A 54,562-nucleotide genomic window follows, 5' to 3' on the forward strand; every position below is an offset into this window, starting at 1 on the left:
ACACAAAGCTCCCATTTTGGGGTTAGCAACTGAGTGTGTTGAGCATTTGCACCTCTGCTCTGCATTAAATATTAAAGAAAACAAACTCACAGCTATGAGTCGATGCCACCTCACAGAGACTATTGGACAGGATAGAACTGCCCCATGAGTTTCCAAGACTGTAGCTGTTGAACAGGAGTAGAAAATGCTGTCTTTCTTCCGCAGAACTGCTGGTGGTTTCGAACTGCTGACCTTGCAGCTCAAAGCCCAATACATAACCACTACATTGCTAGGGCTCCATATTAAACTTCTTCCCCCCCCCCAAAAAAAATAAGCTCTTTCTTTTTTGTTGTTGAAAACATACCTACAGAAGAGCATACATCAATTCCACCACTTCTACATGTCTGATTCATCGATGACCAGTTTTCAAGTTGCACAACCGTTCACACCCTCCTTTTCCAAGTTGCCCCTCCTCCATTGACCTCCATCCTTAAGAATCTCAGGAATTGTTGGTTTTAAGTGTCCTCAAGTCGGTTCCAACCCATCACAACCCTGTGCACAGCAGAACAAAGCACTGCCTGGTCGTGCACCAGCCTTATCCTTGAGCGCATGGTTGCAGCCACTGCGTCAGTCCATCTCCTTGAGGGCCTTCCTCTTTGTCACTGACCTTCCACTTTACCAAGCATGATGTCCTTCTCCAGGGACTGGTCTCTCCTGACCACATGTCCAAAGTATGTAGAAGACGAAGTGCTGCCAGCCTGGCCTCCAAGGAGTCCTCTGGCTGTACTGTTTCCAACACAGAGTGGGTTGTCTTTTTGGCCGTCCATGGCCTTTCCAATAGTCTTCTCCAGCACCACAAGTCAAAGGCGCCGATTCTTCTTCGGGCTGCCTTATTCAATGTCTTCAAGAGGAGATGTTGTCACTTTGGTGCCATATCGATTTTATGTTTAGACATCTATATTTAAAACAGCTCAATGCTCAAACTATTGTGTGGCTTAAAGAAGGCTTCATAAGTTTTCAAGTTTATCACAGGGCAATACTTTGGGGGTGAATGCAACTTCCATGACTCCAGAGAGTCTGCATTCCATGCAAATGTGAAACAGAACTCTGTTTTGCATTTTCCTCCAATTGACCAAGAGTCTTCTATAGGCTCCATAAGGTGTTTTTGTTTGGTGGCAGTGGTGGTGTTTAGTTTTATTTTATTTGGGATATTTTTGTGAGGTGAGTTTGTTTTCTCTTTCCTTTTCCTCTCCTCCCCCTTCATTTTCTTAACATCTTATTGTGGGTTGGCAACACTTACTGTGTAAATTAGTTTGCTCATTCAACAATTTCTAGGAGAACGCTTCAAGAAGTTCATTGAAAATTCCACACCCCCCCCCAAAAAAAGAAAATTCCACAACCCAATTGACGTATGTATGGATTGTGATAAGAGTTGTATGAGTCCCTAATAAAATGTTTTTTTAAAAAGAGAAAAAATTCCACTACCCTTAAAAATAAAAATAAAAAAATAAATAAATGGAAAATTCCACTACCCAACGATGAAACATACAACTTTCCTCTAGTTCCTAAATGCTTCCTCCCCCCACTATTATGATCCCAGTTCTACCTTGCAAATCTGGCTAGACCAGAAGATGTACACTGGTACAGATAAGAACTGCAAACATAGGGAATGTAGGACAGATGATCCCTTCAGGACCAGTAGTGAGAGTGGCGATACCGGGAGGGTGGGGTAGAGAGGGGCAACCAATTATAGGGATCTACATATAACCTCCTCCCTAGGAAACGGACAACAGAAAAGTGGGTGAAAGGAGACGGCGGACAGTGTAAGACATGGCAACATAATAATTTATAAATTATCAAAGGTTCATGAGGCAGGGGGCAGTGGGGAGGGAGGGGGAAAATGAGGAGCTGATGGCAGGGGCTTAAGTGGAGAGCAAATGTTTTGAGAATAATGAGCGTAACAAGTGTACAAATGTGCTTTATACAACTGATGTATGTATGGATTGTAATAAGAGTTGTATGAGCCCCCAATAAAATGATTTTTAAAATTCCACTAACTTTGAATACCCCCTTTCCACAAACTTTTTGAAGGCCCCTGGCACACAGTTTGCTTCATGCCAGTAGTTCCCATCCCTGGGCTCCCCGTTTTCCATCGTCCCTCTTTCCTGACCCTTCCTGCCTTCTGAATGCTGCATGGGGGCAAATGCTGCCCCTTTGGGTCTCATTTGGTCTCGCAGTTTATTGTTTTGAGGAATATGTTCCTTTCGGGGGTGTCTGTCCAACTTTACCGGCCTGGTTATTGTTTGGCTGACAGGTAATGACTGGCTGGGAATGTATTCTGTTTCTGGTTTGAAGGGTACCTCAAAACTAGTCTTGGGGTCCCACCAAGTTCTATTGGACCAAGAAATCTGGTCTTTTTATGATTTTGAGTTTTGTTCTGCATTTTGGGGGGCCCACTCTCCTCGGAACTCTCGATTGTGATTCCAACCAGAGTGGGCAATCGTGGTTGGTGCTAGGTCACATGGAGTGCTCCTGTTTCCGGCTGTGGTTCCGGGGGGCCCTGAGCACCAGGAGCTCACATTTCATCGGTGATTTTCTTCTTCGCTAAGCTTTGCTCTAGATGGGGCTTGGCAAACTGCGGCTCGCGAGCCGTATGCTGCTCTTTCAGAACGTCCACGTGGCTCTGAAGGGAAAGTGAAATTTGTTCAAGGATCTTAATCAGGTCGTGGTAGTTTCATTTGTTTGTAAAAAATACATTTATAGCTCAGGAATGATTTTTAAGTTGTTGTGAGGCGCAGGACCGGCTCTTCCATCTCCAAGCTTTGCTGTCACCTGCTCTAGAGTAATGACCATAATCACAGCCATTGAGTCCATGCCAATTCATAGCAGTCCTGTAAGACCGAGTAGAACTGCCCCCTGTGAGTCTCGGAGACTGGAACTCTTGACCGAAGCAGAAAGACTGGTCTTGTTCGAAGCAGCTGGTGATTTCTAACCGAGGACCTTGTGGATCATAGCCCACTGCCTAACCACTGTGCCACCAGGGTTCCTTGCTCTAATTGGAAGAGGCTCATAGCTGTGCTCTCCAGCTGTTAAGACCCTCGTCACTAGTCACCAAAGTGGGATGTAGAGCATTGCTTATGTCACGCCATTTGACTTAGATGTCCCTGAGGCTATAGCTGCTCGCCCTCAAGTTCCAGGACCAGTTTGGTGTCAGCTAAAAAGTTTGCATAACTTTGCCCGCTGCATGCTCTACAATATACCGGAGTACACTCCTATTTGCAGCACAGGTACACAGGATCCTATTTTGTGTAGGACTTTGGCCTGGAGAAGGACATCATGCTTTGTAAAGTGGAGGGGCAGCAAAAGAGAGGAAGCCCCTCAAGGAGTTGGGTTGACGCAGTGCAGTAGCTGTTAACAATGGGCTCAGGCATCTGAACCATTGCAAGGGTGTGTGTGTGTGTGTGTGTGTGTGTGTGTGTGTGTGTGTGGCGGGAGGGTGGGGAGCAGGAGGTGTTTGGTTCTGCTGTATATAGGGTCGCGCGCAATGGGTCGGAACCGACTGGATGGCACTTAACCACAAAAGCCATTGGTAGTCTATTCATCTGGTGGTGGGTGCTTAGGCGATCTCCACCTTTGTGCTTTGGTGACTAGTGCTGCACCAATACAGCTATTTGAGCCATAGCTCTCATTTCTTTTGGATAGATACCAGAGAGTGGGAATGCCGGGTGAGTTCCAATTTCCCCAAACCCTCACCAGCATCTGTTGTTTTCTGCTTAAAAAATTGGTGATCATTCTATTATTTCTGGGGTAAGATGATGTGTCAATTTTTGGATATGTCGCTTTCTAGCGAGTACAGCCAAAATGCTCCTTAGAAGCGAGGGTAGGGAGACTTGGTCTCGAGGACTTTGGACATATTATCAGGGGGACCAGTTCCTGGAGAAGGTCACCATACTTGGTAGAGGCTCAGAGAAAGAAGAAGCCCCTCTATGAGATAGGGCAGTGCTCATCAGCCCCATTTGGATCCCTCTGAGTCAAAAGTTTTCTGGATGGTCTGTCCCTAACTCCATCACCATGTCTGCTTGTCTGTATTCATTCGTGAACTTGGTACCCGGGTCAGAAGATCCACCAGAAGCATCCTTGCATTCCCCTGCCCCTGCCAAGATGTCCTGAGTGGGACCTGGCCTGGGAAATTCGGCACCTCTGTCTGCCAACACCAGCAAGGACTCCTGGGTCTTCACCTAGAGCTTCCACCGGAACTAGGTCAGATTCACTGGGACACCAGGACTCCAGGAGATACTTGGGCTAGTTGTCTCCAGATAGTCGATTCCCTCCAGGACACCCTCATCATTGGACAAATTGGGTCTATCTCTGGGTGCAGCGAGGGAGCACACCCACCTGGAGGATTCGGGCTCATGTTGGGTGGCTTGGGAGAGGAGGTGAGGAAGCAGGGATCATTCTCTGATTGAATATCTGACTCAATAAACCTTATCCAGTAGGCAGGAAGACTAGACCATGAGTTCCTACGCTTATTTGGTCTACCACCCCCTTTTCAGAAAAAAAAGAAAAAGACCCAGTATCCCCCTTACTAATAAAAAGACATCAGACAGGGCAAGATATGACAGAATAATAATTTTTAACTTATCAAGGGCTCATGAGAGCGGGGGGAGCAGGGAGGGGCAATAAAAGAGGCCCTGATGCCGGGGGCTTAAGTGGAGAGCAGATGTTTTGAGAATGATGAGGGTAATGGATGTACAGATGTGCATTATACAATTGATGTATGTATGGATTGTGATGAGTTGTATGAGCCCCTAATAAAACGATTTAAAAAAAGGAAGAACTTTTGCCCATCATCCAAGAGAAAGTGTAGGTATCTGTTTTTCCTCCCAGGGGGACGGTATCACCCACTTTGGGAAATCCTGGACTAGACCAAAGCTAAAAGTGAGAAGCAGTCACTGATGTTAGCAGTGATTGGCTGGGGTGGGGTGGGGGGAGGGTTGACGGGTGTGGCCATTTCTGTGGCTTGGGTAAGACTCATGTTTTCATCTGTGTTTAGACAGGATTATGCAGTGGTCTTGTTTTTGTCTTCATCAATCATGGTCACAGAGTGTCCTCGTAGGATGATCACGTCCTCCGAATCTGTTTATCATCTACAGAACGCCAAGACCTAGCTGCGAGGGCTGGCGAGTTTGTAGCGACACCAGGCCAACTTCCGGATGGCAGGGACTGCCTCTCTCCGTCGCAACATGTCCATTTTGAGATGATCCCTGCTTTCCAGCGAGGGCTTGGCTGTCCAGTATCTAAATATTCAGACCCTCCCTGTACTCTGACCCAGTCACACCCATGTGGAACCAGCCAGGCAGGAGGACGTCATCACTGGCTTGGACTAGTGTGTATCTGTGTGTGGTTTTGTGTACATGTGTCTGTGGTAGCCAGCAGTTCCCTGATAAGATGGGAAAAGAGGCCAGAGGCGGTTCCACTTTGCCTCAGGGGCCCAGCAGGACGGCTCATCTGTTCAGAAAGGCAGTTGGGGGGGGGGTGCTGACTGAGCTCTACGTGGAGGCAGGGAACGCCAAGCTCCAGAGGAGCGGGAAGGGGAAGGGGTTGGGGTGGAAGGGAAGGAAGGGAGAGCTGTTTTGTATAAATGGGTCTCTTGAGAAGCTGCTGGTTTTCCTTCAAGGAAATGGGCTGCAGTAGGTCACTGTGGGTTCCCCTACCCCACCCCTTTCTGCTCTCAGCCTCTAGTCTCCCAAACAGGCCCTGTTGATTTGAACCAAATCACGTATGTTGACCTCATTGGCCACTCAGAGGCTTAAGCTGACCTCTTTCCAAGCAACTAAACTTCCTTCCCTTGGCTCCATCTCTCCAGGCTGGCTCCTCCCAGTGTGCCTCCCAGGTGACCAGAAAACTGGACTGTTAGGGAGTGGTGTTAGGGTGCCAACCTGATACTGCTTGTAACGTGGCAAGGAAAAGCCTGGCTGGGGACAAGTGGGTGGGCTTCAAACTCTAGCAATTTGGGCAAAACCCCAACTCGTCCTCTCAGGGTGTGACTGGTTGTGAAGTGCCTGTGGCGTGTCCCAGCTGATTGGAGGGCCAGGCCTCTACCCATACCGTTCCTCTGTGTAGGCAGAAACCGTGCCTGCTGGCCTGACCGGACATTTAGCCTCCAGGACTAAATGGTATGTAGTGGGGGTGGGGGTGTCCTCCAAAACAGCCTGAACATCAGAGAATAGAACTTGCAAAATGGAAGCTCATTTGAATAGGAAGCGTCATCCCACCACCCAACCAAGGACTTGTTCAGTACTTTGCCAGGGTTTCGGCGGGAGGGGGTGGGGGTGGGTTGTTGTTGCCAAAAACACACATGTCCAGAAAACGAATGGAAAGGCAGCTATGTTCCCTAGCACTGAGTGCAACTGGAGTTCAGAGGTCATCACGGGGCCTTGTCCAATGAGTATGATGTCATCGCAATGCAGCAAGCACTGGGCCGTGAAAGATGAATGGACAGACATTTAAAGATGGCTGTGAACCAGGTCTGATGGCACCTCTCTTGTGGTATTGCTGACCTGTCTACAAGGACAACTGTTAAAGAATTCAGCCTAGGCGCACACTCACACAGGGCCAACTGCATCTTTTTAAAGACACGCTAGTGTCTCTGCGTTGGTGGCAGTGATCAACTGCTAAGAGGAGTTGGCTGTTAGTGTGCATCAGACTGGACTCTTCTAACTGTACACAGAACCTGCACGTGGTGAGCGGCCCGGTTCCTCTCGTGTGAGGAAGGATAGTCATTGACTAGCTGGCAACTCCCTTTAAACAAACCCAATAGGAAAACCAAAACACATTCTGCCCCACCCCCACCCCTGGCTGGGAAAAATTTATCAAAAGATTCACCATAGGGCTCTTGAAAGTTGTAAACTTTTCCTCTGAAATGCGACTGGATTTGGAAACTCCTCAGTGATAAAAAATGCACAAGCTGAGACGTGATCGACACTGCTGTCTTCCCCACCCGGGAAACCATTTGGAAAGCCCGGGTGTCTTTCTTGTGATTTGGATGCAAGGAGTTAGGGGAGGGGTGACAGCTAGTTTGGGGGACAGCAGACAGGGGAGTCACTCATTGGGATCCCATAAAGTGTGGGCCTCTGGGCTTGGCCCCACTCCAGGCTACTAGAGTCTGCTGTCTCCAGCCATTCCTCAACCCTGTGGGACAAGAGGCCACACCCAAGAGCGGCAAACCCAACCCACTGCCATCAGGTGGACTTAGACTCACAATGACTGCAAAACCTTGCGGTTTGGGAACAGACAGAATCATCTCTTTCCCATGGAGCAGCTGGCTCCCTGATTCCACGTAAAGACACCTGAGTCCCACACGGGTCTTTGTCCACAGTAGTTTAGCAAGCACCTAGTAGGAGCCAGACCCCATCCTTAGCTCTACAACTGTGACAAAGAGGACCCACTGCCCTCAGGAAGTCTCTGTCAGCGGGAGGCCCAGGACTGGTGAGCTCAGAGCCCCAGGCAAGCCTTCACAGAGGTTGTGAGCTTCCCTGGAGGGGTAGCGGGTGTCAGAGGCCCAGTGGGCGTGGTGGGGACCACTGGGCTGAGGATCCATGCCCTTGGCAAAGGTTCCTGAATGTGTAAGAGTTTTCCTCCTCCTCCTCACCCCCGCCCTTCAGAGAGAACACACATTCATTTAGAAGAATTTGGCTTTATTTAGAGAAGTGAACATTAAGAATATGACTGCATGGCTGAAAACATTCACGAAGGCCTTGATCATTCACACTCAGACGCACAGAGGACACTGGCTCTATAAAAAAAGGGGCTCCCGTACCCATTCTAGTCGCTGTCAGGGACGGCGGGCGAGGCACTGGCCGCCTGCCCGACGTGAGGCATCAGTCTTCATGAATGTTGAAGAGCTTGGCTACTTCATTGAGATCTTCATGTTGCTCCCCATCCTTAATGATCTGAGGGAGAGAGGAACCAGGCCTCACCTACCCACTCAGTCGGGCAGCCTGGGCCAGACCCCTAAGCACACTCTGAGGGAGTGGGGGGGACGACAGCTTTCTTTTTTTTTTAATCAAATACTTTTATTGGGGCTCTTACTTCTCTTTTAACCATCCATACATTCCTTCAGTGTCTCAAGCACATTTGCACATATGCCGCCATCATCATTTTCAAAGCATTTTCTTCCCACTTGAGCCCCTATATCAGCTCCCCATTTCTTCCCCCTTCCTCTCTCCCTCAGGAACCCTTAAGTTATAGATTATTATTGTCGTATCTTACATCGTCCTCCATTGCCCCTCACCCACTTTTCCGTTGTTCATCCCCGAGAGGGGATTTTAGGTTGATCCTTGTGATTGATGCCCCCTTTCTCCCCCTGCCCTCTCCTAATCCTCCTGGTATCTCTACTCTCATAGTTGGCCCTGAGGGGTTTATCTATTCTGGATTCCCTGAGTTTTGGGCTCTTGTCTGTAGCAGTGTGCATGTTCTGGTCTAATCAGATTTGTAAAGTAGAAATGAGGTCATGATAGTGGGGGGGAAGGAAGCACCAAAGAACTAGAGGAAAGTTGTATGTTTCATCAGGGTTATACTGCACCCTAACTGTCTCATCTCTTCTCTGTGACCCCTGTGTAGGGAGATGTCCAATTGTCTACAGATGGATATTGGGTCTCTACTCCATGCTCCACCCCCCCCCCCCACTGACGACAGCTTTCTATTGATCCCAAGCGAGCAGTGGGCTGATGACTCCCAGCCCACCCAGCCAAGTCCTCAGTAATAAATGACAAGGTGAGAATTTTGTTCTGGCTGAACACAACACGACCCAGGAGGACGAGGCATATCCTGCACCTCCCTGCTTCCTTTCTGAGTGCGGACAGGCACCTACCTTCCTTGCGATTGGCATTCGGTTAAAGATGTTCCAGAGGACAATCCCCACCACCACCTTCTCCCTGAGGTAGAAGATGACGCCTTTGCCGTAGTCCTCCCCTTCAGTGGGGACCTGGGGGGTAGCCGGGTTACTTGGAGGGATAACGATGTTTGAGGCCTCAGACTCTGTCTCGCTCTCAGATCGGATACCAGTCCCTGTGGCCAGCCGCCCCGAAAAGACAGACAAACAGACAGACAGACATATTGGCCCAACACCTCATTTATGAGAATGGAAAACTCTGGAAGGCCAGTGGCTTTTGAAACCTGCTTCAAGAGCATGTGCTATTCTATGGCCCATCATTAAACACGGGCTTCTTCCAGCCTCTCCCCATCAACAAAGCCAAGGAAAGTTCTTCCTTGCCAGTTCTTGGGCACTGGGTCAGTTTGACCCCAGACTACCCGCGCCACCCCCCCCCAGGCCAAGTTTTTTCATTCTCAATATACGATAGAGATATTTCATGAGAGCTGAGTTTCTTGTTGGGTTGTTTACTCCTTTGACAATGTGATTTACTAAGTGGAAGGCACGCTTAGTGAGACAGGAATTACACGCAGAAGACTTGTTCTCTGGTCCTTGGATAAGGTGTAGGAGCTGCACAGCCTGGGCCAGCGCAGCTAGCCACATGGCGCGATGCAGCTTCACGTTCCTTACAGGTGAGCCTCATGAAAGGGGGAGCTCCGGAAGTGCACGAGGCACAGAGGCACATTTCAAACACTCTGCAGCCTGTCCCCTCCCCACCACCAGACGCTAGCACATTGGACAGAGCAGAGATAGAAACCAACTCGGCACCACAGAAAGTTCTCTTGGGCTGCACTGCTAGACAGACATGCCAGCCAAAGCAGACAAAGGCACAAGAGACTCTCAGCAAGGAGAGTCCTGCTGGCGGGTGGGGGTGGGTGCATGGCCGTGTGGGAGGTAACCCGCTGGCCATCTGACAGCAGCCAAGCTACCTGGCCCCTCTCCTGGGATCCCACTCCCAGGCAAGAGGTCAGAACTAAGGAGAGGGTACGTGCCTGGCACTGCAATCATTTAGGAACAGGAGTGACGTGGGCATCTATCTTGTTTTTGTTCTTCTTAAAGAGTTATGTGCCCTTGAAACACCTCTGGCGAAAAGACACAGGGGTGAAATAACTTGAACCAAGGTCAGAGGAGGCAGAGCGCAAGAGACCTTGGAGTTAATGAACAAGATGTGAGTGGGAGCATGAGGGGCCCATTCCAGGAGCCCTGCCTCCCTTCTGCAGAGAGCTCTGGCCCAGGACTAGCAGGAAACCAAAGGAAAACACGGACAGCTTCTTCCTTTTCCCTAGAGACACACGCAGGCACAGGGCTGCCCAGTCAGCTACTGTCCGGAGGCTAGGGCACCGGAGTCGGCTGTCTCCTAGCCCTCCAGAGGGGGCAGGGGGAGGGGGTTGGCGCTCTGGCCTTGGTTGATTTACAAGCACATAAAGGGAGGGTTTTATTGGTGGCGCCAATGCAGACACCCGCACCCCCACCTCATTGGGAGAACAGGGACGACGGCAGGACTTCCTTACCAGACTGCTCGGTGGCAGATTTAGGATTGTCTTCGGCAGTTGCTTTTGCAAATACACCAACGGTGGGCAAACTACTATCCACAAGGCCAATAGCTTCATAACCAACATCTGGGCCCAAGTCGCTCCTTAGGAGGAAAAAGAGAAGAGAAGGGTGGGCAGCGTAAGCAGCAGTGTGGTCAACATGCTCTCTCAGGCGTCTTTCAGGCACGGCCTTGTTACACTAACCAAAGAACAAAAAGACACATGCCAAACGCGTCCGCCTCCCACAAGGGTGGCAAGGGGCAACCAGGAGAAAGGTGTGCTAGCCCTGTGTCACAGGTCACAGCCCATACATGGCACCCTTCTTAGCCTTGGAGTCCAGTACACATTTGGGGAGGGGTGGTGGTGGTGGTGATGCATGCCAGGCTTTCGCTACGCACTCCTTTCCTTGGAACTTGTCTGGAAATGGCTTTTTTGGAACTTCAAAGGGGGCCCCCCATGTTTACAGAATCTGGGATTGAGGTGCTTGAGGGTACCATCAACTGACAATATTTTCTCTGGGCCTTCGTTTTTTGTTTTCAGCTTTCAAAATTCTTCCCTTTACTTTCCCCCCATCTGCTCCACCAGATTCATGGATATTGTCCCAACAAAGGTAAAGAACTAGGTACGTATCACTGGGTCTTGCTCCTACTCTCGCTCTCACACCTGTGCAGCCTGCCAGGCTACGCAGACATCTGTTTCTGGAAGCCTGGCAGCACAGGGCTGGAGACAGAACACTGGCCTCTGTGGCCTTTAGTTCTTACCAACCTCACAGTGCCTGTCCTGCCTCAATCACATTTTGCGGGCCGGCACCCTCAACTGCCCAGTGCTTTCCCCCAGGCCTTCCCTTTCCAAGCCTGGAACGCTTTCTTGTGAAGGGGAACCTTCATCCACTTGGTCATTTTCTCTTAACTGTTCTTGAAAACGTTGCCAAAAGATTGTCCTCGTGCCTTCCACTGTGCTGGGAACCTCACTGATTATTTTGGGTGCAGACAGCCCCCCCCCCGCCCCCAGCCCACAGTTTTGTCCGAATGGAGGACGCTGTAGCCACTTTGTTTCTGGTATCTGCAGTCTTGCTATCTTTTTGGTCACAGCAGCTTGCTGGCTGGGTATCTTCAGGGCCCTAGCTGATAACTGTATAGCTCAGGACCATTGTTTTCCTAATGGCAGTCTCTTCCATGAGCTGACCCTGAAACTCATCTGTTATTTCTTTGTTGGCCACTCATCAAGCTGCATGTGATCTCCTACAATGTCCTCCCATCCGCTGAGAAGTCCGCCGACAGGAACAGCCAGAGAGGCCCTGAAACCTTGACTTTTTTTTTATGTAGAACCTCTTTCAAATCAACAAAGCCCCAAAGACTCAACTAGGGCCAGCCTTAGCACTCAGCGAGGCTCTGAATGGCTACCTGCAGGGAGGGTTACAGACAAGTGGGCTGTGTCCCCCCCACCGCAGCACTCAGCGAGGCTCTGAAGGGCCATCTACAGGAAAGGCGGCAGATGAATGGGTTGTGCCCTCCATCTCCCTCAGCACTGAGAAAGGGTCTGAATGGCTATCTGCAGGGAGGGTTATAGATGAGAGTGGGATGCACTGCCTCCCCCAGTAGGTTGGGTTCAGTGGGGTTAGCAGCACAGAACAAAACAGAATAGAATCTAGACCTTAGAAACACCCCCCTCCCCCCGCAGAACTCTGATCAAATGGCTTCTCTGGGTTAGAATGCACAAAGATGTTGAGATGAAACTGGCTCCTCCTCCCAAACCCTAGTCCCATTAAATCTGTGTTCAAGTGAATTCAGGTCCTAAGGAACATGACGGTTACCAGAACATTGATTGGTGCCAGTAGGGTTTGGCAGCGCCGGTCATGTTTTCTCCAGCTAGGCGTCCGCTGACGACAGCATGATCGTGGTGCTCTACTCGCCTCCTGCCCAGTTTGATGTCATAGAAGCACGCAGCGTCTCCTGCCTTGGGGAACCCACATAGAACACGAGGCAGGAGAGGGAAAACACAGGAGTTCAAAAGTCAGAACAACAGGGGAGAAGAGGGGAGGTGCTCAAAGAACCCCTATAACATTCACAAATAAATATTTCCCTCTATACTACAGAACAGGCATACCCCAACTGTCAAAACTGGTAGCGAGACCATCTATGCGGATTTATTTGAGGCTTCCCACAAGTCAACCTGAGCCTTCCTGATTTCAATGGAGACCCCGACGCTCCTCATTTGGCCCTTCTCAGGGACAAACTAGTGAATACCACGATTGGCAGACTATTCTAACACAAGCAGCCCCATTTTGACATGTGATCACCTCCCACATATATACCTTTTGAAAAGTACATTTTCTTTCTTTCCTTTATGGTTGCTCAGTCTTCACTTAACAGCTACTTGCTGAGGACATGGTGTGGTCAAGGCACTACTATGTCACTGAGATTGCGGGGATGAACTGACGCAGCCTTGGCCGACAATGGGTGCATGGCCCCTTAGAGAAAGCTATAGTCCCGGCCACAATTACAAATGCACAGCCGAGCTGAGCCAAGTGTGATTGGCAGAGAGTGGGCCAGCCGTTGTGTGTGTGTGTGTGTGTGTGTGTGTGTGTGTGTGTGTGTGTGTGTGTGTGTGTAACAGGGCCGGCTTTGAGAAGGATGTGGTCTTTGACATCTCTAGCCTTTTGTTCATCTTTGTGACTATCCAAACTCCCTCCTTGAAACCACCTTTACAGCCCCCCAAGTGAAATCCATTCAATGGAATATTAGCCAGTCATTGGGCTGCAAACAGGAGCCCTGGTGGCATAGTGGTTACCCGTTGGGCTGTGATCTGCAAGGTCAGCATTCAAAGCCACAAGCTGCTCTATGGAAGAAAGATGTGGCTTTCTACTTCCCGTAAAGAGTTACAGTCTCGGAAACCCAGAGGGGCAGTTCTACTCTGAGCTATAGGGTTGCTATGTGTCGGAATGGACTCAATGGTAGTGAGTTTGGTTTTGGTTTGGCCTTCTGAAACAGCCCAAAGTCACACAGAAAACATTTTATTATATTAGTACAGGGGACAAAAAACACAGGCTACCAATGTGTCTAAGTGGCATTTACCACAGACCCCTGGAAAACAAAGGTGAAACTCAGGCCCTTAAAAACAAAGATTTTCTGGGTGGCTGTAGGTGGGTGACTGGTCCCCTTTCCCTGCGCCTGAGTGTGCATTTAGAACTAGGACGAGTTACCTTAAAAAAAAAAGCGTTTTCAAGGTAAACAAAACAAAACAAAAAACCTATCCACCAGCCCTCCTGCGTTCCTGTGTCCTGAGTTGGAGAGCCCCAAATCAAACACAATACACTTGTGACGACCTAACAATGGGGGGAATTACCTCATGGTTCCTACGGGTGCTAGTCTTGTTTGTGTCATTTTTAAAAACAACTAAAAATAGTACTACAAGGAAAATGAAAGCCGGGCTTTTCCTTTCGAGGGAATCTGTACAGAGCTGCTGCGCCCTCCATTCCTTGGGCTCAGGCCGGAGCAAGGGGTGGGCAGGGCCAGCTGGAAGCCGGGCTTCGGCGGCCTACGGGGGACAATTCTGCCACTGTGCTGTGTTCATTTCCCCTCGCCTGCAGCAGTTCTGTTTCTCCTCTTGCTATGCTGTCAGGCTGTGGGGCAGCTGTCATGAGTGACCCCAGGGTGCAGGGGGAGGTGGGGCGGGGTCACACTTACCACCCAGATGTTGGAGCGAGCTTGGAGCTCTGCATTTACCCGGAAGCCTCCAAAGTCTGAGTCGATTTCTAGCCCGCCAGTTTTGGCCAATTCCACATTGGGCTCCAGGCCCACAGCTGCCACTATGTGGTCAGTTTCTACCTGGGGTGGTTGGGGGGCAGAAAGCAAAAGTTCCGCTTTGGTCCTTGTTGAGATTCACACGAGCAAGTGTGTGGGGAATTCCCATTGTGCTCCATGTACCCACAGTTTGTGATGAGCCATGCGACGAGGGCGGGTGGGGAACAGTTAATTTTAGGAATTATGATGGGTGAATGGCAGCTGCCAAGAAATGAGTGTATTGGTCGCAAACCAAGGAAAGCCAATGGACAGGAGAGAGGAGAGTGTGCAGGTCTGCTGGCAGCCTCCCAGCCCATCCTTATTGTCCTGCCTCCTTACCTTCCTGCCATCTTTCAGCTTGATGAGTAATTTGCCGCCGCTGACCCCCACTGACTGCACGATTGCATTGGGAATCACCTGAACCCCTTCTGTAAAGGTAAACGAGACCTTTGGCTGAGTTGTTCAGCCTACCTCCTTTCCACAAAGGAGGGACGCCAACCAGAGGCATCTCATGGCAAATCCCGGACCGGCTAGGATGTGGGCAGCCTCAGTGAGCTCAGAGTGGGGGAAGCATTTCTCTGGCTGGGTGATAGAGCTTAGGCCAGGAAGCATACACTGCCTTCGTCTGAACTGGGAGAAGAGAAGGACTGTGGGAAAGGCTCTCTACCTCGTCTGACTTTGTCCATGGTCCAGTTGCTGAGGTATTCCGGGAGAATCTTCCCCATGTTCCCTTTCTCAGGGAAGAGCTGAATCACTTCTGTGCCCAACACTTGAGCTGCAAAGAAGAAACAGATCTGGTGTAGCAGGAGGCCACCCAAAGGAGACAGGATGAGAAGTACAAGCAGCAGATGACAGCCACCGACTAAACACGGGGCAAAGCTGCAGCCCAAGCCCAAGCTCCCACTGGGCCCTGGGGCCTGAGGGCCTTGGTGTTGGGAGTTCATTCATCAGGCAACTGCGACAAATGCCAGGACTGCTATCCCTTATACTTATGTGACACCCTTAGGCTTACGCAAGTGCTTTGGGAATCTCTGACTAGTTAGTACCCTCTGGAGTGGATGCCAGGGCTCCACAGAGCTGAATAATCCCCTTAAGAAACAAGGCAGCCGGCCAATCTGTCAGTGTGCTGAGTAAAGAATGTCTGCCCTGAGCATTGCGGTCTCTGTAAGAACACTTGCAACGGCCTCGCGCAACAAGAGCATCTCGAAAGGTTACACAGTAAGCTCAGTGGAGAAGCTGGATGTTAATCGGCTGGAAGAACAACTCTGAAAAGGCGGGAGAGCTATTGAACTTGAAGGTGGTAAGAGAGGCATGGAATTGTGCAGGTGGAAACTATTGAGTTTATTTTACTGTGTGTCTTTCAACAATAGTAAAAAAAGAAAAACAAACAAACAAACAAACAAGACCCAAAGAAAAATGGTTGCCAAGAACTAGTCAAACTTGAACGTCCCATGTCTGAGCAAAAGTTGTGACCTTTATGACAGGGAGCAACAGTTTACAGTGCCTTTCACATATGAACCAGTCCCAAAGACTCCTGTCCTAGAGGCTGGACGGGAGGAAGTTAGCACCCCACTAAATGGCCGAGGTGACAGCTTTTCAATCAGGAAGGCATCCCGTCTTGGAACTAATGTCACCATAGTGGCCCAACCCAATACTTCCTTCAAAGCTGGCAGATCTATCTCTATAGTGGGAAGGCCCCCACCCTAGAGTGTGTGAGGGGTGGCTAGAGGAGTCCAGAGCACCCACTCCCCAATACTCACCCTTTCTCCCAAGAGCACAGGCCAGCTCGCTGCCCAGGAAGCCCCCACCAATAATTGTGATCGATTTGACTTCTCGTGTGATCTTCTCCAAGGCCCTGAAGTCTCCAATCTGCAAGAGCACAGCGAATGAGCCCCACGAGTCCCCAAAGGGGTGGAGGAGGATGACTCGAGGAGTGCTTTGCTTCGACATCTTTGATGGTAATTTGCAGATAAAATCTTTTCCTTATATAAAAGTGAAACCAAACTCACAGCCCTCAAGTCAGTCCCGCCTCACAGCGAGACTATAGGACAGGGTAGAACAACCCCTCTGGGTTTCAGACTGTCACTCTGCACAGGAGCATAAATCCGAGTCTTTTTCCCTCTGAGCCTCTCCTTATCAGTGGCAGTCAGGGATTTTTCTCCAATACTGTTGCAACATTCTCCCTCTTAGTGATGATCCTCAACTACTGGCGGGGTTTCATGCTCCCTCAATCTAACCCTCCCTGCCTAAGGCACTTATGTCACTGTTTGGAGACCATTTTGGTAGTCAGACTGGGGTGGGGGGTGGGGGCTGGGGCCGTGCTACTGGCGTCTAGTGGGAGGAGGCCGGGGATGCTGCCCGACAGGCTACGACACCCCAGCCGGGCCCCACAGTCCGTGGTGCCAAGGCGGAGACAGCCTGTTCAATCAAGCATAACTCTTACCAGCTCTCCACCCCCGCAGCTGCAGAGAGCCAGCTCCTTTGCTTTGTAAGCAAAGCGTGGTGTGAAGAAGCAAAAGCCCTCAGCCCCATGCACTCGGGTACTTCTAGCTTTTCTCCTCAGTGCTTCGACAAGAGCACTTGCGGGGGCAAAACGCCAGGAGCCTAGAAGGCGCACGGCCGGAATGCACCGGGATGCAGCGGCTGTGGAAAGGCAGTCGCAGCACTTGCGCGAAGCGTGGGAGGGAAGGCTAGGGGAAGGGATGGATGGGCTCCAGGCCACGGCTAGACACAGACCTGGGCTGGCTCCAATCCCAGCCAGGCCCCCGAGATGACACTCCACTTCTTCTGAAGCAACACATTTGCAGCCGCAACTTACCTTCCTGAAGAGTGTCGTCCGACTCCTCACCTCTGCGCCAGCCCTATCGATAGCAGACAGATTCCTTGGTGTGCCCCCTGGAAACCACAGGAGGAAACCCTCTTCAGCACAGGGAGCCAATGCAGGATAAACCAAGCCCCCACCCCACGGACAGAGGAGGAACGGCTGCCATCTGGGTGGGGGACTGGGGTGGGGGAGGCAGGGGAGCTCCCTGCCAGTGCCACCGCAGCGTCAACAGGATATGACCGCTGCACAGCAGCTCTGACCAACTTCCTTTGAGAAGCAGATTTGAGAGTCTCTTGTCAAGGGCCCCATCCTGCTCACTGGGAGCTACGTGTTGCCGTGAGCACTGACCACTTGTTAGGGCTCTGTTTAAGAAATGGCTGAAGAGCCCTGGTGGAGCAGTGGTTACACATTGAGCGGCTAACTACAAGGTTAGCAGTTCGAAGACAGCTGACTCTACAAGAAAAAGATGAGGCTCGACAGTTAACAGCGACAGCCTTGGAAACCCATGGGGTAGTTTTTCTCTGTCCTATAGGGTTACTATGAGTCAGAATCGCTCCATGGCAGTGAGTGTTTCTGGTCCCCTAGGAGTCCTTGGATGGCATGGAAGGGTTAGTGTTCGGCTACCAGCCAAACGGGTGCCAGTTCAAACTCACCCAAAGGCACCTGGGAAGAAAGGCCTGGCAATGTACGTCTTCCCTCCCTAAAGCTAGCCCCTGTTACAGAACAACTGGCTTAGTTCTCTTCTTTGTAGTCTTTGACCCTGACTGGAACTGGTCATGAAGCCATGGGCACTCTGAGTTTTCAGGGCATAGGACAGCCTTCTCCAGTACACAGCCATGCTGCTACCAGGAGTGGCAGGAGTGACCTAGAAGGGCGGGGAGCTAGGACAGGGTACCCGAGAGAAGATGGTCCCTTGGGGGCTACACTTCCAGTCTCTCTTCTGGGTGAGCAATGCCTTCTGAGGAGGAGGGGCTGTATCCAGGCTCAAAGCCTCACCTGTTGCAATCAGGCATTTCTCATAGGTTATCTGGGAACCATCGTTCAGTTTCACCATGTTGCCTCTCACATCCAGATGCACTACCTGGTATCATCAGAGAGAGAGAAAGAGAGAGTGACACAGATACACACACACACACACACACACACACACACAGAGAGAGAGAGAGAGAGAGAGAGAGAGAGAGAGAGAGAGAGAGAGAGAGAAATGAGCTGGCCTGTAAAAGAGACATTGTTATTGCGTTTTAAAGAACACAGAATGGGCGGATTTGAGTGTGTATTTACTGTACTGTGTAAGCCTCCCCAGTATCTAATTCCAAAACATTTTCATTTCCTCAGAAAGAAACGGGGCTGTACCCAGGAGCAAGCCACTCCCTCCTTCCCCCAGCCCCTGGGCCCCAGTTTTAAAGAGTCATCTGCTAGGGGCGTGCTTTGGACACAAATTCCCCCCTCTTCACCAAAGGCCTTGGAACCTGGCTCAGACTTTTGCTCTGAGCCACATCCAGAATACCTAATGCCCTTACGTTCGACATCTAAAACCTCAACCACCCCACTCTTGGATTACGGCTTTCTATACTTCCAACTTGCTCTCGGCTCTTCAGCCACTGGCTGCTTGCTCCTTCTAATGAATCTAGGTCAACGGTCCAACGGCAGCACATCCACATGATCCCTTATCAGCACCCTTAGTTCCCTTGTACTCTACTCCTCCGTGTGGCAGGGAACTTCGGCTTTGGAGCCAGAGAGACCACAGTTCCAGCTTTTGTTCCATTAGGAACAAAAAGGATTAGCTCGGAAACCATTCAAGAAAAATTGATTACACCTACTGTTTGCCAACCCAACTCACAGTGACCCTATAGGACAGAACAGAACTACTCCATAGGGTTTCTGAGGCTATACATCTTTATACAATCAGACTGTCTCATCCTTCTCTCTTGGAGATGGTGGGGGCCAGGCGGGTGTTTTGAAACCACTAACACCTTTCAGTTGCACTGAGCACTTTCATCACAGCACCACCAGGGCTCCTTCAACCAACTTGATGGTCGTAAATCTGGTCTGGGTACTGCATGCCCAGTGCCATATTAAGTGGAGGAGAGACACTGGTGACAGAGACAGGTGATTTCCTCGAGGAGGACCAAGAAGAGTCCAGGCAGATGATTTAACAAGCCCTAACCAAGAGTCCTGGTGGCACAGTGGAAAAGCACTCGGCTGTTACCTGCAAGGTCCCCCGTTTGAACCCACCAGCCGCTCCATGGAAGAACAGTGTGTGTCAGTATGCTTTTGTATCCACGACAGCCTCGCAGGGTCACTGTGCGTTGGAAGCGACCCGGTGGCAGACAGTAATACCAAGTGCTGAGCATATTCAGAAAGGCAATGATGGGACCACACAAGGTCCTAAGATAGGTGTGCACCAAGGACAATGGAGGTTGGCTGGCAGACTTGCTTTTTCAGCCTCTTTGGCTTTGTCCTTGGCCAGCACCCGTTCCTCACCAGCTGCACCCCACTCATGCTTAAGAGAACCTCCCTGAAGACAAGGGAGGAGGCCAAGAGTTCAGTCTTCCTCAGTTTTCTACAGGGGCTCGCAGCCCTCCTCCCAACCCCCCTCCCCCAACTTCAGGGCCATCCATGTTTCCTTTGCCTTTCTCCCAGCTTCTGCTTCCGCCCTCCCTCTGTCCTAATCTAGAAGTTCCACCGCTGATTCTACTTCCCTTCCAACCACTAGCCTCTTTTCTCACAGAAACGCTTGGAAAGAGCAGTTCCTTCTTACTCTCTCATTTTATAATGACATCTAAGCCATTGAGGCTGGCATGCCACGTGGCCAGCCTTTTCTTTGCAGGCTCCTCTGCCACAGAACTCTGGAGCAGGCCCTCCTTGAAACACTGGGGATGACTGGCTTCCGGCAACACCATCCCACCCTGGTGAGGCTCAGATTTCCCTGGATTGTTTCCCTTGTACCCTCTGAGGGATCTTTGTCTTAAACCTCCCTCCTACAAGTTGGGGCTCCCCAAGGTTGCACCCTAGCCTTACCCCTCCTGTCACAAGACACATTCGCCCTAAGCGACTGCATCCACTCTCCCAGTTTCAATTCCTACTACTGTTCACATGCAGGACATTTCCCAAGCGTTCCTTCTAGCCCAGAGGAGTTCTGTGGGTGCAAAGTAAAGCTCTTGGCTGGTAACCAAAGGCCATAAGTTCAAATCCACCAGTAACTCTGGGGGACCAAAGACCTGGCAGTTGGCTCTCAAAAAATGACAGATGAAGAAAATCGACGGGCAGCCCTGCTCTGTCCTACCAGGGCATTGTGGGGGGCAGAGCCACTTGATGGGACACAACCACATCCTCCATTCCAGAACCTTCCCTGGACGTGGCAGCTACAGAGCCACAAATCTTTAGGACATATCTCCATGTCCACATAATCGTCCCATGTGGAATTTTTAGCTTCCTTCTTTAATACCATCCTTGCCACCCACTTCTTCCTCATCTTTCACCTTCACTCACTCACTCACTCAAACTCATCCCAATGAGACAAGCCTGCCTCAACGCAGAGATGCCATCATGAAGGGCTTAAGCTCCGGACTCCACATGTATGGGATCCAATTCTGAAGTTAGTCAGCCCTGGGTGTAACTACTTATTTGCTGTGTGATCCTGGCCAGGTGATATGTATTAGCTCTTTTCCATCCGCCTTTCATGTTTACCCAACGGGAATGTTATAACATCGATCGACTCTGTAAGTGTGAAGCGCCCCGGTGGCACCGTGGTTTGAGCACCTGGCTGCCAACCTCTAGGCTGGCTGTTAGAACCCACCAGCCACCCTGCAGCAGAAGGCCTGGCAGTCTGCTTTCATAGATAGCCACCTTGGAAAGACTAGGGCACAGTTCTGCTTTGTTGTGTAGGGTGACAGAGTCAGAAATGATTTGACAGCAGTGGGGGTAGGTTGGTGTGCTATCAAGGGTGACTATGAGGATAAAATGAGAGGACACGTCTAAGAACCATGTAGGCTGGATAACACAAGACACTGCATGTACTTTTTAGTTCTTACTTTCATAGTGTGCTCACTACTAGTACGATTCTAACTCGGACGCTCATCTTCTGCCTGGATGAGAACTCCAATCATCTTTGAAATGATTTCAGCTTTTGTCTCGCTGAAATCCAACCTCCTCACAGCAATAACCCAGTTCTGTTGAGTCAATTCCGACTCAGAACAGCCCTGCAGAACAGAACAGACCAAAAAAATCAGGTTCAATGCCATCGAGTCAATGTCAACTTATAGCGACCATATCTATAAAACGGAGTAGAATTGCCCCTGTGGGTTTCTGAGACTAACTTGTTAAGGAAGCAGACAGCCTCTCATGTTTCTCCTATGGGGTGGTTGTTGGTTTTGAACTGATGATCTTGTGGCTAGCAGCCCAATGCACAGCCCAGTACACCCCAGGGCTCCTCGAACAGAATAGAATTACCCCATTTTTCTCCCTAAGAAGAAGGATGAAGCTTTCTACTCCCACAGAGAATTTGCCTCAGAAACCCACAGTGGCAGTTCTATGCTGTCCTATACATAGGGTCACTATAAGTTGACAATGACTCCATGGCAGCATCAATTTGATGGCAGGGAGTTTGGTTTCTGGATATTTCTCCCCTGGTGGCTGCTAACCATTGCCCCCACTCTCCAACTCTGCATCCCTCCACAGTTAGTAGAGTGATCATTTGCATCCGATCTGTTTTACATCCTCCCGAAAACTCAGCAGCTGCCCAATGCACGTGGCCACCCGGACTGATCTCTTGTGCTCTGTCGGTGGGCACCACATGGGCTTTGCCACCTCTCTGTACCTTTGTGTGGTTGTTTGCTGGTCATCTGCATGCTCTTCATTGCTCCCTCATTACAGCCAATGCATCCTCGGACGCTTTGCTTGTTCTATAAGACATCCTCCTCCTGGAAACCCTCGCTAGGCCACACCCTGCCAAGTTATTCAGTCCACTCCCCAGTGCAGCTCTCTCCTACCACACGCCCCCATTTTATGCTACGAGCCTCTAAAAACCTGAGCTAGTGACACTTGGGGGATACTTAACATTTGGGGGATACTTAGCATTTAACATCTCATCACCAGCCTAACTTGCCAACCTGTCTTTAATGCCCCTACTTACTGTCCGCTTACAGCGCCTCTCCAAGCCCAGTCCCTCACATGTGTGCTGCGAAACCCAGCTACCCTGGTTTGGGCTCCCTCCAGATAACCCCTCCCTCTCTTCTGGAACATTTCTATTCATTTCCAAGTACTCTAGTCCCTCCCCTTAGTGAAAAAAAAAACCACCCAGAACAGGAGATATACTCCCTGTCTGGACACCGCAGGTGCCCTCCTATCAGCATGGCCCGTGGCTTGAGCCCTCACCTAGGTAACGACTAATAATTGTCTCAGTGAGGAGCTAGGCCTGCCTGACTTTACTGTCCCGAATAACATACATTTTGCCAAGCTCCTGTCATTCGGACCTACTGTCCGAGAAATCAGCGTGGTAACACAGCAGGGTCGGGGATGGGCACGAAAGCACACCTGGAGAGGTAACCACCTACTGAGTCCCTCTCTCGAGCAACCTGGCATTCTGGCATTGCTCCATGAGCACTCAAGAGGCTCGCACCACAGTGCATTGCCGAGCAGGGCATGCTAAGCTGTGTAGACTGGCCATAAACAACAGAGAAGCACCATACCCGCTGCCATCAAGTGCTCCTGTAGGACAGAACAGAGCTGCTCCATGGGGCTTCTGAACTGGGAATCTTTGGACTGGTCACAATAAGCCGAAGAGGGCTGCTGGTAACAGCCTTTGCTGAGAAACCACACTGGCAGGGCAGATGCGAGTGGCCAAGGAAAGACAGGAGCCCGGGTCCAGGCTGCCCTGCATGCACACTCACAGTGCCGACCCCAGGAAGCTCACCACTAGCTCACCTTCTTCCCTGTGAGGACAGCCACACCACCATTCTCAATGTGAGGCAGGTCCTGAGCCGAAACATAAAAGGAAGGTGGTTGGAAGTAGATGCTGGACAGAGAGGAGGGAAAGTGGATTAGGAAGCCACCCTGCTGACCAGCTCCCCTGAGGTGGCTTCTCACAGTGAGAAGCAGGTTCGGACCCTTCCCCAAAGTGATGGCTTGAACTGGCTGATGCAGCGAGATACTGCATCAGGGATTGTCCTCCTGATCCCCAAGGGACACATGTGGCCGTTAGAATCTGGGAGCATGTTTTTCATTATAGCAATGGTGAGAGGGGTTGCCGACATTGCGTGGGTGATGGAGGGCAAGGATGCTGAACATCAGTATTCTGGCTCCTGGCCAAGCAACCCTGCCTTGAACTTCAGTCTGCTTCACAGTAAGGCCAGCCATAACCAAGGGGCTGGCATTCCCCTACCTGCCGAAGGCCTTGTCCAGGATTGGGGTTAGTCAATGGAAAAACTAGATTGACCTCCTAGAGGAGTCCGCCTCCAGTAGTCAGCATCAAGTACAGGACAGTGATTCGGGGAGGGTTAGCGGTGAGCAGTCTGCTTACAATGGGCACTATGATGGGGTGGGGGGGAGCATGGAGGATCCATCCAGTGTCAAAGAGACCACGACTGGGAAAATGACAGACGGCTTCCCGTCCCTGGTCCAACAGAGAGAAACTTCCTGGCAGGATTTCTGTGCCACCTCGACGATTCTGCACGCCCAGGCTGCTCTTGGGCTATTCCAGTGACACACTGGGGCAAGGGAAAAGGTGTGACGCTGCCACCCAGGCTGAATTTCGCCAGAGAAAGGGAATCTAGAGGTCCTGGCAATGGGAGCACAGCCACTTGAGGGTGGGGCATTGGACCTTCTGCTGTGGGAAGACCTGGTCTCTGGAGCTAGGCCTCCAGCACATTGGCACCAGTTTGACCGCCCCTCGCACGCACAGGCCCGGCCCCACCCCCGTTGTACTCACCTTCGCTCTTTTCCATTCCACTGTTTGAACCGCAGGGTCTTGGTGACGTTTGGATCATCTGAAAACCACAGTTCTTTGGACAAGGGTGGCCGCATGTATGGCAGCTCAGGGTCTTCAGATACAATGAGAACCTGTGTGTGACACAGAGAGAGTGATCCTGAGTAGAGCCCAGGCATTTAAGAGGCCGGTGTCAAAGGGCTCACCTTGGCCAATGCTTCCAATCGACACCCTCTGGGCCCAGCCCAGTCAGGTGCACCTTACCCTGGCCCCAGGGTCCCGAGCCCGGATGGATCTGGCGGCCGCAAAGGCAGCAGTGCCTCCACCGATAAGCAGGAAAGGGACGTGGCTTGGTGGCCTGGCTTGAGGAGTCGGCTCTCCTGCGGATGCTGTAAGCAATCAAGCAGACAGGGTGAGGGTTCAGAAAGTCCTGCGGACTCCTTATCACTAGTACCGACAACAACCTGAAGGAAAGACGACCGAGTGCTGTCACAATCTTTGCCGGAAAGCTAGCCCAGTGATCTCCTGAAGGGAAAGGCGAGGGGGGAAGAAAGGCCAGGTGGTCCTTTCACTATTTGAGTGAGAAACCACACAGGTTGGGAGGGGGGGGGGAGAATGATTTGGTTGGTAGCATCCATCCATTAAATCTGAACTGGAATGGGAGCCTAGTTCATCTAGTTATCCCACACAAACAAACATTCACTGCCCTCCAGTCGATGTCAACTCATAGCAACCCTACATGACAGGGTCGAACTGCCCTGTGGGTTTCTTTACAGAAGTCAAAAGCCTCCCCTTTCTGTCATGGGGCAACTGAGTTCAAACTGCTAACCTTGAGGCGAGCAGCTTCATGGGTAACCACTGCACTACCAGGGCCCTTTTCACCTGGTTACGGTTCTTCCTGTCGAGGGGACAGGCTCCATCCAGCTCCTGCCCCTCCTATGTATTTCCTAATGACCAACAGGACCACGCCAAGTGGCGTGTCTCCTTGGGTGAGGGATGAAGGGGGGAACCATGAGGTCTGCTGAGGATGGTTACAGTGCTCCAAAATAGGGAGGCACTCCTGAGGAAAGCAACCTACACTGGCCACTGAGAGGTGGAGCTCACAGAAGGATTCAAACGTTCTTCTTTGGAATGGCAACCAATCAATCAATAGGCTGCTGGTGCCAGGGAAACCAATCGATGATTAGCAATGTGACTCTGCAAAGACTCCACAGGGCACTCACCAGACCCACAGCAGCCCCTCCCAGGAAAAGCCACTCTCGGCTCTCCCCCATGAGCTGTCATCACCAAGGTGGCCTTTGGAACCGCTCATAAGGAGAAAGAAAAGTCGCCTTTGCTCATTACGCCCATCAACCCACACTCTAGCTGAAAGCTTTGACAAATGTTGCCCGTTTCAGAGGTACCACTGCTGCTTCTGGAAGTTTCCAACCCCAAAGTTTGTCCGAGAGATCCCTGACGACTGAACTATAGAGTTGTATGGTACGTCAATAAAACTGCTGGAAGAAACAAAACAAAATGGCACCCGCGTGGTTCACGGTTTCCTTCCGAGACAGAGCATCACATCCCCACAGGGAGTGGGGAGGTACATACTCACCAGGCGCCGCTGCCCTTTTCTTCTTCTCTTCTGGCGTCAGCCCTAAGCTTGAGATTCTTTCGCTGTACCTTTCTTTGTCCTCTCTAATTGTCTTGTAGGCCTGTGGATCCAAGCACACACAGACTGACCTTGCCACTCAGCGAGCTGACACCATTTAGATGTGAGCTACCTTCCAGTTAGATCAGTTGTTCTCAACCCCTTTGGGGGTCGAATGACTCTTTCACACTGGTCACCCGATTCATAACAGTAGCAAAATGACAGTGATGAAGTAGCAACGAAAATCATTTGATGGTTGGGGGCCACCACAACATGAGGAAGGTTGGGAGCCACTGAGTTGGATGATAAGCTTCTGTCAACATGAGGTTCAATTCCCCTCTGCTAAAGCCACTGAGGTATAAAGTTGCTTTCCTCAGAAATAATACACAGCTAGTATCTAGAATACTTACACACAACAATGTATGATCAGTATGAACAAAAATAAGGTGTGCAAATGGAAATGTTTCGGTTTCCGGTTTGCTGAGGCTCTTGGAAAGAACGCCTTTGTTCACATTTACTTCGGAGGGTACAGCCAGAGGTGAACATGAAAGGCTTTGATTCGAGGACTACAAGTGCTAGGAAGGAGCAAGCTGAATTTGCCCAAGGAGGAAGGGCTTTGAGGTGTTGCGGGACTCTCTAGCTGTGAAAGCCATCTCTGTCTGCTCCTGGTGCAATCTACCTGTGGTCCTGGTCTTGCCACATGTGGTGGGCAGCAGGGCTGTCAGGTTCCCAGTCCCAGTTTCACTGGGTGTCACAGATTTATCCATAGCTCTCTGAAATACATAGGGCGGATGCTAACCTCTGTGTAATGCCGGTTGGAAACAGGATTCTCTTTGTGTTGATGAGGCCCTGTCAATAGAAGCTGGGCCCTAATCCTCATCACTTCGGAGTTTAATGAGCAGCAGCGACCCACGGACCAGCAAGCACAAAAGGGGGGAGGCAGCTGCCATGGGAAGATCTCGGAGGAACGCCAAGTCTCGAGAAACTGGGAGGGCCATAAGCTGCCCCCAGAGCTGACAGAGAGCCTTCCCTGAGAGCTGCCACCTGGAATATGGACCCCTAGCCTCCTTAACTGGGAGAAAACACACTTCTGAGCCTTGCAGCCAACCCTGTGTGGTACTTTTGTTAGCACAGCATTAAATGACCAGGAGCCCATAATCTATTTTGATTATGGAAACCGGGCTGCCTGAATCCTGTTCTCACAGAGGGAGTCCTCTTGCCTTCCACGCTCTACCCTTTTTCTGAACAGAAGAGGCAAACCAGACACCAAACCCACTGCCATCGTCTGACTTGCCATGACCCTAGATCCGCTTTCCAAGGCTTCCTAAATCTTACGGGCACAAACCACCTATCTTTCTTTGGCGGAGCAGCTGGTGGCTTTGAACCACCAATCCTGCAGCTAGCGACCCAACCCTTACCCCAGAGCACCAGCAAGGTGCCTTTAAATGCACAGAACACAAGGGGCCTTATGAAGAAACACTCTACAGAGCTATTTATTAAGAGGCAGCACTCTGCTTCAGCCCTGCTGTCTTTCAAAAATCTCACCTTCTCTATGCTTTCAGATTGAAGCAGGACCGCTAATCACTGTGGTGAGTTGTTTTGTTTTGAGTATATTTATTTGAGATTTCTTAAAACACAACAGGCAAGAATGACTTGTTTTGATTACAACACTTTTTATCTCTTTGTTTCCCTGGGATCAACAAGACTGGGATTTAAATGACTAACTGTCAGGTGAAACCCCAGATTATTTACTGCAGGAAGAATAAAACTCCCATCTGAAGGAGGACCACAAGACCTACTCTAAGAATATTTCTATTTATCTCCCCGGGCCCCGCCTTACTGAGCAGCCTGTTAGGCAATGGGGACGCTGGGCCCCACAGTAAATCAGCACACACATTTTCTAGGAGAGATGGCAGGAATGGAAAGCTACGTGCTGTCCATTTAAAAGAAAATAACTATCCCAAGAATTTACTACTCAACTTATGAAATTAAAGAAATACAACTCAATTCCCATGCATTTCAGAAAGACAGTCTTCTCTTGGCCTCGAAACACACACACACACACACACACACACGCATACATTCACACAAACTTCCTACCATCAAGTTGATTCTGACTCATAGTGACCACATAGGGTTTCCCTCTGAGTTTCCAACATTGCAATTTCTTATGGAGTAGTAGAAAGTCCCGTCTGTCTCCCATGGAATGGCTGGTGGTTTTAAACTTATGATAACACCCCAAGTCATAACCACTACGCCAACAGGGCTCCCTGATCTTGGCCTGGACTAGTCCAATATTCCCCCATACCTAAAAGAAAAATTCTTTTAAGAAAGGAACCTTTACCGAAAAGATGGCTCACTCCGGTCAACATGAGCAAACTGAGAAATGCGATGGGGGCCATGTCCACATGAGAAGGATACCCCCAAACAGCCTGCAGCCTGCTTCAACCTTCTAATGGCTGGCTTCATAGCAGAGGGGAAAAGCACACCAAGACGTTCCTGAGAGTGAGTGAGGAAAGGGCCAGAATGAGGTTTGTTGGGTATGAATGGGTGTTGTGTGTGTGTGTGTGTGTGTGTGTGTGTGTATACAGAGTTCCTGAGTGCAGCAAAGGGTTAGCACTCTTCTGCTAAGCCAAAGACTGGAGTCTGCCCACAGGTGTCTCAGAAGCAAGGCCTGGTGATCTACTTTGGAACGCTCATAGCCTTAAACATTCTATGGAGCACAGTTCGACTCGTAACACCCCTGGGGCTGCCATGAGTCAGAGTTGACTCAGTAGCAATTGTTTGCAACTGAGTTTATTGTCAGTAAGGCTCATTTTTATACCAGAACATTTATACATGTACAGATACGCACACACACACTTTAGCTTTTAGGATCAATGCTCGAATATAAAACTAAGCTTCTTGACATATGAGATGAGAACATGCATTTCCAAACACCAGTGTGCCTCTATGCCATTTGTGCAGATTTCCAATGAGTGAGTGAAATGAATGCATGTCCACCTAAGAAAACCCACAAATGGACGAAAGATATGAGAAACAATTTTGTTGAACAGTGGAGCATGGTGATGCTTATGGAACCTACAGGCCATTTTCTGGAGGAGTATCATCCTTGTTAGTTGAATGATGACAGCCACCTCCACCAAGTCGATTCTGACACATAGTGACCACAAAGAAGAGAGCAGAACTGCCCCTAGGGTTTCCAAGGCTGTAAACCGTTATGGAAGCTGCCTGCCACGTTGTGCACGCCTCAGTGCTTTAACCACCATGCCATTGGAATGAGAGAAAACTGATTCAGAGATCTCCCACGCCTGGTTACAGTGAAAGTTAACAACAAAAGAAGAGAATCTCTTCTGCGCATGCAAATTCGGGCCCCTGCTGGAAATTGTAGCAGTAGGCACAAAACCAAACCAAAGCGCCAAACTCACTGCCATCAAGTCAATCCCACCTCGCAGCGATCCTACAGGACAGGGTAGAGTCGTCCTTATTGGCTTCGGAGGCGATAAATCCTAGCGGGAGTAGACAGTCTGACTCTCACCTTTCTCCCACAGAGCAACTGGTGGATTCGAGCGACTGACCTTGTAGCCACTATCAGTGGGCTGTGGAATCCATTTGGGAGGCTGTGGTCAGTATTTGAAGTAAACAAACAAACAGAATAAAACAGAAGAGAAAGGAAAATACTAGAGAAAGTATAACACACAGTAAGATTACGATGTTATAAAGTTTCTTTTCCGTTTTGTATGCTGACATTGGGGAGAGGAAGTTTAAAGTACAGCCCTCAAGGTGACATTTCTGAAAACTTGTCCTGTTCTTAGCGTTGTCCCCTTCTTTGGGAAGGGACTGGAGGGAGGGCGGTAAAGTGCTTCTGAGAGAGGGACTGCTGCAGCAGCACGGCGTTTACATTTATGCTTCCATCAGGGGCGCGTCCTTGTGTAAGGAAGGCTAATCTACTCACAGCCCAGTCACCAGGGCTGCTTCGAAATTACTACTTCTCTGGGGACAAATACCAACCTAAGGGGGGGGATTAAAAAAAAAGGCAACACGACTTCAGATCAAGATATTTGTATGACAGAAGTGCTAATAATGAGGCTGTACCACAACAGTTCGGTAACAACTGGAAAGAGACAAAAGCGTATCAGTGAACCTGGCCCCAGGACACCACAATGGCTTCATTCTCCCCAGTTTTTGCTCACCACAGAGGGCATACAAGGCATTTAAGTGAACAGCTTGAGAGGGCCTGTGCTCCTGAGAAATTTCCAGGGAAGGTGGTGAAGAGAGCGACAGTGGCCAGCCTTGTCTTGTGGTCTGGCATCGAGAGGATTTGCCTGCCCACCCCTGTGGAGCCATGCAACTCTCGCACAGCAAACTTGCCGGCAGATTTGTAAAGACTTGGGGGAGGGATGGACAGGAGTGGCTGGGACAGGGATGAAATGGGAGGGCTGAGGCTCCACAATGGTGTCTGAATTAGGACACTGGCACAGAGGAAAGGAAACTGCATGGCATGTTCGCCTGGACCACTGGAACCACTAGCTGGATCAAAGCAGGGGTTACAGAAGGGACAACTGCCAAATGGAGGTACTTTGAAACAGAGGCTGGGGTAGGGGCAGAACTATTGTAATTTTCAGAAGTCCTCAGAAACACTCAATAAAATTCCTTTACATGATACAAGCCAGGCTAATTGAATGGTCTCACAAAACACCAAGTTTCTGGCTGACTTAAAATGGCTCAACAGTGGCGGGGGTATCAAGTTCCCTTTCATCACCGGTTCGAGGTTCCAATTGGAGAGCGTCCTGTTCACGAGGAAGACTGTAAGTACAATATCGTTTGGCACCAGAATGAGCGACTGGGGCATCGAACTGGCTAAAGTGTCAAAAGGGGTTACTACTGTCTTTTGTCAGCACAATGACACGTTTGGAGTTAGCTATCTCCCCAAGGGCTTGGAGCGGTTGCAGGAGCTCTGGGGACTCCCTGGTGACTGACAATGTCCCTTTATAAATACCTAGGAAGCACCTGCTGTGAAGATTGGATGGAATCCACATGGCTCCACTTCTCAGTGGTGCCACGGTCCCAACCGCCCTACCCTGCCCCTTTGGTTGTAATGTGACATGTACAGAACCAACTCTGGCTCCAGGGACTGCTACTCCGAAAATTCACCTGCACACAAACCGAAAGAAGCTGGACACGGCATAAAGTATTCACGGAGGAACAGGCAATAGAGAGACAGGGAGGCATTTGGGGGAGACCCAAGGATGAGCAGGAAAATGGTGTGTTTTCCCATGGACATCAGCAGACGGCTTGTCCCGCCCGCTTTTACGGACTCTGCTGCCAACTGCCCAGAGATGACGACTCTTCTCCCGCTTGTGGGAGTCAGGCTGTGGGGGCAGTAGGAGGAAGGGAAGGAGAAAGCATGCCCACGACCTTTCTGGGTAACCTAGTGACACAACCTACAAAGACCTTAGAGCTTTTAGGAAGGTATAAAATCATCTTGGCTTTCAAGCATCTGTTCCTACGAAAGGACATAAAACTCCCATTAATCCGGAGTGTTACTTACTAGGTGTTATCTAAGTTGGTTCACTCAACCTCACATGATCCAACTTTATCCTGATCTGCTTAGTCACAGTAAACCCTGCCAACTTGTAAAAAAAAAAAAAAGAGCAAAAAGAAAACCCCACAGAATAATTCCCCTGTACCCAACACAGTCACTCAGAGCCTGCTGAAGCAGCAGTGATTGTGATTAACCATGCAGCCATTTCAATGGCGCATCCCTCACCATGTGCAAACACCATCCTGACATTATTGAGAGTTACTGGATCTACTGTTCTATCTTAGAGTCCTGGGGCAAGACTTTTCCTTTTCGGAAGATGTGTAACCGTTTGGATTGGATATGGTTGTTTTGGCATGATTACTCGTGTGTGTGTGTGTGTGTGTGTGTGTGTATGTGTGTGTGTGTGAGAGAGAGAGAGAGAGAGAGAGAGAGAGAGAGAGAGAGACTGGCCAAGAATGGGCTCAAAAGGCAATATTGTGCTAGGGAGCTGCAATGAATTCTGACCTTGTTCCCAGGGTCATGTGTCGTTCCCAAGAGAACATACAATTTTGTGGGTTAGTTAAGTCTAAAAAAAAAAACCCCAATGGCTTTAATAGTGGAAAGACAACTGCAGAGAGTAGAGGCTCCAGCAATGTGAGATTAAATTGCTGTCACCTCCCCCCTGCTCCCCATCCCCCACCACACACAATGGCTCTCTTAGGGTAAGAGATAGTAGGTATTTTAAAGAAGGCTTTGCGAATGTTTTTTTTCTCCCCAAAGGAGAAAGAATCCATGCAAAGGTTTGAAAACAGACCCGTGGTGGAGCTCACTAAGGGGAGTTCTGCAAGCTGCTTTTCTACTTACATACACGCCAGCTCCGATGGTTGATAAGCCCACAATCAGGACTAACACAGAGTTATCGATTTTGCCCCCTGAAGCGCCGGAGCTGGCCATTTGTCTTGTCATCTGGAGTTCTAAGGGAACGTGCCATCGCTGGAACAAGTTGCCTAAGGAACACAATGTATTGAGACACACACACATCAGAGAGAGAGAGAGAGAGAGAGAGAGAGAGAGAGAGAGAGAGAGAGAGAGAGAGAGGAGAGTTAATACATATTTATGACTCAATGTCAATGCAATGTAAAAGATTTACTGCCCTTGGGCTGCGCGGTGTTAACTGGTAAATGGCCAAGAAAAATATCATCAACATTGCATACACATACAAACAGTACAGATAGCTTAATATACGTGCTTAAGTTGTTGGGGGTTTTCTTTTCGAACAAAATTTAAGGCTGTGCACTGAGAAAATGGAATGATAATGCAAACCATATGGGTAGTTCAGAATCCACCCCCCCCCCCGGACACACAGATAAACAGGGTGACCTGGGCCATGACTACAATTGGATTCAGAAGGAATCCAAATGGTCCAACCCTCATACAAAAAGAACCGGGAACGCCACTATCCCAGACCAAGTTCTGTCTTCTGTGAATACAAATGTGCCCAGGGTTCAGAAAGATTCAAACCCATCAAAAATGGACTTCTCTCCCAAAGAGGGAAAACTATAAGACTATGGAGTATTTCCGAATCACAAAATGTTAGATGTCTACCAACCACTTGGCTCTTACTCCTCCCCAGCAGCACAGAGCTGGTTCTGCCGCCAAACCACAGCCGCTGGGATCTAATGAGCACAGTAAGTTTCGCACACAGAAATGGAAGTTTTATAGGCTTCTTTCTTCAAGGGAGGCAGGCATGTTCAGAAACAGGAAAGTCTGTGGACCTTCTCTGCCCCTAGTACTCCTCATTGATCTAGGATTCGGTGGGAGTGGGGGGGAGAGGGCCCAGCAGCCTCTTTCTCTAAGAGCCAGAGGGTAAATAGTGCTCAGCTTTGTAGCCCTACAGCTTCTGCTGCTGTTAAGCAAACGTAAACATGTGCTAAAGCACGGAGCCCCGAGCAGAACTATCCTGTAGCGTTTCTTAAGCTGCAATCTTAGAGAAGCAGACTGCCCCACCTTTCTCCCGGGGAGTCACTTCTCACTGCCAATGAGTCGCTGCCGACTCATAGCGACCCTAGAAAGCAAAGTCGAATAGGTACCTTTCCAAGACTGTACCTCTCTATGGGAGTAGAAAGTCCCATCTTTCTCCTGAGGAGTGGCTGGTGGTTTCAAACTGCTGACCTTCTGTAACCAGCAGCCCAATGTGTAACCACAGTGCCATGTGGTGGGTTCAAATCATTGCCCTTTCGATCAGCAGACAAGTACTGTGGCCAATGCACCGCCAGGGCTCCAAAAGCAACCATAAAAATGCTATAAATGAACGAGTGTGGTTGTATGCCAATATAACTTTACTCACAAATATTGAAAGCTGAACTTTATATGATGGCTGTGTGTCACAAAGTACTATTTTTGATTTCTTTACATCCTTAAAACAAATAAAAAGCAAAGAACATTCTCAGCTTACTGGGGATACAAAAATGCGGTGGACTCAGGGGTACTGGTACACAGGGCTTTGCTGTGCTTACATGCTCACCAGCAGCTCCCTTCATACTGGAGAGCACCCTCACTACTTGACTTGGCCACAGCTCCCTTGTCTACCCAATCTGAAGCAGTTCTCAGACTTGAGCGTGAATCACCTGGAGGGCCTGGTAAAACACACCCAGCCAGGTCCCATCTCCCAGTGGCACCATTGATTTGGGGTGGAGCTCAAGCACGTGCAGTGCGCACAATTTCTCAGGTGCTGCTGCTGCTTGGTAGATCCTTTCAGTTGGGACTGATAGGTTGGGCACTGGGAAGGGTAGCCCATGTACATAGAGGGAGATTTCACAAGTGCACTGTGCAGAGGGGTAAACATGAGCCCCCACCCCCCAACACAGGCCTGCAATCTTCTTACGAGAATCTGTATGTTAAGAGTGTTCATAACAGTCTGGCCAATTTAAGTATATAGTGCCTCAAAAAAAAAAAACACCCCAAAAGCCACCCATCTCAAGCTCACTGTCGTTAAGTCAATTCTGACTCATAGTAACCCTATAGGGCAAGGGAGACCTGCCCCAGCGGGTTTCCAAGACTGGGTGTGTTTACGAGAGTAGAAAGCGTTATCTTTCTCCAAGAGCGGCTAATGGTTGAGTAACACCAGTCACATGAAGGAGCAAATTCGTCACTACTATGACCCGCCCCACTCTGTAGGATAAAGTCAGGTTTTATTGCCAAGTGAGTTAGCAAACCTTCACTCGTGGCACATTTGGATTTCGGGAACACAGATCATAATGAGAGACTATACAGTTTTGGAGCAGGCAGAGTTATTTCCCTGACTGTTCTCTTTTCCTACCTGCTGTAGAATCCTTCTGCACCACATGAAAGAAAATGGTTTATAATGGGAAGCACAAAAGGAAATTCAAAGACAATGTGGAAGGAAGGAGAAGTTGGCCTCAATCTGGGCAAGCCTTGGATTTCCAGAAGTCCACATATGTGAAGAAGGAGCAGCAGAAACAGGCAAGTGACAGGACACAGAAAAATGAAGCTGGTCAGAAAAAGTTCCATGAGGTTGAATACTAGGAGTTCTGTTTTGTATTTTTGTTTAGGTCACTGCCTGTGTTCATTTAGTTAAATGGGTTTTGTGCCCCACCTCCATCCCAAATGAATTCCCAGAACATAATGTTTCAAAAACTTCTGGCTATCCCACTCCCCAAGCCCAACTCATTGCCATCGAGTGAGTCAATTCCAACTCATAGGACACAGTAGAACTACCCCTGTGGGTTTCACGGGAGGAGAAAGCCTCATCTTTCTCCTGTGGGGCAGCCCAATGAGTAAGCCACCACACCACCCGGGTGCCAGGAGCTCCTAAATCCAGACATCAAAACAATAGGATGTTAAAAATATATAACACAGATAATGTTTGTTGTATTTTGGCCTGCTTTTCAGACTGAGAAAACCAAGTGTAGATGAGTATTTCCCAGAGTAAGCATTACTGCCCCCTCATGGGTGCTAAAAAAAAAAATCCAAGAGGACTACAAAAGCAGATACCAACACTCTATCCTGAATTATAGGCTATAGTACAAAAATTGTTTCCTTGCCAGGAAGGTGCTGAGTTACTATTTTTTTGAAAAGGGGGTGGTAGGTCAAATCAATTTAAGAGGCATGGTATACGTTTAGAAAAGTTCACTAGCTTTTGGCTTAATTTCCCCCCACCCCTCAAAGGAATTTAAAACTATCGTTGATCCTTGAACAACTTGGGGGTTAAGGGCACTGACCAGACCCCAACAAAGTCAAAATTCCATGTATAACTTTTGACTCCCCCAAAGCTAATAATAGCAAACTGTTGACCTTACCAGTAATATAAACCATCTATAAACATATAGTTTGCCACGTGTATTCTATACTGCTAGGAGCCTTGGAGGTATAGTGGTTATGCACTGGGTTTACCTCAAGTTTGGTAGTTCAAAACCACCAGCTGCTCCTCAGGAGAAAGATAAGGACACCAGGAGCCAGCACTGACTCAATGGCAGTGAGTCATTATATACTGCGCCCACGTAAATCTGTATCTTTGCATGTGACAACAAGGTATTTTGCAAAAAATGCAAGCTTTTTGTGTCTAGTGGTGTAGCTGCAGCAGCAGCTTCATAAATTTCCTTTTCTTTTTAAACAATGGTCCTTCTGCTGGATCTACTGATCGGAAATGGAAGCAACTGCAGCAGACCTGTTTACGGTGCACATCAAGCAACTTCATGTTGCTGGGTATGTCACTTTTCTTTGCTTTTTTTGGGGGGGTGTGCTTCAAGCCTGATGGGGGTGATTTAAGTTATCGCATGAAACAGCAAGACAACTCCGCAACCATGAGGGATCACTTTTTCCTGTCCTGCTGGAGCAGTGAATGCTCCAGCAGAGATATTTTGATCCACACAATGTTAAAAAAATTAAATAATAATTTTTAAACTATCAAGGGTTCATGAAGAAAAATGAGGAGCTGATACGAAGGGCTCAAGTAGAAATCAAATGTTTTGAAAATGATGATGGCAACAAATGTACAAATGTGCTTGACACAATGCATGGATAAGATTGTGATAAGAGTAGTACGAGACCCCAATAAAATGATTATTAAAAAATTGCGTTAAGTTCAAACTCAAGTTGTTCTAGGGCCAAATGGAAGTTGTTTGTTTTAAAGTAAATAGGTTAACATTTCAACTAGTGCCTAGGAATGGTGGTCATAGGGTGTTATGTGGATCTGCTTTCCAAAACCAAACTCACTGTCACTGAGTCAATGCCTACTCATAGTGATCCTCGGGGACAGGGTAGAACTGCTCCTGAGGTTTCTGAGACTGGAACTCTTTAAGGAAATAGAAAAGCTTGTTTTTCTCCCACAGAGTGGCTGGTAGTTTTGAACTGCTGACCTTGAAGATCACAACCCAATACATAACCACTACACCACCAAGGCTCTTATGGCTATACGTTTTTTTTTGGGGGGGGCTTAAAATTTTCTTATAAATATGCTATTATCTTTTTAAAATATTGTTTTATTAGGGGCTCATACAACTCTTATCACAATCCATACATACATCAATTGTATAAAGCACATTTGTACATTCATTGCCCTCATCATTCTCAAAACATTTGCTCTCCACCTAAGTCCCTGGCATTAGCTCCTCATTTTCCCTCTCCCTTCCCGCTCTCCCCTCCCTCATGAACTCGTGATAATTTATACATTATTATTTTATCTTTCCATAAATTTTCCCTACCAACCTTCAGAAGTCCCTCCCTGTTATACCCGTCTACCCTTCTTACAACTCCAAGATTCGAGTTATTCAATAAGGATGGCAACACGCATCTCATTTGTCTGCCTCATGTGGGGCCACCAACCATGCTCCTGACCTCAATAGAGTACCAGGCTGCACACAGCGAAGGCAAGCAATCTGTCCTCAATCTTGGGATTTGAATCCTTATCTGTCAACTTGCGGTATCAGCACTCAGTGCTCACTCGCTCTCCAAAGGTAATTTGTTAAAGGAAGGAAACAAAGTTTTCCCAATTCTCCTGATACGGACTACATGTCCTGAATCCTTTGACAAAGTTTAGCCAGGTCCCATTGGAGGCAGGTTGCTGGACAAGAAGTTGGTAACCCCCACTACCACAGGCTACCACCGGAACAGTACTGAGATGAGCAAGCGCATCTCGGTAGGTCCCATAATCTCTGAGTGAGAAAATACCCTGAAAGGCCTTTTTCAGAACTGTATATAGTCACATAACGGAGGCACCTAGGAGTCCCAAGGGCTGTCTTCAGGTTGGTTTGTTCGAAACTTTTTTTTTTTTTTTTGCTGGTGAGTTAAGGTCTATGTGCTCCTGAGATTGGTTTCCTGGATGTCAGCTTCGGAGGCCCAGCTGCTGTAGCCTGTGTCTCCAAGGAATCCCACAACTCTTCTTGGGAATATTTGGAGAAGTGCCAAGTACAGTATGGACCACTCCGCTGCAGGAAAGCCTATTCACGTGTCAAGAAAGGAAAAGTTCTTGAACCACTATGGTTTGCAAAGCTGTCCATCATAGTCCTGGCCTTCTGTTGGCTTCGGTAAACGTTCCCAGAGAGTGTATGATACAAGATGCTAAGGACACAGTTCCTGTCCCTTCTATGTATCATTTGGGCGGTGGGCAGGGGGGCGGGGTGTGGTGGTGACGAATGGCTGCTACTCCTTTGAATATCAGAAAACAAGCTTGGACAAGATCACAGGGCACTCAGTTTGGTACTGAGGGGAAAGAATCGCTATGCATCCGAGACAGAACTGGGGGATCCAACAGAGTGTGGGTGAGATTCCGTTAGCTTTTCATTCCAGTTTTCCATGAACTTTTTGAAACCCTCAGATATTTCCCAAATGCGCCTGATTAGCCACATTATAAAATAAGACCGATCTCGGGGCCTTCTCCTGGAGATGCTCGTTCAGGAGGGTCAGGGGCGGCCACCCCTTGATTGCTGTGACTAGGCAACTTTGGGAAAGGTGATCTAGAAGAAAGTTCAGCTATGAATACATTTTCTCAAAACGTTAGACTGTTTCTAGAGAATAAAATTTATTAACAGTGACAGAAACAAAAAGCTGACATGCCAAATATTTTCTTCAGGAAAGCTTGCCCTCAGCAGAAATAGTGAGGGCAGGCTTATATTCTAAGCTTAAAAAAAACACCAAAAAAAAACAAAAAAACAAAAAAAAAAAACCAGCCTCCTTTGGCAGTATCCAGGAAGTCTGGATCCTTGCCCACAAGGAGGGAAGCTTCCTTTTCAAAGAGGTTAGAAGGATAGAAGAGATCCCAACTCAAGAAAAACCCGCAAATATTTGAACTGTAGGAATTGGTGATCAGTTTGAACAAATGGGCAGCAGCGCAATGTGTGGTGACCAAATAAAATATGAAAGAATGGACAATATTTACTTCCTAACCATCTGCTCCTCGTTGGCCAGAGGAGACAGAAGTGCTATTATGCATCCCCAATCACTTCTGAAAGGAGCCAGAGTATATAAAGGTAAGTCAGAAAGTATTGCTGCAAAAATTCATAGACACCTTAATCAAACCAAATTCTCCAAAATGTGATGCTACTGTTTCTCAGTAGACTCTCCATCTAGATCTATTACACTTTTCCAGACCTCTGTTCATCTCTCCAGCCCTTCCCTGAAGAATGCTGTGCTATTCACTTGACATACAGCCACATCAAAATAGCAGTGCTGGCATCTTCGAGGGACTCCAATCCTGTTCCCTTTAAATGGTGAGTTTTAGGGACAAAAAGAAGGGCAGGATCAGGGCTTTGGTGGTGATGGGGATGGTGTGTGGGTGGGGGTGAGGGGGATAGAGCAAAATTTCCCAACGAAATTTCCATAGGACAGCCATTGCTACCTTCGAAGTACAAAGCAAGTACATTGTCACAATGGGAAAGAATTCCTTAGCGAGCCTTCACGAAATCATCCCGTGTCCTTTGAGAAAATTGATCCAGATTTTGGAATGCCCAGAAACACTCACCATAAACTTCTGAGCTGACCTCTCTGCCTAGAAAGTAAGTGACCCAGCAGCTCCTCTTAGAAGTCACTGTTTGGTTGGTTCGCTGGGTCATTTTGGTAAATCTGAATCTTGTCCCTAGTGGCTCTTCCTTCTATAAAACCATCTTCATTAGCTGCGATCTTGATTCTGAGCCTCATGGAAAGATCGGCTAGCTCTTTTAGCAAGCTGATCTTCACACAATGGTTTTGATGCTAACTGTAGTGGAAAGCTGGCTGGGGCCAAGATGTTCACTTAAATTGGAAAATGCCTGGAATATATTCATATGCACCCCCTACCCCCACCCACCCATGCTCACCACAGAAGAACTCACAGTCTCATAAAGATGGAAACAACGTCAATGCCCATCCATGGAAGAGTGGGCAAGCAAGTCATGGTCTTTACACAAATTGGATTACTCCCACCATTTCAAAGAAGGTACAAAACCCCGCATAGCCTGGGCAGACCCGAAGAACAGCTGGCTGAGGAAAATTAGCCAAGCACGACTATGGAAATTCAAGAAAAGTGGGGAAGTGGGGAGCTAACACGATGAGTACGAGAACCAAGAAAATGTTCTGAAATTGATTGTGGCGAGGACTGCATAATCCTGCTTAATATGATTGAATTATTTTATGATATGTGAATCACATGCCAATAAAACCATTTAACAAGAAAACAAAAGCCAATAGAGTAAGCAAGCAAGGGAAAGAGGGACCAACCAGATTTCAACCCGCTGCTCCAAAACAAGAACGCAACACACTGACATGAAACAGGGAACCAATAGAGAGGCCTGAGGGGCCGGCCCCATTACCAACTAAGTAGACAGTACCACGCCCCTCCCCACAGAAGAATTCACTTCAGAGGACAGCACTGGAGCTACAGCTCAAGGAGAGGGACTTGTCTGACCAGAGCACACAGGAGCCAATAAGGGGGGAGGAAAAAGAGTGAAGCACATCCTGGCCCACCAAGCTCTGAGGACACTATTTCTGCTCAGAGCAGCCAATGCACAGAGAGGACCATAGGGCTGGCCCCACCTGGAGACACAACGTTCCTTACTGACCCTTAGCACCGCGAGGGACAACACTGGAGACACACGGCAGTAATTGTGCCTGCCCTGAGCCCACCACACCAAGGTCAGACATTGGGGGTGTGCAACAGAGTAGCAAGGGGAGCAGAGCAATGAAGTTCCCAGGAAATACCAAGAATAGACTGTGGGGCCAAGGTGTGGCACCCCATCAGACTCAACTGGAAAACACTAGTAAAGGACAACAAATCCACATTGAACTATTTATAGGTTTTTGTTGTTGTTGTAGCTATTGTTTTCTATTGTTGCTTTGCTGTGCTCAGTCTCATGTTTGTGCATATTGTTGTCGCTGTGTGTCTATCCGGAAGGGATAGGTGGGATAAGCAAGCTAGAGGAGAAAACAATAGATGGCAGTTCCAGGGGGACATGGGACAGTGAGAGGTGGGGGAAAAGAAGTGGGTGTTAACAAACCCAGGGACAAGGGAACAACAAGTGACCGAAAATCGATCGTGAGGAGGGTGTAGGAGGTCTGGCAGGGCTAGATGAAGGACAATGAAACCAAGAGGAATTCCTGAAACTCAAATGGAGGCTGAACATGATAGTGGGACAAGAGGAAAGCAAAAAGAAATAGAGGAAAGAACTAGGAGGCAAAGGGCATTTATAGCGATCTAAATACAGGCATATACATATGTAAATATATTTACATATGAAGAGGAGGAAATAGACCTATGTACCTATATTTATGGGTTTAGTATTAAGGAAGCAGATGGACAGTGGGCCCTACTCAAGTACTCCCTCAAACACAAGAACACTTTGTTCTAATAATCCGGCAATCTGAGATGCTCACTTTCCTAACATGATCGTTGAAGACAAAGTGGGTGCATAAGCAAATTTGGTGAAGAAAGCTGATGATGCCCGGCAAGCAAGAGATATAGAGTATGGGTCTTAAAAGCTTGAACATAAACAAGCGGCCTTCTAGCTGAGAAACAACAAAGAGCACATGGAAGAAGCACACCAGCCTGTGTGATCACGAGTTGCCGAAAGGAACAAGCATCAGGCATCAAAGAACAAAAAATCATATCATTGTGAATGAAGGGGAGTGCAGAATGGAGACCCCAAACCATCTGTAGGCAATTGGACATAACTTACAGAAGGGTCGTGGGTAGGAGACGAGCCAGTCAGGGTGAAGTGTAGCAATGATGAAACATACAACTTTCCTCTAGCTCTTTTCTTTGCTTATTTTTAAATACAGGAGAGCGCGCGAAGGCAGTACCCCACTACCACAAATTATGCAGTTGAGTTTTCCACATTTGGGGAAATCGCAGGGGTCAGCACATCTGGAGTGCAATGGATAAGCCTCGGCCTGGGAAAACCACCTTCGTGATCATGGTGTCTCCCCTGCCAGGTAAGTATTCCTCTAGTTCTTAAATGCTTCACCTCCCCCTCCCCACTATCATGATTTCAATTCTACCTTACAAATCCGGCTAGACCAGAGGATGTACACTGGTAGAGATAGAAACTAGAAACACAGGGAATCCAGGGCAGATGATCCCTTCAGGACCAGTGGTGAGGGTGGAGAGAAGGTAGGGGAGAAAGGGGGGAATGATTATAAGGATCTACATATAATGTCCTCCCTGGGGAACGGACAACAGAAAAGTGGGTGAAGGGAGATGTCGGACAGTATAAGATATGACAAAATAACAATAATTTATGAATTAGCAAAGGTTCATGAGAGAGTGGGGAGTGAGGATGAAAAATGAGCTGATACCAAGGGCTCAAGTAGACAGCAAATGTTTTGAGAATGATGATGGCAACAAATGTACAAATGTGCTTGACACAATGGATGCATGTATGGATTGTGATAAGCATTGTACGAGCCCCCAATAAAATGATTAAAAAAACCTTTAAGTCAGAAAAATGTTTTCCCCTAAAAGAAACATGCTTTGATGGTTACCAGAGGTGGGTGGGAATGATAGGCTAAGTGAAGGGGCCAAAGAGGGAGGCAGTACACAGAAAGGAAGGTCAGCAAAAACAAGAGGCAAAGGAAGACAGTGGGAGGCTTGCAGGAGTTGAGGCAATAAAAGGAAACAGTGATGCACGGATGATCCTACAATAATGGTGGTTAAAGAGTCCTAACAAGGATAAACACTCAGACTGAACAGGTATGGGCGATGGAAAATGTATACAGGCGGACAGATAAACACCTCAGGACCAATAATGAGGGTAGCAATACCAGGAGGGGAAGGGGAAGGTGGGGGAGAAAGGGGGAATCAATCACAGTGATCAACATATAACCCCCTCCCTAGGGGATGGACAATGGAAAAGTGGGTGAAGGGAGACATCGGACAGTTTAAGACATGACAAACTATAATAATTTATAAATTTTCAAGGGTTCGTGACGGAGGGTAGGGGAGAGAGGGAGAAAATCAGGAGCTGACACCAAGGGCTCAAGTAGAAAGAAAATGGTTTGAGAATGATGATGACAACAAATGTACAAATAGTGCTTGATACAATGGATGTATGTATGGTAATAAGAGTTGTACTAGCACCAAATCAAATGATTAAAAAAATTTTATGTAGGCTTGACAACAGTTATTTAAACATGGGTCTTTCTTTCTCTTTGTTGCAACTCTACCCATGAATGCGGTGGAGCATACAGGAAGCAACATTACAGAAAACTTATTAAACATAGCCAAATACTTAGGGGGCTCAGGATGCTAGACTCAGGGGGCACCTAGGTCAACTGGCACGGCAGTGCACAGAAAGACGAGGTTCGACATCCTACTTTGGTGAACAGCAACTGGGGTCTTCAAAGCTTGTGAGTGACTGGCTGCCTGAAGGGCAGCCCTTGGCCTCTCTATGTCTGGAGGAAAAAACCATGAAGAAAATCACACACACAGAAACAATCCGTCCAACAGGTCAACGGGACACACCCACATCAGGCTTCCGGACCCTGGGACCAGAAAAACTAGATGGTGCCTGGCCACCACTGCCTACCACACTGCAAGGGATCACAGTAGAAGGTTCTGCATGGGGGGTGGGGGCGCAGGGGGTGGGGAGGAGTGGAATAAAACTCAAAGTCATCCCAAGACCAGCCTTACTGCTTGGACAGAGTCTGGTGGAACTCCTGAGACTATGGGCCACAGGCACCCTTCTGGCCTGGAACTGAACTCAGCTCCAAGGCTCGGCTTTCAGCCAAACCACAGGCAGCTCTATTCGGGGACTGCTGGCCCGAGGGAGGGATGGAGGGAGGAAAGAAGGAAGGGAGGGAGGTACACCTCACAGCAGTCCAGCCTTTGAGCACAATCTACTCAAGGGTGACCTTCAGCAGGGGAAGAGAGGAGGAAGACCAGAGACAGGAAGCACAGAGAAGGCATTTGAGATAAGCAATGATACACGGGAAGAGACAAAATGTGCTTCCATGTGGAGTGTAAAACCGATTAGCCACTCAGCAAGCTTTCACCCAGTTCCCGGTCAGACCGTGTTGGAGGAAAAATCAAACCAACAAAAACAAAGTTTAGGAAACCCTGTAGGGCAGGCCTTCCACTCGCCGCCACGTGGGTCACGGGCTGCACAGCCACGGAGGGGGTGGGGGTGGGGGAGAGGCTCACAAAAGACAAGAGGAAAAATGCAGGACGCACGCAACATCCCGGGGGCGGTCTCCATTTTGACAATGCAGGAAACATAAGCAAATGGAGAGGAAAGAGACCACAAGCATTTGTCCCAGCACACTCACGGCTATGTCTAGGAGGCGCGCCCACCGCACACGATATTGGCTTTCTTCTTCCCTGTCCTACAAGGTCATTCTTTTTCTGCTGCAAGCATGCAGTCTTGACTTTTTGCTTTGTTCTGCTTACATCACGTTTTAGAGAGCAAGCTGAGGTGTACGCGTCACCTTGGCGCTCCGTTTCGAAGGGCGTTTCACTGGTGTGGAAGAGGGCCTGCTGCTGGCTTGCTGCGTTCCCGTGGGCACCACAGCTTCGGGGAGGAAGGCCGGGTTAGGAGGACGGAAAAGCTGCGAGCAGAACATATACAAAGAAGCCAGTCCCCGAGAGGCTCTCAGGTCTACACCTACTCAGCCCCCTCCCTGGCCTTTCAGGCCTCCAACGTCTTGGACAATTGAAATTCCAGTTCAGAATCATGGTCCCAAGGCCCTGTCCAACTCTCAGTTATCAAAGACAAGGTGATTATGGCCACTTATTGAGGGCTCTGGCTCTTAAGACGAAGCAGAGCCTTAATTGGGAGGGAGCAGTGTGTACAGGCACTTTGGAGAGGTTCTCTGTGCCGTACAGAAAGACGAGGACACAGGAAGGTTGGAGACAGGACCGTTATGTGATGTGATCTGATGTTACGTTACGTTATTATGCTATGTTATGTGATGTGATGTTGTTATGTGATGTGATGCTATGTTACTTGGTGGGGACTGTACTTTTACCCCATTCACAATAGTAAAGCTCTTCTAAAAGGCAAAACAAAACATTAAGACATTTTGAGAATGATGAGGGCAACGAATGTACAAAAGTGTTTGACACAGTGGATGGATGTATGGATTGTGATAAGAGTTGCATGAGCCCCCGATAAAATGATTTTTAAAAAAGAACAAGTAATTGTTCTGAATTGACAGAACGCTTGAGCTTGCATAAAAATAAAGTCACCATTTATGGTATGCAACTAATGCTTTGGAACTCCTAATTTGATACACGCCAATGAAAAGTAAAAAATTACCACGGCTGTATTTGCAGAAAGCCCTTGCCTTACAGAAACCACAAGCTTGTCTTTTGTAATCCTTTCACATAAAGAACTTGTAGGGTTCCAAATAGAATAAATATTATCCAAAAATCAAGGAGGCTCAGATATAATATTCATGTTTCAAAGCTTCTGGAAATTTTCAGTCTTATGAACCTGAGGTTCAAAGCAGCAATGCATACCTCCATACAGGTCAGTTCTAGCTGGGAATGCATTCGTTATGACCTCTCTGCGTGAAGGGGTGGGTAAGAGGCACAATATGATGAGTTTATATAAGGTTTTCAAACCGTCAACATGATTATCATCGTGTTTCTTAGGGAATTTTCATGTCTCAAGTTATATTGCTAATAAACTTTGTTGATCTTAAAACAAAACAAAACATTAAGACAGACCTTCTGAGCTGTTTTGCATTTCAAATGTGATAGAAAACACCTAGGCACCTCACATGCACACAAATTTAAATTCTGAGCCACACCGGTCAAGGTCCCAACTTCTGTAGTTATCCTGTCAGTGCTAACAGTGTGGTCATCTTCCACCACTTTCCCGATTTTAAGCACAGTGTCTTTGTCCATGGAGGCTGGCAGTCTTCCCTCTCTCGGGCATTCCCGATCTGCCTCCGACACTTGTTTTACGGGAGGCGGCATTTCCATACACTTACTACAAAGCTTCCATGATTTGGGGACATGTCCATTGTCACCCGAGTCTTGTTAAAAATGTGTTAATAGCCCTGGCTTCAACATCTTTCTTCTACAGGCACAAAAAAACCCCAAAACCCTCACTGCCATCGAGTTGATGCCAATTCACACAGACCCTATGGGACAGGCTGAAACTGCCCCTGTGGGTTTCCGAGACTGTAACTCTTTCAGGGAGTAGAAAACCAGGTCTTTCACCCACACTGGCACAAAGGCATCCCGTTTTAAAACAATTATTGAAGGTACTCCAATGGGACTAACAAGTTTATGTCCAAGATATAATTTTTTGTGGCCAACCACTGATCAAAAAGACAGATTGAAACCTGTTGTTTGCAAAAAACCCACACATGTCAGAACTTGAACCTTGGGAGAAACAGTTTTTGACGTACCCTGTTATAAAGAAATATGGTAGATAAACATATAGACGCTATTATGAAGGCAAAAGGCAACATATGTAACTGAAATGTATCCAACACTGGTGGCAGATGGGAAGGAGATGGGAACAAGGCAGATACATGGTTTGCTAGCATCCTGACAATGTATGGTGAGCGGGGCTGGGGGCTGTTAGAATAAAATAGCATCACCCTCTCTACACTACATTTCTTGAGTAGTAATGGTACTACGGGAATGCTACAGAACACCCCTATTCTTTGGGTACATAAGCTAAAATATTGGGGTGAATGTGTTATGATGTAACACGTCAAAGGTTTTAGCATTCTTTCTCTACACACACACACACACACACACACACACAAACACACATGAGGGGTCTTCAAAATTTCATGGTAAAATTCTATTATTTTTGATCCCATTTTTCCATGACCCTTTGAAGCTCCCTCACATATGTTGAACATGTATGTGCCCCCTGGGCAGTGCGAACAGTGACTTCACTCGGCTGCTGACAAGGCAGGACGTTTGAGTCCACCTCAAGGTGATCCGGCAAAGGGCCTGCAGATTGATTTTTGCAAAACCAAGGCAAGTAAGATATGACAAAATAATAATAATTTCAAAATTATCAAGGGTTCATGAGGAAAGGAGCAGTGGGTAGGGAGGGAAAAATGAGGAGCTGATAACAAGGGCTCAAGTAGAAAGCAAATGTCTTGAGAATGATGATGGCAACAAATGTAAAAATGTGTTTGACACAATGGATGGCTGTATGGATTGTGATAAATGTTGTATGAGCCCCTAATAAAATGATTAAAAAAAACAAACCCAGGCGAATCCTGTGGAGCACAGTGCTACACTACTACAAGGGGCATTGTGTAGATCAACAACAGCAACTACTTAAGAAAAATCGTGTATTCTCTAGATCATACATTGTATGTACTGTTTTAGATATCATATTTATCTAGTTTATATTTTATAGTCCTATATTAAGAAATGAATTATGTATATTTGTGAAGCCCCTCACATACATACAAATACAGCAGGTTAGCAGTTGGAAGATTTAGGTGGAAAACCAATGGATGTTTGTTGTGCTACTCAACACTTTGCTGTAGATGTAAAAAAACTCCAGAGTATTGGGAAATGAAACATCTCCTATCCCATCATCATTGTGTGCAGGGGGAAATGGCAAATAAACAGGCAAAGCCTCTTCTCCACCTGGGCAAAAAGGCATGGTACCTACTGTGATCTAGTTGATTCCCACACAATAGCACCCTACAGAGGGTCTCCAAGGCTGTCAATCTTTACCAGAGCAGACAGCCCTTTCATTCTCCTGTGGGGCAGCTGGTGGCCTTGAACTGCCGACCTGTAGCTAACTGTCTAATGTTCACTTGACAGCCCTACCAGGACTTTTTTCAAAGACTTATGGTAGATGCTACTATGTGGGGGGAAAATCTGCTTAAAAGCAATTAGTCATTTAGCTACAAAGCAGGGTTAATTCCTAATATGATTGGGATACTGCCCCTACCTCAGCCCCATTTTTAAAGGTCAAACCCCCAAATCCAAACTCACTGCCATCGAGTTGATGCCAACTCATAGCCACCCTAAAGGACAAAGTAGAACTGCCCCCCGGGTGGGGGGGTGTTAAAGCCCTGCCTTTCTCCCCTAGAGTGGCTGGTGGTTTCAAACTGCTGACCTTGCAGTTAGCACACCAACATGAAAACTACGCCATAAGGACTCCTTTTTTGAAAGCAGGCCATGCCATACTCTGGTGTGTGGCCAAAGGATAAAGCATGTACACAAAGAGATTGGCAAATATGTGAGAAATCAGAATAGATTCATAGCGGACTGCCTCTAAACAAGGTCACAAACCGAAAAGGCCATCTGGAGTCTCTTTTTCAATATTGCCAACAGTACCAGGAGTCTCAGAGTGGCATAGTTAATTAAAAGTGCTTGACTACCCACTGAAAGGTTAGCGGTTTGAACATGGTCCAAAATCTCTATGGAGTGCAGTTCAACTTTGCACATAGCGGATTACCATAAATTGGAGCTGACTGACAAACGGTGCTTTGGTTTTTAATAGCACCAACCACCTAAATCAACGGAACTTTGCAAACCCATGTTTCACTTATGAGAACTTAGGGTCGGACCTCACAATGCTAGTAAAAAGTTTCAAGTCTTAAACAAAACAAGTATACAAAATGTGAAAAAGCAGCATGAATGAAAATCTTCTGGTTCATGGATACTTCTCAAATTTCTGGTCAATGTACACAGAGCACCTTCCATTCAATGCACACAACCCATACAGGTGACGTCCACAGGCGGGGGCATTAGTAAGAAAGCCAAGACAGAATTGTAATCATCTCCAGCAGCCATCTGTCTTAGGATGTACTTCAGACACATCCATCGGGAAACCTTTTATGGAAGCATACCACAACTGAACAGTCTGGTCAAAGATTACATAGAAGAATCCTGATTAAAGTGTAGAAATGCAAAACAGAATTTCAAATTCGAATAGACTCCAGGCATCATAGAGTCATCAAGGGTAGATGAAGCCCTGAAACTGTTGCCTGGAGCTCAACTTTAAACCTTAAACCAGAACCATCTACTGGAGACATCTTAAAACCAATAGTTTAGCTTAAGTAGTAAAAAAAAGGTCAGCCTAGAGCCTTATGCTCTTTGAAGATCAACCTATACAGGATCAAATGAACCATAACAAGGATTGCATGGGAACCTTAGGTGGGCAGTGAGTTTAGCTGATGAGGCAGGAACAACTCAAACGTAGGGCGAGAATGGTTGTACAACGACAAGAATGTAATCAACCTCACTACATTGTACATGTATAAATTGCTGGATGGGTCTAGTTTTTGTTGTACATAGTTTCAACCAAAAAAAATTTAGAAAAAAATATGCCTCTTCTAAGTAGATAATTCACTACACCATGAAGTTGTGGAGTTGAAAAATATCAGTCAGTTCAAGCCACGCTCAGATAAATTCATGGATAGCTGATGCACCTGCGGCTGATTACCAAGAAGCAGCCTGAAATCCTTCATAGCCTTTCATGTCAAACGTTAGCTAGCAGTGTGGAGTTGTGGCACGGGAATTCATGGACCTAGAGGCTGGCAAACTAACCTTTGTTCTGCCTACTAATTAGCTAGGTGTCCTCAGGCAAAATAATTCAGTCTGCTGTGCCTTGAATTATTATCTATAAAATGAGTGAGAACCAGAATACTTCCAGCTATAAAGTTGGATGATACAACTTGACTCACTGCCATCCAATCCAAACTGACTCAAAGAAAACCCCTTGTGGGTCTCAGAGACTGTAACGGTTTGAGGGAGCAGAGGGCCCAGTCTTTCTCCTATGGAGCTGCTACTGGTTTTGAATGGTGGCAGCCCAACCTGTAACCACTACACCACTAGGGATCCTGATCCAGTTTAGGGAGAGCGAACACGATTCGTTCTGCAATTCATTCCTTTAAAGTATAAAAGGCCACTGGATGGGGTTTCATCAAGTGCATTGTAGCTGAGAATTCCTGAGAGCTGAATTAAGGGCTGAACACAATAGTGGGACAGGAGTTAAGTAAAAGGAAATAGAGGAACAAACTAAGAGGCAAAATACATTTATAGAGGTTTCAAAGTAGGCATGTATATAGGTAAATATATTAATATATAATGACAGGGTTATAGGTCTATGCACATATATTTATATGTTAAGCATCAAGATAGCAGATGGACATTGGGCCTCTACTCAAGTCCTCCCTCAATGGAAGAACACCTAGTTCCAATAACCTGGTTTTCTGTGATGCTCACCTTCCCAACACAATCACTGAAGTAAAAAAGGGTACATAAGCAAATGTGGTGAATAAAGCTGATAGTGCCCATTTACTACAAGATATAGCATCTGGGGTCTTAAAGGCTTGACGTTAAACAAGCAGCCATCTAGCAGGGAAGCAACAAAGTCCATGTGGAAGAAGCACACCAGCCTGCATGATCATGAGGTGTCGAAGGGATCAGGTATAGGACATCAGAAGACCCAAAATAAATGGACATGTTGATGTGAATGAGCGGGGCTGGAGTGAAGACTCAAAGCCCATCTGTAGACAATTGTACATCCCTCACAAAAGGGTCACAAAGAAGGGACAAGCCAGCCAGGGTGCAGCATAGCACCGATGAAACACACAACATTCCTCTAGTTCTTTAATGCTCCCTCCCTCCACTCTCATGACCCTAGTTCTACCTTACAAATCGGGCTAGACTGGAGCATGTACACTGGTACAGATAAGAGCTCTTGGCACACAGAATGCAGAACAGATAAAACCCTCAGGAACAATAATGGGAGTAGTGATACCATGAGTGTAGGGGGCAGGTGGAGGGAGAAAGGGGGAACTGATCACAATGATTGATGTATAACCCCTGCCCCACCCCCACCCTCGGGGATGAACAACATAAACACGGGTGAAGGAAGACAGCGATGTGTGTAAGATATGAAAACAATAGTAATTTATAATTTATCAAGAGGTCAGGAGGGTGGAGGAGGGAGGGAGAAAAGAGGAGCTGATACCAAGGGCTCAAGTAGAAAGAAATGCTTTGAAAATGATGATGGCAACATATATACAAATGTGCTTGACACAATGGACACACGGATTGTTATAAGAGCTGTAAGAGCCCCCAATAAAATGATTTATATATACTTTAAAAGTATGAAAGGCCACAGAGAGTTACACCAACAAGGCACCTTCAGTTGATCCTGAGCCAACCTATTCTGCAGTTACAACTGACTTGTGTCTGTGTCAAAGGCCACTCAGATCTAGGGATCTGCCTGGGGTTTGGAAGGCAGAGCAGAACAGAGGCACAGGGCTTAAATGTCCGTTTCAGGTCTCCTGGCCACTGCACTAGAAAGTTTTTTTGACATGATCAGGGCTCTAAAAGGGGGGGGGGCGGCATTAGACAAGACAAGATGACCAGTTGTTCTATCATCCTTGAGCACCAAACCCTCCCAGAAGGGGCCTGGCGCCCACTGCGGTGGTGGTCAGGTGCCTTTGAGTTGGTTCCGACTCAAACTGACTCTATGGACAACACAAGGCAACATCACCGGGTCCTGTGCCTTCCGCACGCCAACTACTTGGGATGCAATTCTCATGAAGGTCAACTCCGCATGGCCGGCGGATTCTTCTGCTTTCTGAAATCAATAGTTTGGATCTCAAGTTGGGATTTCTGCAACTGTAGGTGTGGTCAAGCTGTCTTTCTTTGGGGGAGGGGGAGCTGAATGGGGAGGAGGCGGGTGAGGGCTGAGAGACAGAGGAGCCCAGGCCACCCAGGCCCTGGATCGCCAGAGGTGGGGGTGCCCGCAATGGGTCAGTCAGTCACCTGGGAGCTGATTCTTCTGCCTCGGGCTTCGGATGCACCCTGATGTCACCAAGGGCGCAAGTTTCTGCCTTAAGGCACCCGCCGCAAAGCCTCCACACCGGAACATTTCGGCTCCAGCTCCTCCGATCTTTTTCTCCTTCCCTTTCTTCTCACTCGCCAGCCGCCGGGTCAAACACCATGGGCGCCTACTCGCGCCACCCCCCCCCCTTCCCACGTACATTACGCAGGCCCCGCCTCCAGGCTCTGCGTCGGCATTGGCCAGATCCTGAGGGCGTGTTTCAGCAAAGGGCCCAAAACCCCGATCGCAGGCTGACTGCGCAGGCGTCGCAATCAATGCCGCCTTGTGATTGGGCCGCACAACGAAACGCTTTAGGGACGACCTGGATCGATTTACGCATGCGCGAGCCGCAGGTTTGCGGTGACCTGGGCCCAGGGTAGCAAATTCCGGCGTTGACAACTCTCTGACTTGAGAGAGCTGGGAAAGCTGTCCAAGCAGCGACTGATGGATCGGTTTGGATTGGCTGTTAAGGCTAGTTCAGTCGTGGTTTTCATGACAGGAACTCTTAAGGGCACCTCACACAACAAGAATCGAACACCGCACTTACTTTTTTTCCATTGTAGCCACTAGCTAAATACTAAGTCTATAGGATTTAGCCCACTTCCAATCTTTCCATAGGTCTGAGTCCAGATCTGGAATAAACTTCCTTTTCATACACATTGCTGCCACTTGCCCCGCCCAACGGCCCCAACCCATATTTAGAACAAGAAATCATTCAGTTCTTGTTTTTTCTTGCTATTACTTTTATATTGTGCAGGTCTGTCCCCTGGATGTTGTGCCAGGTGCTGAAGTCCGTCTCCTATTGTGGTTTCTGTGCTTAAGAGAAATCTTACGCAGAGATTCATGACGTGGGGAGGAGGAGTTTTTGTTTTGTTTTCATATGTAAAATGTAGGTTAAATTGGAAATGATTTTTTGGCTTTATGCAAAAGATACAGCCAGTTCCTATGGAATCAGTTTCAACACATGGTGACTCGTGTATGAGTGTCAAACTAGAACTGTGATTCTTTGGGTTTTTAAAAGAAGTGTATTGCCAGGCCTTTCTTATGAGGCACTCTGCATAGGCTGAAGCCACCACATTTTCAGTTAGCAGCCCAGTGCATTAACCCTTTACACCAATGTGCAACTCTGTGCTAAACATGCTTCCCCCACCCCCCCCGAAGGTTTAGGCTAGGTTGCATGTTGATTTAACATGTATTTATTAAGCACTTATCACTGGAACTGTACTGAGAAAGGGTTTTGGACACTAGCAAAAGTATAGAAAGTGGTGAAGTGGTGATTGTCTAATTAGGGAGATGATATGTACAGCTTATTTAAATTTGACATCATATCTGATAGAGTGCTAGAGCAAATATGGCAGATAGGCCAAGGCAGGGTACCCTGTTAGGAACTATAAATTTGAAAAGGTTTTGATTCTGTAGGTATGTGTTATGGGATCAGAGAGACAAGTGCCAGACAGACCTAGAAGCACTCTGCTCCAGTGAAAAAAAAGTGAAATTGCTCACTACATTGTAGTGAGTAAGCACATCAGCTTATGCTTACCTTTCTTAATGAATAATGTGACACTGCATACTCATTGGAATGACTAAGGAAGAGCTTCGTGCAAGAAATGTTAGGTGGCCCAAGGCACTATAAAAGTTCAGTGCCATCCTGATACAAGTACCATCATCTTTCTTCAAAGAATTGAAAAAACTGATGACCAACTTCATATGGAAAGGGAAGAAACCCAGAATTAGCAGGGAACTCCTCAAGAAGAAGGACAAAGTTGGAGGGCTTGCTTTACCTGACTTTAACACCTATTATACAGCCACAGTGGTGAATACTGTGTGGTACTGGTATAATGAGAGGTACTCAGACCAATGGAAAAGGATTGAAAACCCAGAAGTAAAATCATCTGCATATAGACAACTGATCTTTGATAAGGGCCCCAAATATATCAAATGGGAAGCAAATGCCCTTAAGTGATGCTGGAAAAAATGGGTATCTACCTGCAGAAAAATAAAGCAAGACCCTAACTCACTCCATGCACACGAATAAACTCCAGGTGGCTCACAGACCTTGAGGTAAAACTCCAAACAACTCTTAGGGCCACCAATAAGGGAATTGGGACAAACCAGAGAACTTTGACTCAGGGAATACATAGGCTATCCGAAATAGGGAAGGACACAAACACAGAGGAGGCACAAATTGACAAGTGGGACATACTGAAAGAACTCACTAAAAGTAATAAGAGAGACCACAGACTGGGAAAACATCTTTAGCAATGACACATCAGACAAAGGCCTTATTACTAAAATCTAAAGTACTCTGCTAATCTACAATAAGAAAAAAAAAACAATTGCCCACTGAGGAAATGGGCTAAGGACCTGAACAGAAGTTTCTCAAGGGCAGAAATCCAAATGGCCAATAAACATATGAGAAAATGTTACAGATCCCTACCCATAAGAGAACTGCAAATTAAAACAACTGTGAGATATCACCTAACACCCTCAAAGATAGCCCAATTCAAAAAAACAGAAAGTAACAAGTGTTGGAGGAGCTGTGGAGAGATAGGAACCCTCATCCACTGCTGCTGGACCTGTGGGTATGTACAGCCACTAAGGAAATTGATTTGGTGATTTCTAAAACAGATGGAAATTGAGCTACCATACGACCCAGCAATCCTCCTACTGGGCATATACCCAGAAGAGGCAAGAAACAAACCATGGTCAGACATCTGTGCTCCAATGTTCATCACTGTGCAGTTCACAATCACAAGGAGTTGGAAACAACCGAAATTTTCATCAATGGAAGAATGCATTAGAAACTGGTACATACAATGGAGTACTACACATTCCTAAAAGGCAGTAATAAACGCATGAAGCACACCGCCCCACGGGAAGAACTGGAGGAAATTATGCTAATCGAAGTAAGCCAAGCACTAAAGGGCAGTGGGGTAAGCTTAAAATGCAAAAAAGGACATAAGGAAAAGTTACTAAATACATCCATGCCCGGGGTGAGGTCCAGGCACTACAGCAGGTGCCAAACCAACCCAGGGAAACGGCACCCCCCCACGCGCCACCCTATAGGAATGCACTTCAGAGAACAGCAGCACTGAAGCTGCAGCTCAGGAAGTGGAGTATGTCTTATCAGGAGCAAACAAAGAGGGAAGGAGAGAGTGGAAGACACCCCG

At 47.8% G+C, this 54,562-nt stretch overlaps 1 protein-coding gene and 1 non-coding gene across 2 annotated transcripts; both read right to left on the reverse strand.

Moving 5' to 3' along the window:
- Nucleotides 1–7,669: 7,669 nt before the first annotated feature.
- AIFM1 (apoptosis inducing factor mitochondria associated 1) lies at nucleotides 7,670–51,544 on the reverse strand. Its single transcript, XM_075539105.1, has 16 exons — nucleotides 51,335–51,544; nucleotides 31,993–32,135; nucleotides 25,569–25,668; nucleotides 24,239–24,363; nucleotides 23,978–24,108; nucleotides 22,975–23,065; nucleotides 18,046–18,130; nucleotides 17,044–17,120; nucleotides 15,986–16,094; nucleotides 14,893–15,000; nucleotides 14,565–14,653; nucleotides 14,130–14,270; nucleotides 12,257–12,399; nucleotides 10,423–10,547; nucleotides 8,852–9,048; nucleotides 7,670–7,931 (listed from the first exon to the last, which is right to left on the reverse strand). The coding sequence occupies exons 1-16, from the start codon at nucleotides 51,438–51,440 to the stop codon at nucleotides 7,860–7,862; spliced, it is 1,842 nt and encodes a 613-aa protein (XP_075395220.1). The 5' UTR covers nucleotides 51,441–51,544; the 3' UTR covers nucleotides 7,670–7,859.
- On the reverse strand, nucleotides 41,395–41,558 carry LOC142435078 (U1 spliceosomal RNA). The gene has a single exon (XR_012781227.1). It is a non-coding gene; the product is annotated as a U1 spliceosomal RNA (small nuclear RNA).
- Nucleotides 51,545–54,562: the final 3,018 nt, after the last annotated feature.

The sequence above is a fragment of the Tenrec ecaudatus genome, chromosome X (genome assembly GCF_050624435.1).
Source record: "Tenrec ecaudatus isolate mTenEca1 chromosome X, mTenEca1.hap1, whole genome shotgun sequence".
In the NCBI taxonomy this organism is placed as follows: domain Eukaryota; kingdom Metazoa; phylum Chordata; class Mammalia; order Afrosoricida; family Tenrecidae; genus Tenrec; species Tenrec ecaudatus.

Coding starts and splice junctions, on each gene's coding strand:
- AIFM1 (XM_075539105.1), bottom strand. CDS start 51,440: ATGTTCCGGTGTGGAGGCTTTGCGGCGGGTGCCTTAAGGCAGAAACTT. Junction 24,109..24,238: donor CTCGGGACCCTGGGGCCAGG/GTAAGGTGCACC, acceptor TGTCACACACAG/GTTCTCATTGTATCTGAAGA. Junction 10,548..12,256: donor TGGCACCAATCAATGTTCTG/GTAACCGTCATG, acceptor TTTCCTCCTAAG/GAGCGACTTGGGCCCAGATG.